Raw genomic sequence first — 72,089 nt, forward strand, 5'->3', positions numbered from 1 at the left:
AAAAACTTAAGTATGTTGAACTGATGAAAGGATTCCAGGATGTTTTTGCCTGGAGCTATGAATACCTCAAATATTATGACACCTCTGTAATTTAGCATACAATACCCCTCAAGGAAAATCAAAAACCATTCAAACAAAATCTCAGAAGAATCAACCCTGTACTGCTTCCTTTAATTGAAAAAGAAATCAAACGAATGCATGATGCAGGGATAATTGCTCCAATCAGATTTTCAGAGTGGGTGTCTAGTTTAGTGCCTACCAGGAAGAAAACAAGAGAAATCAGATTATGCGTTGACTTAAGAAATGTAAACAAGGTTTCTTTGAAAGACAATTACCCTTTACCTAAGATGGATCATATTTTACAAAGAGTAGTAGGTGCTTCTAGGATTTCACTATTGGATGGGTTTTCAAGTTTTAATCAGATTCTGGTTCATCCTGACGACCAAGAAAAAACTACATTTACAACACCATGGCATGCATTCAAATATGTTAAAATGCCATTCGGACTTAAGAATGTAGGGGAAAGCTTTCAACGAGCCATGGACATAGCTTTTGCAAAAGAAATTCATGATTTTCTGGTTATATATCTAGATGACCTGACTGTATTTTCCAAATCAGATCAGCAACATTTAGATCATTTGAGACAAGTTTTTTTAAAGTGTAGAAAGTATGGTATTTCATTAAATCCTAAAAATTCTTTGTTTGGTCTAGAAGAAGGCAAACTGTTAGGCCATGTCATCTCCAAATATGGCATCAGAATTGATCCTGCTAGAATAGAAGCTATTCTGCAAATACCCCACCCTAGAAATGTCAAAGAACTTCAAGCTTTCCTAGGAAAGATTAACTTTTTGAGAAGATTCATATCTAATTTGGCTGAATTAATTAGATTGTTGAACAATATGTTAAAAAAGGATTCAAAGGTTAAATGGAAAATAGAAGCCAAATAAGCATTTGAAGAGATTAAAATGGCTTTAACCAGAACACCAGTCCTTGCAAGTCCAAAGTTCGATAGAGACTTCATAATTTTCTCATTTGCATCCGAACACACTATAACAACTGTTTTACTGCAAAAAGATGATCAAGGATGTGAAAAACCCATAACCTTTTTCAGTAAAGCACTAGAGATGCACCCCTAAATTACAAAATCATGGAAAAACAGGCTTTTGCACTTGTGAAGGCTGTTAAAGACTTCAGAGTCTATATAGTGTACTCTCATGTAGTAGCTTATGTACCAAATGCTGTTGTCAAAGATATCCTGACTCAAGATGCAATTGAAGGCAAACGAGGTAAATGGATAGCTAATATATTGGAGTATGATATTGAAATAAAACCTGCAAAGCTTATAAAAGGACAGGGATTGGCTAAACTCATGACTGAAACAAAATTTCAAGCCCTGGATATTAATGAACTGGATAATGAATAGGAGATGGTGACTCCACAAATCAGCCAGGCCTTCTTAGAATCACCTTGGTATGCTGATATAACTCATGTATTATTAAACCTGCAGGCTCCTCCAGGGTTATCCAGAACAAAGAAAAGGTTTTTAAAGATCAAAGCTTCAAAATTTTGTATTTTAGATAATGTTCTTTTTTGGAAAAATCATGAAGGTATTCTATTGAATTGTTTAATAAAAGAAGAAGCTGACAGAGTTCTCAAAGAATTTCATGCAGGGGACTGTGGTGGACACCTTTACTGGAAATCAACTGCAAACAAAATCCGAAGGGCTGGATTTTACTGGCCAACCCTGTTCACTGATGTAAAGAAGTTTGTCACTACTTGCCACAAATGCCAAATTTTTGAAGGTAAAAGGAAACTGTTACCCCTACCCTTGAGACCAATTTCCACTGAAAATCCATTTCAACAATGGGGTTTTGACTTCATTGGAGAAATACACCCTCCCTCTTCTGGCCAACATAAATGGATTCTTACTGCCACAGACTATTTCACCAAATGGATAGAAGCCATTCCTTCTAGGCATGCCAATGATACAGTGATTATAGGATTCTTAGAAACCAACATATTGTCTAGATTTGGTTGTCTTGAAAAAATCATAACTGATAATGCTGCTGCCTTCAAGTCCAAGAAAATGATAAATTTCTGTAACAAATACCATATCAATTTAGGCCATTCCATAGCCTATTACCCTCAAGGTAATGGTCTAGCTGAGTCTTCCAATAAAAGCTTGATTAATATTATTAAGAAATTGTTGGAAGAGAACAAGAAAAACTGGCACAAGAAACTTACAAATGCGCTATGGGCTGACAGAGTCACTACAAAGAGATCTATTAGAACTAGCCCTTATGAGTTAGTTTATGGCATGGAGGCTGTATTTCCTTCATCTTTAGGAGTTCCTGTAATGAAATTGCTACAAGAAGCTCTGGTGGAACCCAATGAAATTCAAAGGAGAATAAATTAGTCCATCCATTTGCAGCAGACCAAAGAAGAAGTGCACCAAATATCCCAAGTGTTACAAGAAAAACTCAAGAAAATATTTGATAAAAGGACCAAAGCATAAGACTTCTACATTGGAGACAAAGTTCTAAGGTGGGATTCCAGGAGAGAAGACAAAGGAAAACATGGAAAGTTTGACTTCTTGTGGAAATGACCATTTATCATCCAGGCATTGCAAGGGAACAATACTTACTTTCTGAAGAGCCTGGATGGCACAGAAACAGAAGAAGAACCAGTGAATGGTTGAATGCTGAAACATTACTTTGATCCAGTTTTTTAGTATATTCTAACTCTAACATGTACATACTATATCCTTGATAATGCCACAGTTTGGATTGGATAGTAATTTGCTGCAGTTCAAGCCCGAAGAAGAAGGCCCTAAGCTTCACAAGTGTGTTGTTATGTATACAATAAAGCAACCAGCAAAAGGAGATTTCAGAACACAGTAAAAGTTTATCATAAGGCTCTCTAACCTACTGTTCTTGATTTTCCACCAGGGAAAGCCATCCCCAAGTGGAGCCACTGTTATACTCCTATACCAATAGGTGTCATATTTCATGATTGACTTGATGAGCTCTATAATATGTTCATCCCTTTCCTTGTTGTGAAGGTTTTCCATATTATCAAAAAATCAAAAAATCAAAAAATGTAAAAAAATATAAAGAGGGTATGCCCTAAAAGAAAAATCAAAGAGTAAAAAGAATAAAATGGTTAAAAAAGTGAAAGAAATTAACCCCAAACAAAAAAGACCAGGAAAGTGTGCAAGTCCAAAATGCCACTACTTTTTCATTTTCTGTAATAAGCATTGTGTGCAGCTTGTTAACTTTTGCCACAATTGATGAATGGCCAAACAACTTAATCTTGGCTAGTTCATGTTTGAATTTCCTGTTTTAGAGATAGAGAATTAAAATCTGACCAAACTATTTAATCTTGGCAGATAAGTAGATAGGTAGAGAATCAAAGGAGCTCAATAGTTTAATCTGAGCCCTTGGATGTAATAAGTGCAGACTTAGGTAGGCTTGCCATACAAAGAAAAGAAAAATTGATGAGGGTTTGCCAATCTAAATGCACACAAAGAAAGAAGGAAAAAATGCTAGGAAAAGTAGGTAGGGTAGGTAGATTGGTGTTGCAGAATGATACCTGTGATGGATTATGTTTCTAAAAATATGTTAACTTTCACTTCTATCACAAGTGCATGGGCAGATATTTTACTTGATGCAGCTCAAGCGAGGCAAGGTGGAATAACTAACTCCCCTTCATATTTTTCCCTAAATCATTTACTAATTTCCCCCTAAATATTAAGATCTATTCTTAATATCACCCATAAACCACTCCTTCCCATCCATCTCATTTCATAAAATGCCTAAGTAAAAACCATATTTTTACTTAGGAAAATGGCCATATTTCTCATATAAACCCCTTTTTCCCCTTTAGCCTAAGTTTTTAACACTATAACTTAGCGTGCATTCATTCTATTTTCATATTAACTCTAACTTTATTATATAATTCCCATACACTTATTCCCATCCCGTATTATGTAAATATAATAAAAAACCCCAAAAATATTAATATTCCCGCCCCTGGTTAATTATAACCATATAAACACCATTTAACAAGGGTTAATGAATTTGTTTGTTTTTTCATTAAAAAACCCTCCCCGCGCCATATAGGATTAATTAGCCCTCTGGGCTAACTAATAGCCAAGCCCCGAACCCATTAAAACCAGCCGCGATACATTAAAACATCGTTTTATTATCATTGGCCCCGTTGCTTAAACTCCTGCCACCTTCAAAGATCGACAGCCGTGCAATCAACCCGTTCTCATCCGATGGTTGATAACCATTTCGTGACCACCTTTTGACCGAGCATTAACACGTAATCGGCCAGCGGTTTTGCTGCCATACCTCCGCCACACATCGCGTTGTTGGGTCCCTATAATACTAGTGATTACCCCATTACTATTGTAGTTATACCCCTTATTTATATTTTTGTGCCCCTATTACCCCCATATTGTTATTTCTATGCCCCATAGAATCCCTCTATTGTTATTTTTGTGGCTTTATATTATTATTGTTAGGTCGGCTGGATTATATTGTGACTCCTTAGACTTCTATATATAGAAAGGAGGTCTTGTCATTTGTATCATCCAAGAATTGTTCATTTATGTAATGTAAAGGAGGTTTCCCCCTCGAAGAGACTGAATTCTAAGGCGTGGATCTCTCTTTTCTATCTTTTTGTGAGCTGGTTTCATAACATTTGGTATCAGAGCTTTGGATTCTAGGGTTTCGTTGCTCCAAACAAGTCATCGTGGAATTTTCACTATAACTTTTTTTCTGTGACGTTTCAAAAGTCGTAAAAAAAACCCATTTGAGAAGAAATCACGCTGAACCTTGGGTCCGAATTTCAGAGCTTTTCGCGTGATATTTGCGGAGATATGATCTGAGGAATTTGGTCTTTTTGCAGACTCCTGAATTACATTCAAAACAGGTGACCTAGGGAAAATCGTCATAACTTTCTCTCTGGGGATCGGATTGAAATTTCATAAGAAGTTACAGAAAGAGGACGGAATTTAGTTTCTTGTATGTGTGTTTCAGATTCAAAGGTTGAAACAGTGACTCGTGGCACGTCGTACAAGTTCGCTCTACTGAACCAGTCTAAAAGCAAGTCACTGTGGGAGATTTCACATAACTCTTCCTTGGAGAATCCAATTTGGCTCAGACTTGTGGCATTGGAAAGAGGACATAGAAGGCTACTACAGGTAGAAATTTTAGAACTGGATGATCCGAAATTACAGAGATACATCAGATTCAATATCAGGCTTCTATAAAGTGAAAAAAGGTGTGTAGTTTTTTTTTTAAATTTTTGTGTAAGCTTGGTTTAACGGAATTCAAAGGGCATAGTAAAGCATTATTATCGGTAACTGATGCCCCGAGGAAAGAAAATGCAAACACCTAGTAAGGAACCTGAAAGCTCTAGCATGACTCATGAAGAAGAGGAAGAAATGCTACATGATATATCAAAATTACAAGAACAAGTGCAACAAATGTCACGCTCACAAAAGCTAACAGAAGCTAAGATAAGTGGCGTGGAATCTAAGATAAAGGGCATGGAAGCTAAGATGGATGATTCGAAGATAGATTTGAAGAGAGACATGGCAGATTTGAAGATAGACATGGAAGAATTGAAGAAGTTGCTACAAGAAAGAGTCACTAATGGTGAAAAAGTACTAAAGGAAACTCATGATGAGAACAAAAGAAATGTTAATCATGATTCCATAGATGCTAATGTTGGATCGAAGAATCACCATATTCCAAAAATCGATATGAGGAAGTTTGATGGCAAGGATCCCGCCACATGGATATTACAGATGGAGCAATTCTTCGATCTCAATAATGTGCAAAACGCACAAAAGGTACGTATGGCAACTGTATATTTGGAACCAAATCAGTTTGTATGGTATCAATGGCTTTGCTCTCGTAAACAATTTATCACTTGGGCAATTTTTACGGAAGAATTGATAGCACATTATGAAGATACAAAAAGCAACACTTTTTTTAGCCAATTGATAAGTCTCAAACAAAAGGGTTCAATAATGGAGCACATTGAGGAGTTCCAAAAATTGAACATAAGGGTAAAAGATATTCCAGAGGAGCATAGGATTGATGTGTTCATAGGGTCTTTAAAGGATAATATCCAACATGATGTTCGCCTTTGGGAACCTGATTCATTAGAGAAGGCATTCAGGTTAGCAAGAAAAATGGAAAGCAAAATTATGGCAACCAGGAAGCATACCACTCACAACTATAAAGACGGAAGTGTTGTTGCCCCTAGTCTTCCACAACCTATAAGGTTGACACCACAACAATTGGAAGAAAAAAGAGCAAAAGGGCTTTGTTACAGTTGTGATAGCAAATACACTAAAGGTCATAAGTGTGCTGAGAAGAAATTATTCTACATAGATTGTGAAGAGGAAGAAGAAAAGGAGCAAGAAAGGTCAAAAGAAGAAGATATACTCCAGGAACAAAGCCTAGATGAAGAACAAATAAATCCGACCATATCTTGTAATGCATTGGCGGGAATTACCACTCCTCAAACCATCAAGATAGAAGGACAAATCAAGAAGAAAAAGGTAATAGTGTTGATTGATTCAGGAAGCACCCACAATTTTATTCATTGTAGGGTAGCAAAAGAATTGAATTGCTTCCTATATCCAGCACCAGAGTGTCAAGTGATGATTGCAAATGGAGGAACAATAAATTTCTCTGGAAAGTGCCATAATATCAAGCTATCCATGGGAGAATATGTATTGACTAGCCCAATGCTTTCCATTCCAATGGGAGGTGCTGATGTTGTACTAGGAGTCCAATGGCTACAATCCTTGGGTACAATAGCTTTTAATTTTCAAGAACTTTTCATCAAATTTTCTACGGAAGGAAAGGAAGTTGAATTAAGGGGTATTGCAGGGAAACCAGGAAAGATAATCAGCTCTAATGGCATGACAAAGCTTCTAAAAAAGGAGCAAAGAGGTGTAATTGCACAATTATGTTCGCTAGATGTTTCCACATTGGAATCATCTATTTCTCCAGATCTCCAAAAAGTCCTGGACAATCATTCCAAGGTATTTGAGACTCCCAAAGGTCTCCCACCTATGCGTGATCATGATCATGCTATTCATCTGATTCCAGGAAGTGTTCCTCCAAACATCAGGCCGTACAGATATCCCTATGTCCAAAAAAGTGAAATTGAACGTATGGTTGCAGAAATGCTAGAGGCTGGTATAATTCAACCGAGTCAAAGTTCTTTCTCAGCTCCAGTAGTATTGGTGCACAAGAAGGATGGATCATGGCGCATGTGTCCAGATTATAGGGAGCTCAACAAGCTCACTATTAAAGATAAGTTCCCCATTCCTGTTATTGATGAATTACTGGATGAATTGCATGGATCAATTTACTTCACCAAGTTGGATCTTCGTTCGAGATATCATCAAATCAGAATGAAGATTGAAGACATTCCGAAAACAGCATTTAGAACTCATGAGGGTCATTATGAATTTTTGGTCATGCCTTTTGGCCTTACCAATGCACCTTCAACATTTCAAGGTTTGATGAATTCAATTTTCAAACCATTCCTTAGAAAATTTGTGTTAGTATTTTTTGATGATATACTAATCTACAACAAGTCTTGGAAGGATCATGTTGAACATGTTGACAGGGTGCTACAACTATTGGAGGAGAAACAATTATATGCAAAAAGATCCAAATGTTTCTTTGGAGTCCAGGAGGTGGAATATTTGGGTCATATTGTATCTCATGAAGGAGTTAAGGTAGACCCTAGCAAAATTAAAGCCATTAAGGAATGGAAAATCCCCACATCCATAAAGCATCTGCGAGGATTTCTTGGGTTGACAGGGTATTATCGCAAGTTTGTTAAGAATTATGGGAGAATAGCAGCACCTCTAACAACATTATTGAAGAAAGATTCATTTTCATGGACTCCGGAAGCAACAAAGGCCTTTGAACATCTTAAAGAGGCAATGTGCCAAGCACCGGTCTTAGCTACACCGGACTTCACAAAAACCTTTATTGTGGAATGTGATGCTTCAGGAAATGGAATTGGTGCTGTTCTAATGCAAGATGAAAGACCCATTGCTTTTGAAAGTCGTCCAATCAAGGGAAAGTTTTTAAGCAAAGCTATTTATGAGAAGGAAATGTTGGCAATACTCCATGCACTTAAGAAATGGCGACCCTACCTAATGGGAAGACACTTCAAGGTAAAAACGGATCATGATAGCCTTAAATACTTTTTAGAACAAAGATTATCCTCTGAAGAGCAACAAAAGTGGGTCACAAAGATGTTGGGTTATGACTTTGAAATCATCTACAAAAAAGGGAAGCAAAATGTGGTGGCAGATGCACTCTCAAGAAAGGATGAGGATGTGGAAGCATTGTTGTGTGCCATTTCTATTATCCAACCAGATTGGATAAACGAAGCAAGGAGGAATGGAAGAATGACGAAGAAGTGTGGGCACTTATTCGAAAGCTACAACAAGATTCCAGTACTTCTGATACATTTAGCTGGAAAAATGATTCGTTATGGTACAAAGATCGCTTATACCTCTGTAAGAATTCCCAGCTAAAACAAAAGATTCTTATGGAATTGCACACTTCTCCCTTAGGAGGGCACTCAGGATTTTTAAAAACTTACCACAGGGTTAAGAAGGAATTTTTTTGGGATGGCCTTAAATCAGATATTCAAAAGTTTGTGGCGGAATGTTTGGTTTGCCAGCAAAATAAAGTTGAAACAATTAAGACACCAGGTCTATTACAACCTTTATCCATTCCAAGCCAACGTTGGGAGGAGGTTTCAATGGATTTTATCACAGGTTTACCCAAGTCTGAGGGAAAGAGTGTCATCATGGTGGTAGTTGACAGACTTACCAAGTATGCACACTTTTGTGCATTATCACATCCATTTAAAGCCAGTACAGTTTCTACTGCATTTATGGAAACAGTTCAAAAGCTACATGGAAACCCAAAGATTATTGTAAGTGACAGAGATCCCATTTTCACTGGAAATTTTTGGACAGAATTATTTTCTTGTCTTGGTACTCAGTTAGCTCATAGCTCATCTTATCATCCTCAATCTGATGGGCAAACTGAGATAGTAAACAAATGTTTGGAAGGATATCTTCGTTGCTTTGTATCTGATAAACAGACACAATGGGTCAAATGGTTGCCTCTGGCTGAATGGTGGTATAACACTTCCTTCCATACAGCAACAAAAATGACCCCATTTATGGCACTTTATGGGTATCAACCACCATCCATCACATCATATTTAAGAGAAAATTCTAAGGTTCAGGCAGTGGAACATCACATCGAACATCAACAACAAGTCCTCCAACTCTTAAAGGATAACCTCGTGTTGGCACAAAATAGAATGAAACAACAGGCAGATCAACATCGCAGTGAAAGAAGTTTTGATGTAGGTGATTGGGTATTCCTACGGCTACAACCATATAAGCAAATGTCCCTAAAGCAAGCTAAGAAGGATAATAAATTATCACCAAAGTATTATGGTCCGTACAAGGTGTTGCAAAAGATTGGTACTATGGCATACAAATTGGAGCTTCCTGCAGCTTCTCGATTGCACCCAGTTTTCCATGTTTCATGTTTAAAGAAGGTTATAGGTGACAAGCTCCCAATTCAAACAATATTGCCAGAACTTGACGAGGAAGGAAAAATTATATTGGAACCGGAAGCAGTCACAGAAACAAGAACTCGACAGCTACGAAATCGATCAATTTCAGAGTATCTTATCAAGTGGAAGAACTTATCCGCTGAAGATTCCACATGGGAGGATGAGAATTTTATGCAGAAGTATCCAGAACTACTCAAGCGTTGAGGACAACACTTTTTTGAAGGAGAGGGGCATGTTGGGTCCCTATAATACTAGTGATTACCCCATTACTATTGTAGTTATACCCCTTATTTATATTGTTGTGCCCCTATTACCCCCATATTGTTATTTCTGTGCCCCATAGAATCCCTCTATTGTTATTTTTGTGGCTTTATATTATTATTGTTAGGTCGGCTGGATTATATTGTGACTCCTTAGACTCCTATATATAGAAAGGAGGTTTTGTCATTTATATCATCCAAGAATTGTTCATTTATGTAATGTAAAGGAGGTTGCCCCCTCGAAGAGGCTGAATTCTAAGGCGTGGATCTCTCTTTTCTATCTTTTTGTGAGCTGGTTTCATAACACGCGCTCTCGGCCTTCTCGCTCGCCCTCCGTCTGAAACCACTTGACCCCAAAAGCTGTGTGGGAAAAACCTATTACCACCCCCGCTGACATCACCCTCTGCTAACGTCACCTGCCACGTCCTCCGCCACGTCATCTGCCCCTGTATTCCCGCTGACATCATCCATCCTTCAAATAAAAAATTCAACTACATTTTGTCAAATAAAGGGTAAAAACTCCATTTTTCTATAGTTTCACTGTAAACTGTGCTTGGGGCATAACAACGACTGAGGTCACATTTCCGGTTTCCAACCAGAAAGGCTACATCAATGAGCTCGCAGACTCAATCGACTTGCCATTTTACAGTTTCCTCCTCTTTTAACACAGGTACCTTCAAACTTTCTCAATAAATGGCTGTCAGTGCATCAATTACAGTGGCTTCTTAGCAAAATCTCCACAGAACTCAACATACCAGCCACAGGGAGATCCAAAGCTACGCGGTTACCCCTGGTTAAAGAGTATCAGGTCAGAATTAAATAGGGTTCAGAACAAGTCAAAGTGCATCAGATCAGAATTAAAGAAAGCAGATGAGAATTAAAGAAAATAGATCAAGCATTAAAGGGTACCAGATCAACTTTAAAGAGTATCAGATGCGAAGAGTTATTGAAGAGAACAGCTGCCAGCCAAATCAAAGGGCCTTCCACCAGCACAACATCAGTTATCTTTTTCTACTTTCAAGACCAGCTGTTTCTTTGTACTTGTAAATTATTATTAGTTAAACCTAGATATTATCTCACAGCTGTTATGAGATATTTGTTGTACAAATTTTCTGTATAAATACCCCCTCCATTAGAGTATTGAGGGTGGTGTGTAGATTTCCTAGACTTTGATGTAACACTGAATTTTTCGAATAAAGAGCTGTTGGAAATCAAACTGTTTTATGGCCTACTGGATGAAGAATTGAAGCAGAGGACTTGTCACAAATTTCTTGAATCAACCACTGGATCAATAAGTCCTCTATATCTTGTGTTTTACAGTTTTATGAGTTTTTTATATCATCTGTGTTTCATAATCTGAATGATAAAGAAAAGGATTAATTTCAGAATATGCTTGATTGCACTCTGTTTTCAGTCTTTATTATTCTCTGTGTTTTCTTCAGAATTTGGATAAGCATTGAACTCTTAATTGCTCCTATTTTCTGATTCTTTCATGTTGATTATTTGCTAAAGAATACTTCACTCCTCTTTATCAGTAATCATCCATTTTTCCTCTTTCAATATGTTGAAGGATTCTTAACTATCTTTCACCCATTTGAGCCCATTCCATCTGTTTCAAGCCTTTATTTGTTCCTTGTTTGACTACCTTGCTCTGTGAAACCATCCTGTGTTAAGAAACCAAATTCAGAAAGCCATCTTCTTTAACTCCATTAGCCCAATGCACTGAACTACTCTGTTTTACCTCTCTGTTCTATTGAATCTCACCACCCAAAACTCAAACAAAACCCTTGAACTTCATAACTAGCCTAATACCTTTAAAAACAAAGCTAAATCATAAAGAGAGAGCCCTCTCTGGATACAGATTGGCTAGATTCTGTATCTAAAAGATTGGTCTATGGTTACCTCGGCATCCTTCCCTTTCTTACAACTTTGGGGAAAACCTGAGTGATAACACACTCCTTTGAAAGTTAGAGAGCAGCGCACTAGTGCTATTCAAACAAGATTGGAAGAAATTGGATGGGCAGTACAGGACTATACCAGTATGTTAGATCAATCCTTTGGCGTCCTCACATCCTTGCAAGAGGACCGCAACAGACAACGCCTAGAAACAGAGGTGCGTGAGCTTTAGGAGCAGTATGATAATGTAAGGGGAACTACACAGATAGTCGTCCTCACTCAACAGCTGACAAAGATGCAACAAGCAAGGGCACTAAAAGAGAAGGTGGATGCTGCAAGACAGAAAGAGGCACTTATTAAAGTGCATGTCCAGCCATGGATTGATGAGGCCTTCACCATTACAGCAGATATTGAGGGCAAGCTCGCACAGATGCAAGGACCCTATGCGCTAAGGTAGGTAGTTGATCCTTACAAAGAAGCATCGAAAGAGCGCATGCATCGAGTCCAACAAACCGCAGAACAGTGTGTCGCGGACCTCCAAGCCATACGAGACCAGTTGGAGGGGCTATGCACCAAGATCGCTGCACCAATAGAGTGACTCAAGACGAGTCACGATGATTGTGTTAGGGGCCTGTTGGGCATGGAATTCCCCCACAGCATGTTTTGGGGCTCAAAGCCCAAGTTTTGGTCAAATGTATAGTAAGAATCCATGAATTACAGGTGCAGAGCGCAAAGTATAGGATGAGTCATAGGGTTGTCTGCCCTAAGTATTGTAAAGTAATGTAATGTCATGTCGGCCTACCCAAGGTCTACGGACCATGGGATTGTATAAATAGAGCGAGGCCCTGAGTTGTACAGGGTGAATGGGAGAGATAGATGATTACACATGGTTCGAGAATAGAGTAATAGTCTAAGTGTATTAGGTCATAGTAGTAGGAAGAGGCTCTGCAGTTGAGTGCGCAGAGGCCTAGTAGAGTTTGTAACTGAGTGCGCGGACCCCTGCAGCTAAGTGTGCAGGGCAGTGTCAAGTTTGTAATCTTGATTGAAGAATAATAAAGAGAGGTTGATTCCAATTTCTGTGTAAATTTTACTTGTGTATTGCCTTCTTTACATTTATATTGTTTTGTTTATCACGTGCACTGATATGATTGTTGGATATGTTGTTAATTATCACTAGTATTACACAAATAAGTTGAGAAATCAGGTAATAACAAATTAAATAGCAAGGAACCTGGGTATAATATGGTTCGCACCCCGAGTACATCTGCACAGAAGCAGCATCACATGTTGCAAATGACTAACAGGTTCACGTAGCGATGTGTGCATAGGGTCAAACCGCAGACCTCCAGAAGCTCATCAGACATCCCTAGGGTGTGGAAACCTAGTTCTAGCACCCTCCCATACTACTTCGGGTGAGACCTCAGTTCGCACTCCGCTGATTGTTGCTGAAAAGGCCAGTAGTACCGAGATTTTCTTGGTTAAATCACCTCTGAACCTGGGTCAGGCCCATACAAGCCAACAGTTACCATAAATTATTCTTCTATATTATGTAGATTATTTGTCTTTAGAAATTAATTACGACAAGTAATGAATTAAATCACTACTGTAATTTTCACCAATAATAAATGGAATTGAGAAAATAATGCACACACACAAAAAAATTGACATTGACATATTTGGACAATAGTTCTTGGAAAAACCCTAGTGTGGGGAAAACTAGTTTTGTGGATGAGGGTTTTATTATTAATAATTCTTCATCAAATTGAGAATTACAACAATTTATTATCTCTCACTGGAAGAGCTTCAAAAAATATTTTTATCCAGTCTTATTTGCAAAATCAAACTAGAAATAAAAAATTTCTTTCTGCAAATCAACTTGTCCCACTCTATGTAATTCACACCTCCTCTAACAACTCACACTGCAAGTTTGGAAATGTGCATAGCCTTCTTAGGAATTCATTTAGCCTCTAGAAAATTGTCCAGGAAATTATACTACATCCAAAAACACACTAAAGCCTCTCGCACCTCTTCCAACAATTTTCTCCTACAGCTAGAAATTGAATTGGAGCTTCAACAACTCACACTGGATAAACTAGTGATTCACACTAGTTAAATCGACCTTCCTCTTGCAGAATAATTTTTCCTCCTTCTTTCTCTTGAAATGTTGCAATATCTAGGAAGAATTTCTCAAGAAATCCTCTCCTCAATTTCTCTGTTGAAACCTCGTTGGTGGTTTCCTCCATGCTATCACTATAATTCTAATCTCCGAGTGCCCCATCAATTTTCTCTTATAATCTCTTGTTGACGAATCAACAACCATTATCTAACTCCAATCAATGGCTACCATTATATTGACCCCTTCTCATGATATTTTTAGAAGTCACCAGAGAAAAATAATTTTTTCTCAATTAATATGATTTAATTAACCACTTTGTATAAGTTAGACTTAGGAAAATAATTATAAACTAGTTAATTAATATAATTAAGACATTTACCTTAGAGAAAAAAAATAGGCCTTGGAGATAATTATTCTCCAGTGTTCCTTAGCCTCATATACACTAATAGACACTAGAACACTTGTCCAAGCTACAAAAAATAACACTCCCTCTTAGCAAGGAAAGTGTTCTCCTCTACTCTCAACTCGTCCCTAAAGAAGACAAACTTTGCCTTACAGAATGCCTTCGTCAGAATATCCACAACATATTGATCTATGGAAACATATTTTAGTTGAATTGATCCATGTTCTACACAATCTCTAATGAATTGGTTTCTGATGTCAATGGGTTTTGACCTATCATGGAACATTGGATCCCCATAGAGCTTGATGCAACTCTGATTATCACAATAGATATTGGTCGAGTCCATCCTTTGATAAAATAGTTCCACTACTTCTGAAGCCAAATAGCTTCATATGTGGCCATGCTTGTTGCCATGTATTTTTACTCTATAGAACTCAATGCCATAGAATTTTTCTTCCTGCTGGACTAAGAGACAACCCCTGATCCAATATTGAAGCAACATCTTGAGGTGCTCTTTTGATCCACTAAATTACATGCCCAATTTGCATATGTATATCCCATAAATCTGGCCCCATCACCTACAGTATATATTAGACCATACTCAACTATACCTCATAGATACTACAATCCATGTCTCACTATTGTGAAATGTACTCTCTTCGATTCTACCATGAATTGACTAAGAGTGTTGAATATGAAACAAACATATGGCCTTATGTCTACCAAATCCATAAGATAACTAGTAAGCTACCTAAACAAGGTTGGGTCCACTACTATGTCCTTTGTTGCATCCATATCTCCCCAGTTGGTAATCATAGGCATAACCATGGGTCTATAGTCCAAAAAATTGAATCTCTTCAAGATATCGATAGTGCACCTCCCTTTCCCCGTGAAGATCTCCCCATATGTCTTACATACATCCAGTCCTAGGAAACAATGTGTCAGTCCCAAGTCCTTCCTCTTGAATTCTACTGATAAGTCCCTCTTACAGTCCTCTATGACTCTTGATGACCCTGTTAGAAATAGATCATTCACATATAGTATGAGAATGATCGGCTCACCTCCTACGGTAAAATATTAGAGGTTAGAATATGCCACACTCTTCATGAAGCCCGTCTGCTAGAAGTAAGCGTCAACCTAACCATGCCTTGCTCTAGGAGTTTTCCATGAGTCAACTTGAGTCCAAGCACCCTCTTCAACTTGCAAACTTGAGTATCCCTCCCATGTGTCTTAAATCATTTTGTCTATTCAATATACACCTCATCTTCTATTACTTCATTTAGAAAATTCATTTGGACATCCATCTACTGAATTTGCCATCCCATCTACACTTCTAGAGAGATAACGACCCGGGTAGAAGTATATTTGGCCATTGAAGAAAATGACTCCTCATAGTCTATGCCCTCCTTTTTTCTAGAAACCTTGAGCACTACTAAGGAGGGGGTGAATCAATAGCGTTTCTTATTATATATATTTTACCAATTTTATTCACCAACTAAATCATGCATAAATTAACCAACCCATTAATAGATCAACACATAAAAATATAAACATTTGATCAGCTAAACCAAAAAAGCCATGAGAGTAATAATAAACAACACAAAAATCATACACATGAGACACGAGGATATCTGAGGGAAAACCCCCTCTAGGACAAAAAACCACCCTTGTTATTGTTGCGCTGCTCTGAATCTTCTATTATGTCAAGCAAAATGATGTATTTTACATAGATTTTTGGCAACCACTAGCTAGGAGACTCGACCTCAAACAATAGTTATCCTTCCACCAAAGGCTAGGAGAATCAATCATAAAAATATTGTGAGTTGGCGACCACCATTGATTCCATCTCCACTTGGCAGAAGCAACCACTTCTACAACATTGCTACTAGTACCCACTAGCATGGAATCAATGCTCCAAGTTAAAAAAACACCCACCTTATAGATGTCAATGCTCCACAACTCTATGTGGACCTCAATTTCATTCATTTTCAAATTGGATCACCAAGACACTATGCTCAATAAGATTCAACACTACTATCAAACCGCAGCAACAAGGAAGTCTCAAAAAACTCACTAAGAAATAAACTCATCAATACATACAACCAACAAGAAAACTCTCAACCATTACACTCATCAAACAAGTGACTCAAGGCCACACACGTCTCCATCAATACAATCTAGAAAATACATCAATCCTTCAGTGTATCTGTAGCATAAAAATAATATGGCATTTTTCCATATGCAGTAGCAACCCTGGAAAACAAATGGATCAATCACATAAATATAGGACACTCTATGATTTATCTCTTCTCTACCATAAAACTTTTCTCCATGTACTAAAAATTAATCTCTGCTACAACAGGATCAATTCTTTCCTAAAAAGCGATATTTTTCTTTAGTGTTCGGCTACACCCTTGAATCTACTCACACAACTACCATTTGCACACACACACTATGTATGTTAGATCACAACTATGTATGAAGCATTCTTCCTCTCTACAACCCTCTCTCACTCTCAACCACACCAACAAACCATTTCTCAGATCCAAAATGAAATATAAATAATGTGTTGGGCAAGTTCCACTTTTGGACTGAGATCAAAGGTGCAAAAATTTAATGAAATCCATCCATAACCATCACTATTTGTGCATTTAAGTCATTCCCATCCATTGGAGGCCTTTTTCAACCATTTGAAAACTTATCCACTTAATTTTGAGGCTTCTACTAATTACCAAGTCGAATTTCTGCTGATGTGCACAAGGAATCTGGTGAAAATCTCATGTATAGCCTCAGCTATAGGGACAATACTAGCAGATCTTGATTGAAAGGCTTATAGCTGCACCCACAACACGGGAAAATATCAGCTGAAGGTTTACAACCGCACCCATGACACAAGAAAATCTTGGTTGTGGCAAAGCATAAAAGAAAACAAGGGATCCTCTACTCAAAACCTCTACTAGCTGCTTACAAATTGTCTTGAGCATCTGTACACACCTCCAAACCTTTGCCAAGCTCTATGACACCTTTGCAAATAAGTTAAACATCACAACAATGTGTAACCACCAAGTTAACATAGAATCCAACAAGAAAAGGGTTTACATAAGTGTCAACAAGTCATATATTCTCCTGCACAACATTCAATACCTTTGTACAACATTGTAGCACCTCTACAAGAAGAGCAAATAGGCTACGACATCAACTGATCAACTAGGTCAAATACCTATGCAACATGTGACCTAGTGTGTCAAACTCATCCCATAGAGAAACATCTCTCATGGCTCATGGCTCAACATATCTGCATCAAACCACATCAATACCATCATATAGACCATCATAAGTGTGACACCAATGCATCATCTAGAGCATCACAAGGTTGACATCAATGCATCATGTATACTATCATAAGGTTGAAATAAATGGAAACACAAGCTATTTGCAACTATGAAAACCATAATTCCAACAATCACCCCCTTTGGCATTGATGACAACCACACACAATCTCCAAACCAATATTTTCTTCATTCACTCCTTTGACATCAATGGAAAAGGGCCAAATTCATCCGATGAGGCAACAAGAACACAAGCACAAGCACTGGATAATTTGATCTCTTCATGGATGAATAGTAATGTATATCAAAAAATATCCAAGCCTTCACATCAATAGCAACAAATAGCCTATGAAGCCAATTAACTCTAGCGACAACAACAATATGCATACAAGGACATCAATGAACAGTAGCATGATGAATAACAATATGTGCATTTATAAGCAGCATCAATCATAATATGTATATGAGGCACCAACCTATACTCTCGATAGCAGTAAACACTTGTCAGTAGCACAATATACTGGCAAAACACTTATACAACAACCACCAACCATATCTAAATGCATATCTCTTATCAACAACATCAATGGCCATCATCAACTTCTTTGCTCATATAATGAGGTCAAAAACACCAACAATGATAGCATAGCATGAGGCACATCATGAACGCCTCCAAGTGAATCATAATTCCAGCAATGGATGGCTAAAATAAACAAGGGAAAATAATATGTTCTCCATGAACACATGCCATCTCCAACATCATCTCAAAACTATAGTGAACTACTTTTGTTGCAAACCTTGCTTCCTTTCCATAAGAAAGAAGCACAATGTGAACCAAGACTCCATATGACCATGACTCAAATGACATATAACATTGTAATTACATGGATTTAGCAGTGATCCAGGTCAATATTGGTGGCCACCCATCTATTCCACCTAGACCTCCAGTCGATTTCATATGTTTCCTTGTTTATTGCAGTATTTACTATTTTTAGTAGTTTTCAGGTCCTAAACTTCCGAAGAAATTTTGACCCCCTAAACAACATTTTTTGAGGTCCATAATTGGCTCGTGCTTGTAAATCCTATAGTACTCAGAGAGATATTTCCAACAAGGTATCATATGCGCCAAAGTTACGACGCCAGGAAGTTGGTTTCCCAACTAACCCCAACAAGGCCAACAAACTCTTGGCTTTCCATCTCCTGGGGTTAGGGTTTTGGTTGTTTATGGTTTTCCCTTGTTGTTAAATAATTAATAGGCCCTTGAACCTCATTGTAACACAGTTTAGAGGCATCTCTATGTATATGGATATTTATGTATTTTTTTGTGTTCATGCATAGGTCTGGTTCAGCAGTATTAGAGTGGTCTGCTCTTTCTCTATTTTTCTTTGCAAGTCCCCAACGAGGTCAGGGTACAAGGAGTTAGGGCTCAAACTAGTTGAACCTTTGCAAGACCAATCACGCAAACCCTGATGGCCTCCTATGGTGGAAGAAAATAAAGGCAAGGGGTGTTAAGAAATTTACTGCATAACATAAATAATTACTGAGAGGAATAAATATAAAAATAACCAGCAACAACCATAAACACATAAACACAAATGTTTATCCGGGAAAACCCCAAATCCGGGGAAAAACCCAACCTAATAAGATCTTATTAGCATTGGCCAAAACTGTGGCCAATCCGACCAAATGAACCTTCACCGCTCACCTCCAAGTCTTACCTTACAATGAAGTCCTTCCAGCTTTTTATAAGCTCCATTACATATAATACCACGGGTATAATACCATGGGTGCACAATACCATGTGTCCCAAAGCCATCACTGTTTAACCTGGTCAACTTTGACTCTATCTCAAGTCAAGTTTACCTAACAATTCCCCCCTTAAACTTGACTTGGGGTTCCTTGACTAACTCCAGCCAAACCTGCTAATTGAGACAATCCTGCTCACTTTAGCCCTTAACCCCCTCAAAGTTTTTACCCGGGGTATTGTTAATCCGACATCCCCCTTATCACCTAGGTCTAACCCAGACTTTACCGATGATCACCGAGGGGTACACTTGCCCCGCGTAAAAACTTTGAGGGGGTTAAGGGCTAGAGTGAGTGGGATTGTCTCACTTAGCAGGTTTCGCTGGAGTTAGTCAAGGAACCCCAAGTCAAGTTTAAGGGGGGAATTGTTAGGTAAACTTGACTTGAGATAGAGTCAAAGTTGACCAGGTTAAACAGTGATGGCTTTGGGACACATGGTATTGTGCACCCATGGTATTCTGCTCGTGGTATTATATGTAATGGAGCTTATAAAAAGCTGGAAGGACTTCATTGTAAGGCAAGACCTGGAGGTGAGCGGTGAAGGTTCATTTGGTCGGATTGGCCACAGTTTTGGCCAATGCTAATAAGATCTTATTAGGTTGGGTTTTTCCCCGGATTTAGGGTTTTCCCAGATAAACATTTGTGTTTATGTGTTTATGGTTGTTGCTGGTTATTTTTATATTTATTCCTCTCAGTAATTATTTATTGTTGGGTATACGACCAAAGTCCCACATTGACTAGAGGTGGGGAGGATCATGGATATATAAGGATGGACAAATATCTTCATTGGTATGAGGCCTTTTGGGGTAAAGCCCAAGAGCAAACCCATGAGGGCTTAGGCCCAAAGTGGACAATATCATACCATTGTGGAGATATGTGGTGTCCAGAGTCCTTACAAGTGGTATCGGAGCCAAGTTCGAAGTTAGCCAAGTGGATGAATCCTCGGAATGTCGAACGAAGGTGGTGGACCCCGGTAATATCACAATGGAATCCGTGGATGAGCTCGGTTAGACAGGCGGTGTGCTCCAGATTCTTCATGGACGTGTCCTGGTCCCAACACGGTGAAGAGGAGTTGACCTGGGATAGAGCAAGCTCTCGAGGCAGGTGGTGCTCCATGTAAGGCGTGTGCTTCCAACGCATTGGAGCAGAGAATCCTGGTTGGTAGAGAGTGGACGGATGGATAATCGTTTGAGGGGAGGCTCAATGGTCCTTTGTTCGAGGGGAGGATTGTTGGGTATACGACCAAAGTCCCACATTGACTAGAGGTGGGGAGGATCACGGATATATAAGGATGGACAAATATCTCCATTGATATGAGGCCTTTTGGGGTAAAGCCCAAGAGCAAACCCATGAGGGCTTAGGCCCAAAGTGGACAATATCATACCATTGTGGAGATATGTGGTGTCCAGAGTTCTTACAAGGGGGGCAGGAGATCCTTTCAAAATATTTCTTGAGGAAGCCCTTGAGAGACAGAGGAACACGATGATGGATGACTTTTCCTAGATCCTTTGACAGCTACCCACAGATGACGCATCTTCATCCAACAGCCACTCTAGAGGTGACACTCCTTTTAAGGTACAAGTTAGCTTTAATATTCCCATATTTGAGGACCATATAGATGTAGGCGTTGCAGATAAATGGTTAAATTTGTTGGAAGGATATTTTTCAGGTCATGACTTTTCCAATCAGGAAAATATTACTTTTGCACTTCTCAAAGTTGCCCCACACATCAAGGACTAGTGGGAAACCTACTGTGAACAAAAGGATGAGAGGGAATCCTCACTATTTTTAGCCACCCACTTGGAATTCTTTCCGAGATGCCATCAAGGAACAATATTACCCTACCGAGAGATATGAAAACAAATACATAAAATGGACCATGCTACGGAAGGGAAGGGACCAAGATGTATCGGATTTCACAAATGTTTTCCATACCCTTTGCACGAAGTTGGGTATCAAGGATTGTGACTGGCATTTTGTACTCAAGTACCACGATTGTCTACACAAGTACATCTAGGAGAAGATGGAGTTCCTGGACATATCCTTGCTTGGCACGGCGTACCAATACATTGTCAAGATTGAGAGGAAGTTTAAACAGAAGAAGCGAGACTTTGGATTTGCGAATTCAAAGCAAGGAAAAGGTACCCCCAAACCACAAATAAAAGAACAAAGACAAGGCAGGGTGATCCAGGAAAATCCATCGAAGTCACAACCTAAGAACAACACCACAAATATAAATAAGGACATGAGAAAATGGTGAGAGTTCCATAAGATCTCCCCTCACAACACAAGTGAGTGTTGGGCCAAGCAATAACTGGTGGTCGAGTTGAAGGCTTCCGAATTCGATGCATGTTTCGACTTTGAGTTAGAACCTAATAAGGGGAATGAAAAAGGGAAGCATATCATTGATGAGGAGCCAAATGCCACGATGGCCACCACCAAGATCTAGAAGAATGAGCCTGAAGATCCAGAGGAGGGGGGATGCCTCTTCCACTTGTTAGAAATATTACTGAGCAATGGAACACATAAAATATTGGAGAAATATAAACATAGAAAACACATAAAACAAGAGAGACAAAGATATACGTGGTTCACCCAATTTGGGCTATGTCTATGGAGAAACAACCAGTCCTTTCTTTTATATTATCCAGCAAACTAAAGAGATACAACCTACAACAGATCCGTTATAATTCCCTCTGCTCTCTCACTCAATCTTCTCTCTCTTTCTCGCTCAGAATATTGATCTACATAGACACAATAAAATACCCTCATATTTATAGCGAGGGGTTGCCTTCTAGGGAAAAAAAACCCCTAAATTAAACATAATGTCTACCGTCATATCTCCACCTAATGAACGACCCAAATTGACTACGAAATTACAACATTTTATAAGGCAATTTTACATCTATTTTCAGCTTCGAGAGCGCTGCCCCCAATCCCTTACTAGGGGGGGACTCCTAAAGATCGTTGTCGCACCCCCTAGACCCCATTTGCAGCACAAATATTACAGGCGTCGTCGCCACCACATTACGAATTGGGTTCCAATACGATGATACCTCTATAAAAAAGATAATCAGGCTCCACACCCAACACCACTCACAGATGTGGATGACGGGTTCTCCAGTGCAATTCATTGTCGACAGCAGAAGCCAAAAGAACCTCATTTTAGTAGAGGTCATGAAGCAATTGGGCCTACAACTACAACACATCCATAGTCATACACCATCAAGTGGCTTCACCAAGAACAATATCTTTGCATCAGCCAATAATGTCGCCTTCCCTACAGCATCAAGCCCTTCACGAATGAGGTACTGTGTGTTGTTTCTCCTCCTAAATTTTGTAATGTATTATTAGGACAACCATACTTGTGGAAGTGACATGATGTATATGAGTCTAGACCTCGCTCTATGATTATTACTTTGGGAAATAAGTTGTACATTATACCGAAGGTAGCCCCACTTGGTACCATCTCTTTGTTCACTGCAAAGCAATGCAGTAAGATCATTTCCTAGACCAAGAATTTTTTTCCTTATGATTCGCCCTCGGGGAGAGAAGAACGTTATGGCCATGGCTTCCAGACAAGGTTCCTCTGCACAATATCAACAGATGGACAAGGTCGTGGAGGAGTACAGGGACATTTTTTTCCTCGCCTATAGGGGTACCTCTACATTTTCAGGTCAAGCACTCCATCTACCTAACCCCAAGCGCGTTGCTACCTAATGGACTGATCTATTGACACTCTATTTTGGAGAATGATGAGATCAAGAGGTAGATTTAGGATATGTAGCAGAAAGGGAACATTAGGCCAAGTTCATCACCTTATGCGAGCCTGATTATATTGGTACAGAAGAAGCACAAGATCTGGAGACTCTGTATTGACTATTGGTCACTAAACAAGATCATTGTTCAGAATAGGTACCTAATCCCATAGATTGATGACCTTTTTACCAGCTCAAGGGGGGCAAATATTTCAACAAGATTGAATTGAAGTCCGGTTATCACCAGGTGCCTATTGAACCCTCTAATGTGTGGAATACTGCCTTCAAATCCAAGGAGATCCTTTTCGAATGGTTGGTCATGACTTTTGAGTTGACGAATGCCCCTGCAACCTTCATGAGATTGATGGAAGGCATCTTGTGACCCTTAACCAATGCATTTGTGGTAGTGTATTTAGATGAAAACTTGATCTTTATCTAGATTTGGGAAGATTGCCTCCACCATATTCTACATGTCCTTCAAACCCTGCAACAACACAAATTGTGTGCTAATTTGGAGAAATGCACTTTTTGCATGACCCAAGTTCAATATATGGGGTACATCATTGATGAGAACGGTGTGCATGTGGACCCAACCAAGATACAAGTCATTTGGGATTGTCCAGCCCTGACCACTCTAATAGAGCTCTGCAGCTTTTTGGGTCTTGCCAATTTCTACCGCAGGTTTGTGTTGGGGTTCTCTCATATCACTTGGACTTCAAGTAACCAAGGGTGGAGCAAAAGAAAAAAAAATTGGTCCAAAACCCAACAGAAGGAGTTTTTTGAGTTGAAGCATCACCTCTACTCTACACCAGTGCTCACATTACTAGACCTATAACAACCATTTGAGATCGACACAGATGCCTCTGACTTTGCTATTGGTGCAATTCTTACTCAACGGGGGTATCCAGTGGCTTACAACAATGAGACACTTTTAGACACGGTAAAAAATTATCCCACTTATAACAAATAAATGTATTCCATTGTACAGGACTACTGTCAATCAACCATTACATTATGGGGAAGGAAACGGTCATCCACATAGACCATGGACCCTGTAGTTCATACAAACACAAGGGAAGTTGCAAAACAATCGCCATAAAAAATGGTCCACATAACTGAAACAGTTCCATTTGAACATTAAGTTCAAGAATGGAAACACCAATAATGTTGCAGATGTTGAGTCAAGCAAAAGGTATGCATATGTTATTTATTTCACCATCCTTTTCCTTTAATTATATCTCTTTTATATCCTAAAATGTTAATATATCAAAGGAATAGGGTAAGAATGAGGAAATCATCTGTAATTACAATTTCGCTGATCGTATCCTTCTTTATTCAGGAAAAAGACAATATGGGACAATTGTTGTTCCCTAGCCAAGGAACAACGAGAAAGTGGCAAGATAAGGAAAGGCACAACGGTTACAAATACATCCAAAAGAGAATCAAACAGGATCAACACAAGGAGGGAAAAAGTGCCTGAACTTAGAAACATGTGTGAATCCCTTAGGATTGAGAGATCCTGAGGGATCACTTTTACTAGTTATCTTTTTACCTCTTTCCCATTATAAAAAAGGGAACAATTGTAAACAGAGGGGAGGAGAATTACTATCGAAAAATTGTAAAATTTATCATTGACTCTCATTGTTGAGCAGAGCACGAACTTGTTGTAATGTTTATGCAATGATTAATATATAAAACGGTTGTTGTTCCTTCGCATATCCTGAAGTAATCTGGCGGTGTTCACTGGAGGCTAAGGGCCCGACCCTGGTGGATTCACTTGTTGTTCTTGTATCATGAATTTATGATTCCTGCAGTGTGATGGTTTGATTGAATTTCTACTTTCTGCAATTATATCGCTTTGCTATTTCGTGTTGTCCAATCTTAATGGAATTGTTATTTTCATGTATTCTGTAGTAATATCATTGATACAGTTTACTGTTGTTTCAGATCTAGTTATTTAAGTTAAGTATTCTGTTTTGAGATCATCTACTGTAAAGAGCATTGACTACTGCTGTCTAAGCTCTTAGATTGAGATCATCTGCTGCTTATATTAAGAATTGTGTTTGAATGAATAAATCAGTTAAAAGAGGAATGAGTTATTACTATTGTATTCTCGACTGATGATTGTTGTTACTTTGATGAATGTCTGATTTAGTTTTATTAGAGGATCGATTTTTCTTTTAATTACTATTAGAATTTACTTGCTGCATCCATTTACTCTTGTATTTGAAAGAACTATACTGCAAATTAGAAGAACTACTCTCTGTGTTAAATAGCTTCCACATACTATGTACACTCTTGAAATAGAAAGACTTACCTGGATTGATAATTAATGTGAGGCTAATTAGGAGTTAAAAAAAGCACCTTTTATCACTCAACATTTTGGCGTTGTTTCCGGGGATCGAACCCGGGTCAACTGCATGACAGGTGGGAATACTCACCACTATACTACAAATTAGAAGCACTACTCTTTGAATTAAATAGCTGCCACATATTGTGTACACTCTTAAAATAGAAAGACTTACCTGGATTGATAATTAATGTGAAGATAATTAGGAGTTTAAAAAAGCACCTTTTATCACTCAACGTTTTGGCGCCGTTACTGGGGAGAGTGTAGCCATTTATGAAGAGTAGTGTACATCTGATGATTGTTGTTGAAGAAGAATATGGTTTTGAAAAAGAAAGGTAAGAACCTACGTAATGAGCAAGTAAAAGGATTTCTCCCCTACCTGATTTTCAGTACAATTACAAAAATCTGAAATAGGTATTTGTTGCTTGTCTATTGGGAAAGAATTGGGTTTTGAAAACAAAAGGTAAGAACCTGCATACGGAGCACGTAAAATTCCTGCTCCCCCACCCGCTTTCCAACAGAATTGTTAAGAACTTAGGGTAGAGGTAAATATTTGAATTTTGTATATGACTAAGAAGAAAAAAACTAAAAATAATCCAATTCCACTACCCAAACCCGACAAAGCTAAGGGACTGGTGACCCTTGGGTGATCAACTTTCATAGACGACATCATAAAGAAAGTTGAATCTCAACCATCAGTACGTCCTAGAAAACTTGCTTCCAAACAACCTACTAGCTCCCTTTGGGCCACAGGCTCACCATTTGTAGCCTTCGCTGAGGTCCACATCAAAACAGAAGAGACTGAGAAAAGTTTTCAAGAAATTGAAAAATCTCGCCCAATTTCTTTACAAGAAGGGAGTTCTAGTAATCTTCATGAAGGAGGAGGAGAAACAGGGGAAATAGAGGAGCCAAGATACCCTCAGGTAATAATTCAATCAGGAACACTCAGTACCCCAGATAAAGGGACTGTCATTAAGTTCATTCAAGAAGGTGCAGGGGAAACAGAGGAGCCAAGATCCCCTCAGGTAGTAGTTCAGCAAGGAACGCTCATTATTCCCTACCAGGGAAGCGCTGTTAAGCTCATTCCCACCCCTTCTAGTCATCCTAGGAATAAATCTCTAGAGATCCCAGAAGGGTATTGGCACAGATATGATCAAATGGCCAACAACCCATAGACACCTCAGACCTCTACCCTGTAGTATCCCATCATTGGCACAGTGGTCAACACACCTATGAAAGCCATACCTCTCCAAAATATTCCTACCTTTCATGGGCTGACATCAGAGGATCCAGATGCATTCCTGTTCAAGTTTGATGTATTGTGTCGGGGGGTATGATTATACCATCGACCCCCAAAAATTAAAATTGTTTCTCTATACATTGAAAGGAGCAGCCTTGCGATGGTTTATGGGATTAGGTGGAGGCACAATAAACAATTGGGAACAAATGAAAACCGCTTTCCTAAAATAGTATTAGGACTACTGTAGATCTAGGGAATTGAAAGATGAAATATTCCAGATGGTAGCAAGACCAAGTGAAACATTAGAAGACTATGTGAAACGATTTCAATCTAACCTCCAGCGATCTCCCTATGCTACTCTGCCTTTACCTAATAATGTGTTGAAAACTACACTAATTAAAGGGATGAAAGAACAATGGGTAGAAACATTAAATATTATGGGTAAAGGAGATATATATCAAGATAATTATGCTGAAATCATTAATCTGTGTATCAGGTGTTCAAGAGGCAGCACAAGATTGAAGCCAGCAGAACACGACATGACCACAAGGGACAACAAAATCATTGGTGGAGGCATAACTTGCGCATAAATTGGCAATCTGCTAGAGGATTTCAAAACTGATATTTTAGGGACTCTCACAATGCAATTAGACATTATGCAAGCCAAACAATGGTAGGCAGAAGTAGAACAAAATTTGGTGATATTCTGTCCTAGATGCAGAAAGAAGCATAGTCACAAAGAGTGCCCGCTGGACATGGTGCAAACCTGCGCCATATGGACAAAAGATCACACCACAGAAAGTTGCTCGTCACTCCTAGGGCTAAAAGTAGTTTATAAGGAGGCATAAGAAGATACGGAAATAGTCTACCTGCTTAATCAGTGTTTCCAATGGCAACCATGATAAACAGGTACGCAGACTGATCCCTCCTCTTTCTTTCAAATGCCACAATATAATTCACAACGATACCCAGGAACCATGTGGCAGAACAAGACATCTTTTTCCAATTGGTCACAACAGCCATCCCTTATGCCAACTTGGTCCAACCAATCAAATCAAACTAACAATTGGCCAAATTCATCTTACTTCTTGCCGTTTTGGCAAAAACCAATGGCCATCCTCAACTTCACAGAACTAGAACTAGCAGTCAAGCTAACAGAGACCTATAAATCAGCCAGTAGGAAAAATCCCCCTAACTCAACCCACACTACTAGCACCCTACACATCGCAATAGAACCCTCAGACCAACTTATGGCCACAGCTCACAGTGCAACCCAACCCGAACCCCAACAATAGACCGGTTCAATCTCTGCAAATTATTGAAGGACCAGAACCAGAAACTAATTTAAGGGAGTGCAATGACCTTCAATTAAGATCTGGGCGGATAATAGAATCAGAGGGGGATAAAAATGTTCAAATTGAAGATCTGTTACCTGTAGAACAATCACCACAAGAAGAGAACATGGTTAGACAGAAAACTCATGATCAAGCAACCACCTCTTCTCCACCATTCCCAGAAAGACTAATCATACCTCGCCCAATTGAACATCCTGATTTTCATCTTCTGGTAGAATTGAAAATTTTGTGTATAAAAAGACCACTCCTCTAGGCTATTCAAGACATCCCAATTTATGCAAAAACTATTAAAGAATTATGTATGAAAAAGCGAAAGAGGAAAATAACAACAAATCCAATTGTCCATGTAGGCGGTACCTTATTTGATTTACTATTAGGAAGAGAAACACCTATAAAATATGAGGACCCAGGAAATCCTATAGTCACGGTGAAAATAAATGGATGCTCCTTCCCCAATGCCTTAGTTGATTTAGGAGCAGCAATCAATATTCTACAACCACAAGTTGCCAAAAGCTTGGCATTACATCCTTGGACCCAACCACGACCTTGTTGGAATTGGCTGACCGATCGATAGTCAAACCAAAAGGCACATTACAGGATGTAATGGTGTTTGTAGACTCTTGGGAATACCCTACAGACTTTTTGATTATCAATCTTAGAAATTGACTTGATGGACATCCCTTAATTCTATGTAGACCTTGGCTAGCCACTGTGGATTCTTATATTAGCTGTCAAACAGGCAGCATGACTATAGAAAGAGGAAGCAATGTAAAGAATTTAGCCTTATATCCTCTAGCTCAGCCAAGTTTAACAATAATCAAAACCAGAAAACAACCTGTATCATATCTAATCAAAAACATTAGATCACCGCTAACCATAGAAGACACTCTCAAATTTAAAGCTCAAACAGAAGATGACAACATTAACACCTATATTAACCAACTAAATGTTGGATCCCATCTAAAATGTCACATGATCGAGGAAAAATTCAATAGTGAAATAGAAGAAGATCCCCTAAAATATATTAATGATCAATCAATACCAACTACCTCTATTTATAGCATCAAAACCATAGAAATTGAGCCAAGAAAAACTTTGAATATTAACAAAAACCTGATTGATGACTAGGAGCAAAATCTTGTTAAACTCATGAGAAAATATAAGGAGCTCTTTGCATAGGATTACCTGGACATGAAAGGGATTGATCCCCCTTATGCATGCACCACATTTATACAGAGAAGGATACCAGGCCCGTTCGACAGCCTCAACGGAGGTTAAATCCTCATCTTAAAGATATTGTCAAAGTTGAACTACAAAAAGTGCTAGATGTAAACTTTATCTACCCAATATCTGATAGCAAATGGGTCTCTCCATTAGTAGTGGTGCTGAAAAAGAATGGAAAGTGGCGGATATGTGTTGACTATAGAGAACTTAATAAAGCAACCCAAAAAGGCTATTTTCCCCTTCCATTCATTAACCAAGTCTTGGACAGGTTGGCAGGAAAAAAGTTATTTTCTTTCCTAGATGGCTTCAGCGGATACAATCAAATTTAGATTGACCCTAAAGATCATGATAAGACTACATTTACCTTCCCTTGGGGAACATTTGCTTACAGGGTCATACCTTTTGGGCTGTGCAATGCCCCTGCCACATTTCAGAGGGCTATACTCAACATTTTTTCATATTTGATAAATGAAGGGCTGGAGGTGTACATGGATGACTTTACACCTTATGGAGATGACTTCAAGCCAGCATTAGAAACATTAGAGAAAGTTTTACAAAGATGCATTGCCACCAGACTCTGTTTAAGCAATTAAAAATGCCACATGATGATGACCGAGAGCCTCATCCTAGGTCACTATATCTCAATTGTTGGAATCCAGGTAGATCCAACAAAAATTCAGATAATTCCTTTAATACCTACCCCTACCACACAAACATAGGTACACAGTTTTCTGGGATTTCTGGTTATTATAGAAGGTTTATAAAGAATTTTTCTCAGATTGATGCACTGTTATATGCACTAACAGGTAATATTGATTTCATTTGGACAGATAAATGTGACAGTGTTTTTAAAGATTTAAAATGGCTTGTATCAATAGTCCCAGTATTAAGGGGCCCAAACTGGGATCTGCCATTCCAAATTTCATCCAATGCTTTAGACACAGCCATAGGAGCAGTTCTCGGCCAGGAAGAAGATAAAAAGCCATATGCAATATACTATATTAGAAAAAATCTATCTCCTGCTGAATTAAATTATATTGTTACTGAAAAAGAATTGTTGGTTGTAGTCTATGCTATCAATAAATTTCGACATTATATAACAGGATATCCTGTGGTTTTATACACTAATCACTCTGCTATTAAATATCTAGCCAATAAACCAGTTACAAATGGAAGAGTGACAAGATGGTTGATTCTTTTTCAGGAATTTGATATAACAATTAAAGATCGACTAGGAAAAGAAAATCCAATAGAAAACTTCCTTTCACGAAAGCCAAAAACAGATGAATCTACAACAATGGAAGACCAGTTTCCAAATGAACATTTATTCGTTGTAATAGTCAAAACACCATGGTATGCGGATGTCGCAAATTATTTGGCAGTGGGAAAATTACCTAAGCACCTGACGCCTAATGAAAGAAAACATATAGTACAACGCAACACATGATTCTCTTGGATCGGGGGCTATTTATTTCATACAGGAGCTTATATGCACATTAGAAGATGCATCAGGGAAGATGAAGTTTTCGACATTCTGAAAGCATGCCATGATGGGCCGTGCGGCGAACATTTTTCATATCGAAGGACTGGTCACAAATTTTTACAAATGGGATATTATTGGCCCACCATTTTTAAATATGCCAAGAAGTTTTTCCAGGCATGTGACAGTTGCTAGAGAATGGGACGCCCTGGGCAGTCTGATGAGATGCTTCTGCACCCATAGATAGTCATTGAACCTTTTGAGCAATGGGCATTAGACTTCATCAGTCCAATAAACCCATCCTCTAATCAAAAGACATATATCTTAGTTGCAACATAGTATGTGACTAAATGGGTGGAGGCAGAGGCACTACCAAGGGCAACAGAGGATTCAGTAATCCACTTTCTTTTCCAATTATTCATGCAATATGGCTTGCCTAGAGAGGTAATTACGGATGGAGGACCACAATTCGTAGGCCATAAGTTCGCTGCAACATTAAAGAATTATCATATCATGTACAAAATCATGACTCCATACCACCCACAGGCAAATGGTCGGGTAGAAAGCACCAATAAAGTGATTGAGGCAATACTTACAAAGACAGTTGCAACACATAAACGTGACTAGGCTACCCGGTTTCCAGAAGCCCTTATCACCAACCAGACCAAATGGTTGGGACATCGAGTACGACTTTATCACAAACCACTTACCAGGGAGTCCTTTTACCAACAGTTACCGGAAGATTCCACCATACAAATTCTCACTGAGGAGGACAACCCATCCTCAGCATTGACCCAGTAAATAATTCATTTTGTCTTTGAATTTTGTACATAAATTCTTCTCTCTATTTTGATTGATTTTTCTTGTAAAAACTGTAAATAAACTCTCCTTTTCTTTTTCCTTTGTTGTTCCCTTTAAGGAACAGTTGTTGTTCCCTCCGAAGAACAGATATCGTTCCCTTTAACGGAATAGCAATTTTGTGTATAGATTTTCATGTTGTTCCCTTAAAGGAACAACTAATGTTCCCTTTAAATAAAAAACTGTCATTCCATCTAAGGAACAATAGTCTCCTGTATATTTGATTTTCGTGTTATTCCCTCTAAGGAACAACTGATGTTCCCTCCAAGGAACAGTTGTCGTTCCCTTTAAGGAACAACAGTTTCGTGTGTGCTTTCTTTTGCTGTTACATTTAAGGAACAACTGTTGTTCCCTTTAAGAAATAGCTACCATTCCATTTAAGGAACATCAGCCTCTTGTATATTTGATTTTTGTGTTGTTCCCTTTAAGGAACAGTTGTTGTTCCCTCTAAGGAACAATTGTGTTGTTCCCTTTAAGGAACAGTTCTACGTGTACTTGTTTTTGCTGTTCCATTTAAGGAACAACTGTTGTTCCCTCTAAGGAATAGTTGTTGTTCCCTCTAAGGAATAGCTGACATTCCATCTAAGGAGTAGCAGTTCCCTGTATATTCGTCCATTTAAGGAACAATTGTTGTTCCCTCTAAGGAATAGTAGTCGTTCCCTCTAAGGAACAACAGTTTTGTGTGTGTGTGTATTTTGTTGTTCCCTTTAAGGAACAGTTGTTGTTCCCTCTAAGGAACAACAGCCATTCCCTCTAAGGAACAATAGCCATTCCCTCTAAGGAACAACAGTGTCGTATGCATTTGCTTTTTTCTATTCCCTTTAAGGAACAGTTGTTGTTCCCTCTAAGGAACAACAGTGGTTCCCTCTAAGGAACAACAGTGGTTCCCTCTAAGGAACAGTAGTTTTGCGTGCGTTTCTTTTTGTTGTTCCCTCTAAGGAACATCACTTCCGTGTGTGTGTTTTTTTTTGTTGTTCACTTTCAGGAACAATAACCGTCCCCTCTAAGGAATAGCACTTCTGTGTGTGTTTGTTTTTTGTAATTCCCTCTAAGTAACATCAATTGTTACCTCTAAGGAACGACACTTCCGCGTGCATTTGTTTTTTTGTTCTTCCCTTTAAGGAACAACTGTTGTTCCCTCTAAGGAACAACAGTTGTTCCCTCTACTGAACAACACTTCTGTGTGCGTTTGTTTTTGTTGTTCCCTTTAAGGAACAACTATTGTTCCCTCTAAGGAACAACAATTTCGTTTGGGTTTGTTTTAATGTTGTTCCCTCTAAGGAACAACAGTTTCGTTTGCATCTGTTTTTCCGTTGTTCCATCTAAGGAACAGTTGTTGTTCCCTTTAAGGAACAACAATTTCACGTCCAATTATTTTTCTTTCTTTTTGTTGTTCCTTATAAGGAACAGCTATTGTTCCTTCTAAGGAACAGCTGCTGTTTCCTCTAAGGAACAACAGTTTCGGTGTGCAGTTTTGTTTCTTTTTGTTGTTTCTCCTAAGGAACAGCTGCGGTTCCCTTTAAGAAATAGTAGTTTTGTGTGTTTTTCGTTGTTCCCTCCAAGGAACAACACTTTTTGTGAAAGGTTTTCTTTAGAAAATAAGCACCTTGTGAATATTATTTCACTCTCTATGATCCTCTATAGGGCAAGAATACAAACATATATATAAGGATACAAATTTGAAGGTTACTGGAACAAGAAAATCGAATATTATCATCTTTAATGAGATTGCTTTGTATTGACTAAAAAGGGGAAGGAAACAACCATCTATATCACTTTGTTGTCCTTATCTTCACTATAAATCAAATTGATTGATTATTTATACCATCCTGGTTCTTCCCTAACCCCTATAATTCTCTCTACTCATTATCATTGAATAAGCGTAAGGGAATATTTTTTTCTATTAGTATGTTCAGACTTCTTCCACCATCCCTACTCTTAAGGTGTGTTGAGCCACCCTATATATATAAATAGGAAGTGCTATCTAAAAAAAAAAATAAATAAATAAATGTATATGTTTTCTAACAATTTCATGATTTGTCAGGTGGAGGATAGGGGGTCCCATTATGAGCCAGCCTACCATGATCATAAGGAAGCAGCGAAGTGGAATTCCCACCATGGCCACCACACCAAGGATATAATCCAATGGATGCATTAGAAAAAATAAAGTCCTTGGAACAGGAGGTCTCATCACGAGCCAGCCTGCCCACTTTTCGCTCCTCCCCAGTGAATGGCATTGTGATTCATCTGATCACCAAGCCATCACAATTGCCTCCATTCTAACACCATAAGGCACTTTCCTAATTATACGTAAAGGATCATGATTCCAAAGGCAACTCTATCAAGGTTATAAACACTTGTGGGAAACAGAAGCTCTGCTGATGGTATTGGAGTCAAATTTTCAACATCAATAGTGATTATAACTCCCTTTTCTTATTCGTTATCTTTATTACATAGAATTTTATATCCCTAATTTATTTTTTGAGCCTTTATGCATGAGATATCTTTTAAAAAAATCGATCATAATGGGTTAAGTGGAATAATGACCGCAAAGCATCTTACCCACATTAAATGTCCTTTCTTCCTTTTCAAATCATTCCATAGCATCTCCACATTTATTCATAATTCTCGTTTATGCATCGATTTCAGTACCCCAATATTTTTGTGATCCTATCATAAATATGTATACCTTGCCATTTTTACCACTCCTGTACGTCGCCGCCAGAGCATCATTCCTTCATTTAACCAATCGATGGCGACCTATCATTTTAAGGGGGGAGAGGGTGACTCCCAAAGCACTCATGCATGCGTGTCAACCCTTTATTTGGTTATACCAGACTATACGACATTCCATAATAGCAAGTCTTTAACGATATCTATGTTGAAAAAGTATTATCCGATATTAACAACTTGTTGTTCCATTGTTGTGTTACCTATCTATTGCTATGTTACCTATGTTAAGCTAACATTGTGCAGAATTCAAGAAAAATGGGAGGAAGAACGGTGCACAGGGAGCCACTAATACTAGTTGTTTCTGATGCTGCCAGAGAAATTTTAGTCAGAGCTAGATGGGTTGCATATTTCACACGACTGTAGCAACCAAATGAAGCCATTGCTATCAAATTCTTACAGAATTTACAGAATGAACATTCTACAATAAGAGGAAGGAAAATTACAGTGACAGACGTAGTAATATCTGAAGTGTCTGGATTACCAGTAGTCGGACCCATATGGACTCATAAAAAATTGAGGTTGCAGGACGCTATTGCAGTTTTTCAGGATGAGGGACAAAACCTGATTGTCAAAGGCAAAGGAGTTCAACCTTCATCCCTTGGAGAACCATGGATAGAACTGGCCAGAATCATTCAGAGCTATATCACATGCGACGGAAGAAAAGATGTGGTAAGGCCATGACACCTTAAATTATTAGCAGTTCTGAAGCAGAAATGTTCTGTAAACTTGCCTACGTATTTGAATTTCTTATTGCATGACATTGCTCAAAGCATAAAAAATCCTGGCATATAGAAATTGTCACGAGTCATCATTGCTTAATTAGGTTGATAGTAAGCTATAACCTTTCCCAGTAATAAACAAGTTGGGAAGAATTAGTATTTACCATAGAAGGGGGGTTAGCTTTACCTGCTCCTAACCCTGTCCCAAAAAGGAAGAGAACTGCCAGCAAAACAAACAGTGCACAAAAATGCAGATTCTCTGCCAAGACAAGCTTGGGAATAGCTGAAAACCTCTAGGGTAGCAGCAGCCAACCCTTAGAACTATCTAGTCCTGAAAATGAGCAACCTTTACAGCTGGAAGGACGGGATGACCAGGAATCAGAACTTGAAGAAGAAACAAAGCACTCTAGTGAAGAGGAGAGGAATGAAACAAAACTCCCCTTAACTCCCAATGCAAGTCCCCCATGAGATTTATTTGATATCAAATTGGCACAGATTTTGGCCAATATGAATGAATTTATATAACCTGAAAGCTCGCTCAACTTTAATGTTGAAGCAGCACAATTAGAAGAAAACTCTGCCCATAATAAGAGCATATCAGAAAATATAATTGGTAGAGAAGAATCAGGGGAAGAAGTCACTCAGGAAGAGGTGGAACAAACTAGTAATGCACCTCCAGAAGAACCCAGTTGGGTCAATTTAAATACACAGGATGTGGGACAAATAGGAGAAATAGGAACAAGTCAGGGTAAGGACACAGCTCTTGAAGAACAAAACCCAGATAAGAAACCAGCAGAAATGATTAGTGGAACAATTGTTCCTTCCGAAAAGAAGAAAAACAAAGTTAAAAGGCTTAGAAAGGAACAACAGAGGCTGCAGAAATTAGTGAAACAACTCAGGCAAAGGATAAGGACATTAACAGCGGGGAAAGTTTCAGGCAGAACCCCGAAAACAATGAATGCAGCCATTCAAACTGAATTTCATGATACAAAGGTCACTGGGACTCAAACTAAGCCCATATTCACTCCAATTGTTAAGGAACAACACGTCACTATTGTAGAAGCAGCTGCCCAAATAGAGAATATACATTTTCGTAGCATAGTTGTTCAAACAGAAGTAGTAACCTCCGACAACACGGCCACCCAGACAGAAGGATGGACTGTCCATAATAAAAGTACACAGACTATAAGCATTCAGTCCCATAGCAAGAATACGCAGACAGATATTCAAGCCAAGGACATTATGACAAGCAGCGATCCTAGTATAGCAAATCTTCAAGAAAATCTGGCACAGGCTCGGCTTACCATAGAATGGCTTGAGGAAGAAACTGTCCCCCAACAGAGGTACCAGGAATTACAGAGGCAACTGTAAGGTATGAATGCGTCAGAAAGTGAGGCATTTGAGAAATACAGAAAGGCAGAAGAAAGGACTGAGAAAATAAAACTCAGATTGGAAAAGGCTAGGAGTCAAATGGATACTATTTGCTCCTTATATACTGACATATTGGCATGCAGATCTCCTGCCAATAACTATGCCCTATTTTTTATGGAAAGATATTTACAGTTGAAAATCAAAGTTGTCAAAGTCGGAAAACCAATAGAGTTGAAAACAATTGATGATTTTATAAATTGTTGTAAGCATCATGGGGTCAAAGTATAGAGGCTGTTGTGTGAATTTAATTTACACAATTTTGTATTAGAAGAAGAACTTGAAAAGAGCCCCAGTCCTTCTATAGGAGATGTGCGGTTCCAGACTTTCATTTCATTCATTGTTAATAAATTAAAATGGTTCAAGGCTTACAACACGTTCTAGAGGCAGGGAAACAGACTAGACCTGTGGGTCAGAGGTGAACCAAATCACCCCTTACAAATGCTGGCCAAACACAAAAGTTTGATGAAGAGGGAAGGAGTAAACCAAACTCTGGGGCCTATTCAGAAAGAAATTGTGTGAAAAGGGGTTGAGCATTTCCTTTCCATTCAAGAAAGCTCCTTAACCATAGCAAATCTCAGATGGACAGTTTCCAATAACAATGTATAGAACAGAGAGCCATTTAATTACAAAAACTTTAAACTGGCTACAGAATGCTTTTTCATCTATAGTAATCTCGTCCTAAAGGAAGGCCCTTATTGGCTAGGTTGCCGGTTTCGCAACCCTATTATTTGGTATCTAGATGAGGGGTACAAGGCTATATATGAGCTCCCTAAAGGATAAACAGGGCACATTTTTTAAATCTTGGCCAAAAATCATGGTTTTAGACCACTTTATGACCTCCATTCTCCATCTTATTCCTTAACTGCTCTGCATACAAACTACATAATTTTCATGAGGACATGAAAAAGGGTAAGCAAGGGAGTATGTTGAGTTGAGCAAAAGGTATGCATATGTTATTTATTTCATCATCCTTTTCCTTTAATTATATCTCTTTTATATCCTAAAATGTTAATATATCAAAGGATTAGGGTAAGAATGAGGAAATCATCTATAATTACAATTTCGCTGATCGTATCCTTCTTTATGCAGGAAAAAGATGAAATGGGACAACTGTTGTTCCCTAACCAAGGAACAACGAGAAAGCAACAAGATAAGGAAAGGTGCAGTGATTATAGATACATCCAAAAGAGAATCAAACAGGATCAGTGCAAGGAGGGAAAAAGTGCCTGAACTTAGAAACATGTGCGAATCCCTCAAGATCGAGAGATCCTGAGGGATCGCTTTTACTAGTTATCTTTTTACCTCTTTCCCATTATAAAAAGGGAACAATTGTAAATAGAGGGGAGGAGAATTACTATCGAGAAATTGTAACATTTATCATTGACTCTCGCTGTTGAGCATAGCACGAACTTGTTGTAATGTTTATGCAATAATTAATATATAAAACGGCTTTTGTTCCTTCGCATATCCTGAAGTAATCCGGTGGTGTTCATTGGAGGCTAAGGGCCCGGCCCTGGTGGATTCACTTGTTGTTCCTGTATCATGCATTTATGATTCCTGCAGTGTGATGGTTTGATTGAATTTATACTTTCTGCAATTATATCGCTTTGCTACTTCTTGTTTTCCAATCTTAACGGAATTGTTCTTTTCATGTATTATACAATAATATCATTGATACAATTTACTGTTGTTTCAGATCTAGTTATTTAAGTTAAGTATTCTATTTTGATATCATCTACTGTAAAGAGCATTGACTACTGTTGTCTAAGCTCTCAAATTGAGATCATCTGCTGTTTATACTAAGAATTGTGTTTGAATGAATAAATCAGTTAAAAGAGGAATGAGTTATTACTATTGTATTGTCGACTGATGATTGCTATTACTTTGATGAATGTCTGATTTAGTTTCATTAGAGGATTGAGTTTTCTTTTAATTACTATTAGAGTTTACTTGTTGCATCCATTTACTCTTGTATTTGAAAGAACTATACTGCAAATTAGAAGCACTACTCTTTGAGTTAAATAGCCAACACATACTGTATGCACTCTTGAAATGGAAAGACTTACCTAGATTGATAATTAATGTGAAGATAATTAGGAGTTAAAAAAAGCACATTTTATCACTCAACAACAGATTGCCTCAACCGACCACCAGTCATGGTGATGATCACTGTACTCGACTCCTATGGGCATGAGACTTCAGGGTGGCCACATATTTACAAGAGTGACCTAGAATTTGATAACACATACCAGACACTCCTGGAAGGTAAGAAAGTTCCAAATTTTCACCTCCATTATGCACTGTTATGCCACCTAGGAAACATCTTTATTGCTTCAATCAAGTGTGCCAATATGATTTGGGAGGAACACTATAGTCCGGTCGATGGACATTTTAGAGTAGAGAAAATAGTGGAAGTTCGACAAAAGTATTTTTATTGGTCGAACCTTTGTGAGGATGTTGGGAAGTACATTAGATCCTGCACCGCCTGTGCCATTCCCAAACCAACCATTAAGAAGCAAGGCCTATATACTCCTCTTCCGACTCTTAGTATACCTTGGGAATCCATCTCCATGTATTACATGTCGGCCTTCCTTCTACTAAGGATGGAAATGACCACATTTTTGTGGTTGTTGACAAATTCTCTAAGATGGCCATTATGGCGGCCTACAAGAAGAGTGTCACCACAGAGACCACTACTAATCTCTTCTTTGAGTGAATGTGTGTACACTTTGGGATCCCACAGTCCATTATTTCAAATTGGGACAACAAATTGCTAACTACATTTTGGTCAAGTCTCTAGTCGATGCTGGATACCAAACTTACTAAGTCCATGACTTTCCACCCCCAAATTGATGGCCAAACAAAGGTTGTCAACAGGATGATCGTACACATTCTTCACATGTACAACTCAAAGCATCCATGCACATGGGATGAAAACCTCCCTTATATCCAACACAACTACAAAAAGCTCTCCATAGCTCAATGTGCCACAACCCCATTTTTAGGTAGGGCTGGGATTTTAGCCACTATGTCCCATTGATGTGGCCATACAATTTGCAACTACTTAGGCAGATTCAACTCACATCTAGGGTAAATCCGATAGGCTAACAACTTCATTGAGTGCATTCAAAACATATGCTAGTATGTCCATGATATATTGGACCTAGCCAATGTTAAGTACGAGCATTTCCATGATCAACATCAAATGACGCACAAGTTCCAAGTGGGCGACAAAATTTGGCTACATTTTTACAAAAGGAGCGCCTCACTAGACCCTACCACAAGCTTTTCTCACTCTAATATGGGTCATACACCATCACCAAGGTTGTAGGGGACAATTCCTTCGAGCTCAACATTACACCATTCCTTGGTTTTCACCTAATGTTCAATGTAGCCTACCTTCAGCCATACTTTCCACCATTTTTGGACACATTTGACATTGCAAAACAACTCATGCCAATAGAGCTAAACCTAGACTGCATGGAACAGGTCACAACTAACCAGATCATGGCCATGCAAATCAAGAACACTTTCCAACAAACAATCTAGCTATATCGAGTTGTCAAGGCGGGCCAACTCCTTCACCAAGGCGAGTGGTTCACTAGGGACCAGGTTCAATAGAAATTTTCTCACCTCATGGAGGCTCTGTATAAAATGGGGACCACTACTTCCTAAGGAGGGAGGATTGATCTAGGTGGATATTGGTGGCCAACTACCTATTCCACCTAGACCTCCAGTCAGTTTCATTTGTTTCCTTGTTTATTGCAACATTTATTATTTTTAGCAGTTTTTCGAGTCCTGAACTTCCGGAGCAATTTTGACCCCCTAAATGGTGTTTTGTTTATGTTTGCAGCAAGCCCATAATTGTAGCTTGCTGCAAATAATATATTACTCAGAGAGATCTTTCCAACAACATATCATACATGCCAAATGGAGATAATATGACCAAGTTATGACCCTGGGAAGTTGGCTGCCCAACTAACCCCAATGAGGCCCACACACTCTTGGCATTCCATCTCCTGGGATTAGGGTTTTGGTTGTTTAGGGTTTTCCCTTGTTTTTCAATAATAAAAGGACCCTTGAGCCTCATTGTAATACAATTCAGAGGCATGTAGTAGCCACATCTCTTCTCATAGATAAGCTACCATCACCTGAGCTAGTTTATTTTTATTTTTGTATGTAAGCATATCTCTATTCTTCAATATTAATAAAATGAAGTTTTACTTTTGTTGCATCTCTATGTATATGGGTATCTTTGTATTTGCTTGTGTTCCTGCATAAGTCTGGATCAAACAGTGACATAAGACCTCATACATGACTATCATATGATCTCATGACTCTCTTTCCAATCCACTAGAAGACCCAATAATATAGACAATACAAGTACATGGCTTCATGAGCATTTTACATGGATCTATCAATGAAGTGCATTGCTGCCATAATCATCTCCTATAGACCAATAACCCAAAAACATAACATGACATGATTGTTACAACATCATTATCCCATACTTATGGTTGCAAGAAGACTTCATTAGACTCCTCCAAAAACATTCCTATCACCATGAAGACTCAAACAACTAAAGAATGGACTCTCAACCAACATAAATTTAGAAAACAATAATAAATGCATGGTTGTAATAATGTGTAAATAACAACCCACACATGGCTAGTCCATGTCTCAAGTAATTGTATGCATGTCATGCCATAATGTCTCATGTATTTCCAACAAAATTTGCAACAAGGCTAAGATATCATGTCTTTCCACTCATAAATAGTAAATATACATTTTGCAAAAATGTGAGTGAAAATAAATAAAATTATGAAGAACAAAACTTAAAACACTAGAAGAAAGCATAACTCCACTTGATAAAAATATACCTCATATGCCTATGATGATCATGTTGATTTGAAGATGCATGAAAGTACTAGATCAAAGACTCTCTATTTTTGGCACTCATCAAACTTCCAAAAATCCCCTTGATACCATGCTAGTCTCATATGTACCTTTGTAGTCAATAAAATCTAAAGTGAAAGAATGGATTGCAATAGGGGTTGATCTCTTCTACTTGGAATCAGATGAGGAAGAGGCCTCTCTTGGTCTCATCTTTCTATTCACTCTTCCCTTCAACAAGTACACATTATCTAGTGTCTCGATTCTTTGGAAATCAATCTCTTTGACACTTCTTCCTAGATAAAACAACCTTTGGATTTGAAGACCATTTCCTTGCCTCCATAAACCATTTGGCTCACACTCAAAATATTGTGATTTATGCCTAGAATGAGCCACACATCATATGCATTGGTCCTCTTCTCACCAAGATTGGCTTTACTGCTTCTTAGCACTTTTGTTGGTTGGTTACCTTTAAAAAAAAACATGCCCAGTCTTGGTTCTTTTCAGAAAATGAATTTTTATCCTATCTCTTGACATATGGTGTGAGCATTTTCTATCAATGTACCACATATCATCCTTATCAATTGAGTAAAGGGAAATACCACACCTTCCTAACTGCTCCTCTTTCTTCTTCCACATCGCCCTTGGTTGTGCATTCTCCTTTATCTACCTCTTTTGTCCAGATGGCATGAAGGATCTAGGAATATTACAATCTTTGGCCATGTGCTCAAAATTGTGACACAAATAACACTCTATATGACCAAAATATAAATCCAAAGGATCTAATATTTATTTTCATATGTATCATCAACATCTCCTCATGTTAGATTTTCATTCAATGGCCTTGTGACCAATTAGGTTACAAGTAAATAATAACCATAAAATGAACTTGTATACTTGAAGGTAGGTCCTCTTCTTGGTTGTCTAAGCTGCAATATAGATGTGTGTATTCAAATCCTATAAGTAGTAGCCACATGTCCAAAATTGTGACAGTTGAAGCACTCAATCTCATCCATCAAGGGGGAAAAGGAGTTTTGAGTCCTCTAAAATATTCTACCATCAACCATAGGAGTGAATGATCTTCTAGATGTGAAATCTCCTCTTAGTTTTGTTCTTTTTTACTGCTGGTAGGCTTGTTGCATCTTTTCTCTAATATTGTCGTGGTTGATTACAACCTTCGCTATAGGCTTCTTTGGTTTTACTTTATTGTTATTTCCTATATAAGAACCTGTCTCTCCATTTTGGAAGCTAGGGCCAAATATTTTCACTGCTAGGGTGCCCTTTACTTGCCTAAGTTGCTAGTCTTCTTCTTCAAGTTGCTTTCTCAATTTTCCAATTACACCTTCAAGTGCTTGAACATAGTATTTTTTCTCTTTTTTCTTGTTGCACATGACTTCTTCTATTCTTTTCGATTCTTCTAGCTGTGTTCTCAAAGTAGTGATCTCTTCCATACGATTCTTCTCTCTTTTTATCACAAATATGAAATACCTTGTCATGCTCTTTGCATGCATCTATAATTCTACCAACTTCACTAGAAAGTTCTTCAATAACAACCATGGCACATTCATATTCATCCTTAAGGAGTGTAAAACTATAAATATCATCTACTACACTAACCAAGTCTGAATTTTTATCATCATCATTATCTAAGATATAACTCAAAAGTAAATCATTATGACTTATACCTTCATATTTGTTATTCTTTTGCATAGTTGGTTCAACTGGAGCTTCCTTCTTCTTGGATCTCTTCTTCATCTTATTTTTGTTGCTTTTCTCTACCTCTTCATAATCATTTTTGTTTCTCACTCCATATAACATAATCAGTCTATCCCAAATCTTCTTAGCATATTTCAGATCTACTATATTGTCTATATCTGCAATGTGGATATTCTCACAAATAATGGTCCTTGCTTGAGCATCATTTTTCATCACACATGCTCGCATATAAATCTTTCCATATCCTTCTCATACTAATATCCAAATTTTAGATCCACAAGAAAATAGTTGAGATTTAATATTCTCATTCCATACCTTGAAATTTGTAGTTGTGAGGACAGATAATCTTGGAGGATTCATTCTAATTTTTTTTTTGCAAATTTTGCCAACAAACACCAGATCTACTCTCTAGCAATCAAGCTCCAACTTAGAGCCATGCTTTGATACCATTTGTTGGAAACCTTGAGCACTAATGGGTTTGGGGGGGAGGTGTGGTGTGGGTGGGTGAATCAGTGGTGTGTCTTATTATATATTTTTACCAATTTTAATCTCCAACTGATTCACGCATAAATTAACGAGTAGCCCATTAATAAATCAACACATAACCATTTAAAGATGTGAGCAGCTAAACCAAAACAACCATGAGAGAAACAATAAACAACACAACAATCATCCACACAGGACACAAGAATATCAGGTGGAAAACCCCCTCTGAGATAAAACAAAACACCCTTATTGTTGTTGCACTGCTCTGAATCTTCCATTATGTCAAGAAAAATGATGTCTTTTACATAGATTGTTGGCAACCACCAGGTAGGGGACTCGATCTCAAAAAATATTTAGCTTTCCACCATAGGCTAGGAGACTCGATCCCAAAAATACAATGTGTCGGTGACCACCAACTATTCTAGCTCCATTGGGCAGAAGCGACCACTTCTGCAACACTGCTACTAGCACCCACTAGCATGAAATCACAGCTCCAAGTTAGCATGCACCCACTTGCCAGAGGTCATTGCTCCACATCTCTATGCAGACCTCGATTACATTAAATTTTAAACTAGATCACCAAGAAACTATGCTAAAAAAGATTCAGCTCTGCTATCAATCCCTAGCAGTAAGAAAATCTAAAAAAATCACTAAGAAATCAACTCACCAATACATACAACTACTACAAAAACGCTTAGCCATCACACTCATCAAACAAGCCACTCAAGTCCACACACATCTCCATCAATACAATGTAGAAAACACATCAAACACTTAGTATATATGTAGCATAAAAACAATATGGAATTCTTCCATATGCACCAGAAACCCTATAAAACATATGGATCAATCACCTAAATGTATAACACTCTATGCTTTGTCTCTTCTATACCATGAAACCATGCTTCATGTACTGAAAAATAATCTCTGCTACAACACGATAAATTCTGCTCTACAAACTGATATTATGCTTCAATGTTTTGCTACAGGACTTCAATCTACTCACACAACTACCATTTTCACACATGCACTATGTACCTGCGATCATAACTATGTCTTAAGCATTCTTCCTCTCTATAGCCCTCTCTCACTCTCAATCGCACCAACCAACAATTTCTTAGATCCAAAATTAAGTATATATTATGTGTTGGGAGAGTTCCACTTTTGGACTAGGATCAAAGGTGCACAAATTTGATGAAATCCATCCATAACCATCACTACTTGTGCATTTAATATATTTACACCCATTGGAGGACTTTATCAACCATTCGTGAAATTATCCACTTAATTTCAAAGCTTCTAGGAATTACCAAGTCGAATTTCTCCAAATGTGCATGAGGAATCTAGAGAAAAACTTGTTTAGAACCTCAGTAGCAAGGACAACACTAGCATATCTCGGTTGAAAATATTATATCTGCACCCATGACATTGAAAAATCTCAGTTGAAGGCTTATAGTTGCACCCATGACAGTCAAAAATCTTGGTTGTGTTAGAGTATAAGAGAAAACAATGGATCCTCTACTCATAACTTTTTCTAGTTGCTTGCACATTTTCTCCAACATCTATACACACCTCCAAATCTCTGCCATGCTTTGTGACACCTCTACAAATAGGTTAAACATCACAATCAAGTGCCACCACCAAGTAAACCTAGAATCCAACAAGACAAGTGTTGGCATTAGTGTCAACAAGTCATTTAATATATTTCACAACCTGCAACACCTCTATACAACATTGTAGCACATTTACAAGCATACCAAATAGGCTATTGGATCAACTAATCAACTAGGCCAAGTACCTATGCAACATGAGACTTATTCTACCAAACTCATCCCATAGAGTAACTTCTATCATCAATCAACATCTCTACATCAATACCATCATCAAGACCATCATACGTATGATATCAATGCACCATCTAGATAATCACAAGGTTGACATCAATGCATCATGTATACTATCATAAGTTTGACATCACAGCTTATTGCAACTATGAAAACCATAACGCCAAGAATATCCCTCTTTGGCATTGATGGAAACCACACACAATATCTAGACCAATATTTTCTTCATTCACTTCCCCTTTGATATCAATGGAAAAGGGTCAACTCCATCTGAGGAGGCAACAAGAACACAAGCACAAGCACTTGAGCATTTGATATCTACATGGCTGAATAGGAATGTATATCAACAAATATCCAAGCCTCTCACAACAACAACAAGAAGCAACCTATCAGGGTAATCAACTCTGGAAGTAACAACAATATGCACATGAGGACTTCAATGAACAATAACATGATGAATAACAATATGTGCATATATAAGCATCATCAATCACAATATTCATATGAGGCACCAACCCGTACTCCCCATAAGAGTAAACCCATGTTAGTAGAAAAATATATTGGAGCAACACTTCTAAACAACCACCAACCATATATGAATGCATATCCCCTATCAACAACATCAATGGCCATCATCAACCTCTTTGCTCATATAATGAGGTCAAAAACCCCAACAGTCATAGCATAGCATGAGGTACATCATGAACACCTCCAAGTGGATCATAATGCCAACAATGGATGGTTGAAGAAAACAAGAGAAAATAAGATGTCCCCCTGAACACAGGACATCTCCAACATCATCTCAAAACTCTAGTGAACTACTTCTGCTGCAAACCTTGATTCCTTTCCATAAGAAAGAAGCCCAATGTGGACCAAGACTCCATATTACCATGACTCAAATGACATATAACATTGTAAATACATGGTTGTAGCAATGACATAATACCTTATACTATAATATGACCTCATAACTCTCTTTCCAATCCACTAGAAGTCCCAATAATATAGACAATACAAGAACATGGCTTCATGAGAATTTTACATGGATTTATCAGTGAATTAAATCACTAAATAATCATTTTCTATAGACTAATGACCCAAAAAAATAACATGACATGATAGTTACAACATCAATAGCCCATACTTCTGGCTGCAAGAAGACTTCATGATACTCCTCCTAAAATATGCCTATCACCATGAAGACTCAAAACACTAATGACTGGACTCTCAACCAACATAAAATCATGAAACAATAATAAATACATGATTGTACTAAATAGTAAATAACAACCCACACATGGTTGGCCCATGTCTTGAGTCACTATATGCATGTCATGCCATAATGTATCATGTTAGGGTAGCTGAAAAATGAACAACAAAAGCTACGAAAAGGTTGAGATAACATGTCTTTCCACTCATAAACAGTAAATATAATAGCTACAAAAATGTGAGTGAAAAGAAATAAAATTATGAAAAACAGTCCTTGAAACCCTAGAAACAAGCATAACTCACCCTGAGAAAACTATACCTCATATGTGTATGATGACCCTATTGATATGAAGATGCATGAAATTACTGGATCAAAAAATCTTTGTTGTTGGTACTCATCAAACTTCCAACACTCCTCTTGAGACCATCCTAGTCTCATATGTACCTCTGTGATTAAGAAGATCTAACATGCAAGAATGGATTATAGTAGGGGTTGAACTCTCCTACTTAGAATTAGATGAGGAAGAGTCTTCTCTTGGTATCTTCTTTCTAATCAATCTTCCCTTCAACACATACACATTCTCTGGTGTCTTGAATCCTTTGGAAATCAATCTCTTTGACCCTTCTTTCTAGATAAAACAACCTTTGGAGTTGAAGACCACTTCCTTGCCTCCATCAACCATTTGGCTCAGACTCAAAATATTGTGCTTTAGGCCTTTAATGAGCCACACATCATTTGAATTAGTCCTCTTCTCACCATGATTGGCTTTACTTCTTCCCAAAATTTTTGCAGGTTGATTACCTTCAAAAACCACATGGCTAGTCTCGGTTCTCTTCAAAAAAAGAAATGTTCTCCTATCTCCTTACATATGGTGTGAGAATATACTATCAATGTACCACATATCATCCTCATCACTTGAGAAAATGGCAATGCCTCACCTTCCTAGACACTCCTCTTTCTTCTTCCACATGGTCCTTGGTTGTGCATTCTCCTTTTTCTAATACTTTTGTCATGATGGCCTGAAGGATCTAGGCATATTACAATGTTTGGTTATGTGCCCAAAATTGTGACACAAATAATAGTCTATATGAAAAAAATATAAAGCCAAAGGATCTAATCTTTTGTTTCTCATTTTTGATCTCCATCTCCTCATGCTAGATCTACAATGAATGGCTTTGTGGCCAAACAGGTTACAAGCAAAACAATAACCATAAAATGAACTTGTATACCTAAAGGTAGGTCCTCTTTTTGGTTGTTCACACTAATACATAGATGTGTGCATTATACTCCTATAAGTAAAAGCCACATGTCCAATGTTGTGACAATTGAAGCACTCAATCTCATCCATCAATGGGGAAAAAGAGTTTTGACTCCTATGAAATCTGCTACCATCAACGATAGGAGAAAGTAATCTTCTAGATGCGAATTATCCTCTTAGTTTTGTTCTTTTCTACTATTGGTGGATTTGTTGCATATTTTCTCTAATATTTCCATCCTCGATTACAACCATCGTTGTAGGCTTCTTTGGTTCTTCTTTGTTGTTCACTCCTACATTCAAACTTGTCTCTCCTTTTTCAAAGCTAGGGCCAGATATTTTCACTAATAGGGTGCTCTTTACTTGCTCTAGTTGTTGGTATTCTTCTTGATGTTGCTTTCTCAATTTGTCAATTACACCTTCAAGTTCTTCAACATAGTCCTTTCGTGTTTTCTTGTTGCACATGACTTCTTATATCTTTTTTATTCTTCCAGCTGGGTCCTCAAAGTAGTGATCTCCTCCTTAAGATTCTTCTCTTTTTCATCACAGATCTACAATATCTTATAATTCTCTTTGCATGCATCTATTAGTCTACCAACTTGACTAGAAAGTCATTCAATAAGAACTATGGCAGTTTCATGTTCAACCTTAAGGAGCATAAAACTATGACCATCATCTAGTTCATTAACAAGTCTTAATTTTTATCATCATCATTATCTAAGACATAACTCAAAAGTAAATCATTACGTCTTATACCTTCAGATCCGTCATTTTGTTCCACAAGTGGTTGAACTACATCATCCTTGTTCTTATATCTCTTCTTATTCTTATTTTTGTTTCTCTTCTCTACCTCTTCATCATTGTTTTTGTTGCTCACTCCATATAACATATCCAATCTATCCCAAATCTCCTTAGCAGATTTCAAATCTCCTATTTTGTCAATATTTGCAATATGGAGATTCTCACAAAGAATGCTCCTTGCTTGAGCATCATTTTGCATCACACTTGCTGACATCGAATTATTTCCATATCCTTTCAAGGTTAAAAAGATTTTGGCCTAGGTCAATTCTATGTGCCAACAGTTTTGATTGCTTCCCTCTCCTTTCAAGTTTCCTTATTAGGCAACCATGTTAAATGGGTCATAGACTTACTAATCACTTGGATGCTTGTTAAGATTTGGAACCCAATGAAATAATGTTTTTTTTAGTGATGTTGTGTTGTCTCACCAATTCTTACAGTATGATGCAATGCCAATTTGTGCCAGATTAATTATTCAAATTGAGGTACAATCTCAAAAGGTGCAACTAGAAATGGAGAACCTCCAACAAAATTATTGAGTAGTATTGAAAATTGAAATGCTTTTAAGAAACTAATTATAAAAATAACAAGGACTATGGTAATATATGCCATGTAACTATTGAAAAACTCTTATCTAATCGTTCTCCCTGAAATTAACCCAGTGACTCACCAAAAGAGTAGTATAAAAATCCACATCGAACTCATTTAAAATGTCATTAAGATATTACTTAATGGTAAATACTAAAAATATCATAAATTGAATAATATTAAAGGAAACCAAAAGAACGTTGATGGTGAAGTAGATTTAAATAACTTATCAAATAGAGGAATCGATTCATATCCTCCTCTACTAATATGTATGAAATGCAAACTAAATGCACTTCACATGCCAATATCCAAATGTTAGATACACAAGGAAATAATTGAGATTTAAATTTTCATGCCATACCTTGACATTTGCAGTTGTGAGGACAAATACTCTTGGAAGATTCATTTTGATTTTATTTTTTTGCAAATTTTGCCAATAAACCCTAGATCTACTCTCTAGCGATCAATCTGCAACTAAAATCCCCGCTTTAATACCAATTGTTAGAACCCTTAATAACTACTGGGGGGGTGAATCAATAGTGTGTCTTATTATATGTTTTTACCAATTTTAATCTCCAACTGGTTCATGCATAAATTAACCAACAACCCATTAATAGCTCAACACATAAACATACAAACATGTGAGCAACTAAACCCAAAAGACCATGAGAGAAACAATAAACAACAAAATAATAATACACATGAGACACAAGGATATCTAGTGGAAAACCCCATCTGAGACAAAGACCAACCTTGTTGTTGTTCCGCTGCTCTTAATCTTCTATTATGTCAAACAAAATGATGACTTTTATATAGATTGTTGGAAACGATCAACTAGGAGACTCGAACTCAAAAAATAGTTAGCATGCCACCATAGGCCAAGAGACTTGATCCCAAAAATACAGTGAGTTGGTGACCACCAACTATTCCATCTCCACTGGGAAGAAGCAATCACTTCCACAACACTGGGACTAGCACCCTCTAACACGAAATCACTACTCCAAGGTAGCAAGCACCCACTTGCTAGAGGCAATTTCTCCACAACTCTATGCGGACCTCGATTTCATTGATTTTAAAACTACATCACCAAGACACTATGCTTAATAAGATTCATCTATGTTATAGAACCCCATCAACAAGAAAGTATCAAAAACTCACTAAGAAATCATCTCATCAAACAAGCCACTTAAGGCCACACAAATCTCCATCAATACAATTTGGAAAACACATCAAACCCTCAATATATCTATAGCATATAAACAATATGGCATTCTTCCATATGCACCCGAAACCCTGCAAAACAAATGGATCAGTCACATAAATATAGGACACTCTATGCTCTGACTGTTCTCTGCCATAAAACTCTACTCAATGTACTAAAAATTAATCTCTATTATAGCATGATCAATTATGATCTGCAAACTAGTATTATAATTCAGTATGCTGCTAAAACCCTTCAATATACTCACACAACTATCATTTGGACACATGCACTATGTATCTATGATCACAACTATGTCTGAAGCATTATTCGTCTTTACAACCATCTCTCACTTTCAATCACACCAACCAACCATTTCTGAGATCCAAAATGAAGTATATATAATGTGTTGGGAGAGTTCCACTTTTGGAATGAGATCAAAGGTGCACAAATTTGATGAAATCCATCCAAAACCCTCACTACTAGTGCATTTAAGGCATTCACACCCATTGGAGGAATTTTTCAACCATTTTCAAACTTATCCACTTAATTTCGAAACTTCTAGGAATTACCAAGTCAAATTTCCCCTGATGTGCATGAGGAATCATGAGAAAAACTCATGTAAAGCCTTAACTATAGGGACAACACAAGTATATTTTGGTTGAAAGGCTTACAACTGCATCCACAATGCTAGAAAATCTTGGCTGAAGGTTTATAGCCACATCGATGACACTAGAAAATCTTGGTTGTGGCATAGCATAAGACGAAAAAAGGATCCTCTACTCAAAACTTATGCTTGTTGCTTGCACACTTTCTCCAACATTTGTACACACATCCAAACTTTTGCCAAGATTTATGACACCTATGCAAATAGGTTAAACATCACAACCAAGTTCCACCACCAAGTTGATCTATAATCCAACAAGACAAGGGTTGACATGTGTGTCAACAAGTCATCTACTTCCCTGCGCAACCTTCACAACTTGCAACACTTTTGTACAACATTATAGCATCTCTACAAGCAGACCAAATAGGCTAGGACATCAATTGATCAAATAGGCCAAACACCTATGCAACATGAGACCTATTCTTCCAAACTCATCCCATAGAGAAACATCTCTCATCGATTAACATCTCTGCATCAAACCACATCAATACCATCATCTAGACCATCATAAGTGTGACATTAATGCATCTTCTAGAGAAGAACAAGGTTGACATCAATGTAACATATATATTATCATAAGGTTGACATCATTTCCAGAACAAGCTAGCTGCAACTATGAAAACCATAATTCCAACAATCTCCCCCTTTGTCATTGATGGAAACCAAACACAATCTCTAGAACAATATTTTCCTCATTCACTTCCCCTTTAACATGAATGTAAAAGGGTCAACTCCATCTTATGAGGCAAAAACAAAACAAGCACAAGCACTAGAGAATTTGATCTCTACATGGATAAATAGAAATGTATATCAACAAAAATCCAAGCCTCTCACTTTAGCAACAAGAAGCATCCTATCAAACTAGTGAACTATAGCAACAATAACAATAAGCACATGAGGAAATCAATGAACAACATGATGACGAATAACAATATGTGCATCTATAAGCAACACCAATCACAATATGTATATGAGGCACCAACCCATACTCTCCATAGAAACACACACATGTTAGTAACACAATATACTAGAGAAACACTTCTACAAAAACCACCAACCATATTTGAATGCATATATGAATTCAACAACATCAATGGACATCATTAGCCTCTCTACTCACATAATGAGGTCAAAAACCCTAACATTCATAGCATAGCATGAGGCACATCATGAGCACCTCCAAGCGTATCATAATGTCAACAATGGATGGCTGAAGTAAACAAGAGAAAATAATATTCTCCCCATTAACACATGCCATCTCCAACATCATCTCAAAACCGTAGTGAACCACTTCTGCTACAAACCTTGCTTCATTGCCATAAGAAAGAAGCACCATGTGGACCAAGACTCCATATGACCATGACTCAAATGACATATAAAATTTTAAATACATGGTTTTAGCAGCGACACAAAACCTCATACATAATTATCATATGACATCATGACTCTCTTTCCAATCCACTAGAAGATCCAATAATATAGACAATACAAGTACATGGCTTCATGAGCATTTTATATGGATTTATCAATGAAGTACACTATTTCTATAAATTATCATCTCCTATGGACCAATGACCCAAAAAAATTACATGACATTATTGTTATAACATCATTAGCCCATATTTATGGTTGCAAGAAGACTTCATGAGACTCCTCCAAAAACATTCATATCACCATGAAGACTCAAACCACTAATGAATGGACTCTCAACCAACATAAAATGATGAAAGAATAGTAAATACATGGTTGTAATAATGAGTAAATAACAACAAACACATGGTTGTTCCATGTCTCAAGTCAATGTATGCATTTCATGCCATAATGTCTCATTCTAGGGTAGCTGAAAAATGATAAACAAAAGTTGAGACAAGGTTGATATAACATGTATTTCCACTCATAAACAATAAATATACCAGCTACAAAAATTTGAGTGAAAAGATATAAAAGTATGAAGAACAAGCCTTGAAACCCTAAAAGTAAGCATAGCTCCTCCTGAGAAAAATATACCTCATATGTGTATGATGACCCTGCTGATCTAAAGATGTGTGAAAGCACTGGATCAAAAACTCTTTGTCACTAGTACTCATCAAACTTCCAACACTCCCCTTGAGACCATGCTATTCTCATATGTATCTTTGTAGTCAATAATATCTAACATGCAAGAATGGACTGTAATAGAGGTTGATCTCTCCTACTCAAAATCAAATGAGCAAGAGTCTCTTCTTTCTACTCACTTTTCTCTTCAAAACATACGTATTATTTGGTGTCTTGAATCCTTTGGAAATCAAAATATTTAACCTTCTTTATGGATAGAAAAAACTTTGGAGTGTAAGACCACTTCCTTTCCTCCATCAACCTCTTAGCTCACACTCAAAATATTGTGCTTTAGGCCTTTAATGAGCCACACATAATCTACATTGGTCCTTTTGTCACCAATATTTGATTTACCGCTTACCATCACTCTTGTTGGTTGAATACCTTCAAAAACAACATGGTCGGACTTGTTTCTCTTCAGAAAATTAAATTTTCTCCTATCTCCTGACATATGGTGTGAGCATCTACTATCAATGTACTGCATATCATCCTCATCACTTGATTAAAGGGAAGTGACACACCTTCCTAGTTTCTCTTCTTTCTTCTTCCACATGGTCCTTGGCTGGTTCCTTGGTTGAGCATTCTCCTTTCTCTATTGATTTTGTCCTGATGGCCTGAAGGATATAGGCATATTACAATCTTTGGCCATGTGCTCAAAATTGTGAAAAAAATAACACTTTATATGACCAAAATATGAAGCCAAAGGATTTGATCTTCTGTTGCTCATGTCTGATCTCCATCTCTTCGTGATAGATCTGTAATCGATGGCCTTGCATCAAAACATGTTACAAGAAAAATAGTGACCATAAAATGAACTTGTATACCTAAAGGAAGGTCCTCTTCTTGGATACCCAACCTACTGCATAGATGTGTACATTTTTCTCCTATGAGTAGTAGCAACATGTCAAAAGTTGTGACAGTTGAAACACTCAAGCTCATCCATCAAGGGGGGGAAGGAGTTTTGACTCCTCTGAAATCTACTACAATCAACCATAGGAGTGAATGGTCTTCTAGATGTGAGACCTCCTATTTGTTCTCTTCTTTGTTGTTGTTGGTGGATCTATTGCATCTTGTCTAATATTGTCTTGGTTGATCACAACCTTTGTTGTCGGCTTCTTTGGTTCTACTTTGTTTCTCTTTCTTACATGTGAAGTTGTCTCTCCTTTTTTAAAGCTAGGTTCAAATGTGTTCACTACTAGGGTTCTCTTTAAGTGATCCAGCTATTGGTCTTTTTCTTTAATTTAGTTCTCAGTTTGTCAATTACACCTTCAAGTGCTTCAACAAAGTCCTCCTTCTCTTTTCGTTTTTTGCACGTGACTTCTTCAATTATTTCTTATTCTACCAGTTGCATCCTCAAAGTAGTGATCTCCTCATTAATATTCTTCTCGTTTTCATCACAGTGATTCAATATCTTATCATTCTCTTTTCATGCATCTATTAGTCTACCAACTTCAATAGAAATTTCTTCAATAACAACCATGGAATATTCATATGTAGCCTTAAGGAGCATAAAATATTACCATCATCTACTTCACTAACCAGGTCTGAATTCTTATCATCACCGTTACCTAAGATATAACTCAAAAGTAAATCATTATGACTTATACCTTCAAATATATTGTTCTGTTGCACAACTAGCTCAACTGGAGATTTCTTCTTCTTATATCTCTTCTTCTTCTTCTTGCTACTTTTCTCGACCTCTTCACCACTTTTTTCACTTCTCATGCCATATGACATATTCAATATGTCCCAAATCTCCTTAGCAGGTTCCAAACCTGTTATTTTGTCAATATTTGCAGTATGGAGATTCTAAAAAATAATGCTCCTTGCTTGAGCATCATTTTGCATCACATTTTATGGCATCAAAATATTTCCATATCTTTCACATACCAATTTCCAAATTTTAGATCCTAAAGAAAATAATTTACACTCAAAATTCTCGTGCCTAACCTTGAAATTTGCAAATGTGAGGACATATACTCTTGGAGGATTCATTCTGATTTATTTATTTTTGAAAATTTTGCCAATAAACCCTACATCTACTCTCAAACGATCAAGTTGGAACTAAGAGCCCTGCTTTGATACCAATGTTAGAAACCTTGAGCACTATTGGGGGGAGTTGAATCTATAGTGTGTCTTATTATATATTTTTACCAAATTTAATCTCCAACTAATTTGTGCATAAATTAACCAACAACCCAATAATATATCAACACATAAGCATATAAACATGTGAGTATTTAAACCAAAACAACCATGAGAGAAAAAATAAACAACACAAAAACCATACACATGAGACACAAGGATATCTCGTGGAAAACCCCCTCCAGGAAAAAAAAAAACACCTTTGTTTATATTTCACTGCTATGAATCTTCAATTATGTCAAGCAAAATCATTTATTTTACATAGATTTATGGAAACCACCAGCTAGGAGACTTGACATCCAACAATAGTTAGCCTACCACTATAGGTTAGGAGACTCAGTCCCAAAAATACAGCAAGTTTTTGACCACCAACTATTCCAACTCCATTGGGAAGAAGAAACCATTTCACAACACTACTACTAGAACCCACTAGCACAGAATCATTGCTCCAAGTTAGCAAGCACCCATTTTCATAGGCCACTACTCCATAACTCTATGTAGACCTTTATTTCATTAATTTTCAAATTGGATCACCAAGATACTATGCTCAACAAGGTTCAACTCTCCTATCAAACCCAGTAGTAAGATAGTCTCAAAAATTCAATAAGAAATTAGCTCATCAATAAATACAACCAGTAGAAAAACTCTCAGCCATCACACTCATCAAACAAGAAACTCAAAGCCACACATATCTCCATCAATACAATATTGAAAATACATTAAACCCTCAGTACATCTACAACATAAAAACAATATGGCATTCTACCATATGCACCAACAACCCTAAAAAATAAATGAATCAATCACATAAATATAGGACACAATATGCTTTGTCTCCTCTCTGCCATAAAACTATTCCCCATGTACTGAAAAGTAATCTCTGTACAAAATGAGAAATTTTTCTTTGCAAACTGAAATTTTGTTTCATTGTTCTTCTACAAGTCTTCAATCTACTCACGCAACTATCATTTGCACACATGCACTATGTATCCATCTATCTATGATCACAACTATGTATTTAAGCATTCTTCCTCTCTGCAACACTCTCTCACTATCAATCACACCAACCAACCATTTCTCATATCCAAAATGAAGTATATATAATGTGTCGGGCGAGTTACACTTGTGGAATAAGATCAAAGTTGCATAAATTTGATGAAATAAATCCATAACCATCAGTACTTGTGCATTTAAGGAATTCACACCCATTGGAGGACTTTTTTAACCATTTGCAAAGTTACCCACTTAATTGTGAAGCTTATAGGATTTACCAAGTCAAATATCTTGTGATGTGCGTGAGGAATCCAGAGAAAAACCCATGTAGAGCCCCAACCAGAGGGAAAACACTAGCAAATCTTGGTTGAAAGGCTTATAATCGCACCCCCAACACTGGAAAATATCAGTTGAAGGCTTACAACTGCACCATTGACATTAGCAAATCTTAGTTGTGGCAGAGCATAAGAGAAAACAAGGGATCCTAATCCAAAAAATTCTAACAGCTACTTGCACACTTTCTCCAACATTTTTACACACCTCTAAACATCTTCCAAGATCTGTGGCACCTCTACATATAGGTTAAACATCACAACCAAGTAACATGACCAAGTTGACCTAGAAGCCAACAACACAAGTGTTTACATGAGTGTGGAAAACTCATCTACTCTCTTGCACAACCTACAACACCTTTGTAAAACAGTGTAGCACCTCTACAAGCAGACCAAATAGGCAACGACCTCAACTGATCAACTAGGCCAAACACCTATGCAACATGAGAGCTAGTCTATAAAACTCAACCCATAGAGAAACATCTCTCATGGATGGACATCTCTGCATCAAACCACATCAATACCATCATCTAGACCATCATAAGTGTGACATCAATGCATCATCTAGAGCATCACAAGGTTGACATCAATTCATCATGTATAATATCATAAGGTTGACATCAATGCCAACACAAGCTAGCTGCAACTATGAAAACCATAATGCTAATAATATCCCCCTTTGGTGTTGATGGAAACCAAACACAATCTCTAGACAAACCTTTTATTTATTTACTCCCCCTTTGTCATCATTGGCAAATGATAAACTCCATATGATGAGGCAACAAGAACACAAACACAAGCACTGTAGCATCTAATCTATAAATGGTTGAATAAGAGTGAACATCAACAAATATCCAATCCTCTCACATCAGCAGAAAAAGCAACCTATCAAGCCAATCAACTTTTGCAACATTAATAATATGCACATGAGGACGTCAATGAACAACAACATGATGAATAACAATACATGCATCTATAAGAAACATCAATCACAATATGCCAATGAGGCACCAAGCCATACTCTACATAGCAACAAACACATGTTAGTAGTACAATATACTGGAGAAACACTTCTACAACAACCACCAACCATATATGAATGCATATCCCCAATCAACAACACCAATGGCCATCATCAACCTCTCTACTCATATAATGAGGTCAAAAACCCCAACAATCATAGCATAGCGTGAGGCACATCATGAACACCTCCAAGCAGATCATAATTCCAATAATGGATGGCTGAAGTAAACAATAGAAAAAAATATGCTATCCCTTTAAACATGCCATCTTCAACATCATCTCAAAACTCTAGTGAATATTGTTGCAAATCTTGATTCCTTTCCATAAGAAATAATCCCATTGTGGACCAAGAATCCATATGAACATGACTCAAATGACATATAACATTGTAAATATATTGTTGTAGCTAGGACAAAAGACCCCATACATGACTATCATATGACCTCATGACTCTCTTTGTAATCCACTAGAAGACCCAATAATATAGACAATACATGTACATGGTTTCATGGGAATTTTACATGGATTTATCAGTGAAGTACATTGCTGCCATAATCATCTCCTATGGATCAATGACCCAAAAAAATAACATGACATGACTTTTACAACATCATTATCCCATACTTATGGCTGTAAGAAGACATCATGAGACTCCTCCAAAAACATGCCTATCACTATGAAGACTCAAACCACTAATGACTGGAATCTCAACCAACATAAAATGATGAAATAATAATAAATACATGGTTGTAATATTGTGTAAATAATAGCCCACACATGGCTATTCCATGTCTCAAGTCATTGTATGCATGTCATGCCATAATGTCACATGCTAGGGTGGCTGAAAAATGAACAACAAAAGCTGCAATAGGCTAAGATAACATGTATTTCCACTGATAAATAGTAAATATAACAGCCACAAAAATGTGAGTGAAAAGAAATAAAAGTATGAAGGACAAGCCTTGATACCCTAGAAGCAAGCATAGCTCCCCCTAAGCAAAATATACCTCATTTGGGTATGATGACCCTATTGATCTAATGATTCATGAAAGCATTGGATCAAAAACTCTCTGTTGTTGTTACTCATCAAACTGCGAACACTCCCCCTGAGACCGTGTGAGTCTCATATGTACCTTTCTAGTGAAAAATATCTAACATGTAATAATGGAGTGGAGTAGGGGTTGATATCTCTTACTCAGAATCGGATGAGGAAGAGTCCTCTCTTAGTCTCTTCTTTCTAATCACTCTTCCCTTCAACACGTACACATTATCTAGTGTCCTAAATCCTTTGGTAATCAATCTATTTAACCCTTCTTTCTGGATAAACAAACCTTGAATTTGAAGACCACTTCCTTGCCTCCATCAAACATTTGGCTCACACTCAAAATATTGTTCTTTAGGCATTGACAGAGCCACACATCATCTACATTGTTCCTCTTTTCAAGAAGATTGTCTTTATGGCTTCCCAACACTCTTGCTGGTTAATTACCATAAACAAATACATGGCCACTCTTCGTTCTCTTTAGAAAATGAAAGTTTCTCCTATCTTCTCACATATTGTGTGAGCAACCACTATCAATGTACCACATATCATCCTCACCACTTGAGAAAAGGGAAATGCCACACTTTCCTAGTTGCTCCTATTTCTTCTTCCACATGGTCCTTGGTTGGTTCCTTGGTTGTGCATTATCCTTTTTATACTTCTTTTGTCCTTATGGTTTGAAGGATCTAGGCATATTACAATCTTTGGTCATGTGTCCAAAATTGTGACACAAATAACACTCTATATGACCAAAATATGAATCCAAAGGATTTGATCTTTTGTTGCTCATGTCTAATATCCATATCCTTGTGCTAGATTTGCAATCAATGGCCTTATGGCCAAACATGTTATGAGAAAAACAATAACCATAAAATGAACTTGTATACCTAAAGGTAGGCCCTCTTATTTATTGTCCAACCTACTGCATAGATGTGTGAATTCTCCTCCTACAAGTAGAAACCACATGTTAAAAGTTATGACAGTTGAAGCACTCAATCTCATCCATCAAGGGCCAAACATGTTTCGACTTCTCCTCTGAAATAAGCTACCATCAACCATAGGATAAAATGATCTTCTAGATGTGAAGGTTCCTCTTTGTTCTCTTCTTTGCTTCTAGTGGTGGATCTACTACATCTTTTCTCTAATATTGTCATCGTTGATCACAACCTTCGCTACATGATTCTTTGTTTATGCTTTATCATTATTTCCTAAATGCAAACTTGTCTCTCCTTTTTGAAAGCTAGGGCTAGATTTTTTCACTGCTAAGGTTCTCTTTACTTGCTCCAACTTTTGGTCTTCTTCTTCAAGTTAGTTTCTCAATTTTCCAATTACACCTTCAAGTGATTCAACATAGTCCTTCTCTTTTTGCTTGTTTAACATGAATTCTTCAATTATTTTCGATTCTACCAAATGGGTCCTCAAAGTAGTGATATCCTCCTTAAGATTCCTCTCTTTTTCATCACATATCTGCAATATCTTAGCATACATATGTTAGTCTACCAACTTCATTAGAAAGTTCTTCAATAACAACCATGGCATATTCATATTCAACCTTAAGGAGCATAAAAATATTACCATCATCTACTTCAATAACTATATTTGAATTCTTATCATCACCATTATCTAAGATATAATGCAAAAGTAAATCATTACAACTTATACGTTCAGATCTTCATTTTGTTGCACAACTAGTTAACTAGAGCTTCCTTCTTCTTGAATCTCTTCTTCTTCTTATTTTTGTTGCTCTCTAAAATAATGCTCCTTGCTTGAGCATTATTTTGCATCACACTTGTTGACATCGAATTCTTTCCATATCCTTCACATACCAATCTCCAAATGTTAGATCCACAAGGCAATAATTGAGATTTAACATTCTCATGCCATACCTTGAAATTTGAAGCTGTGAGGACAAATACTCTTGGAGGATTCATTCTGATTTTTTTTTTTAAATTTTGCTAGAAAACCCTATATCTACTCTCCAATTCTCAAGTGACAGCTCAGATCCCCAATATGATACCAATTATTATAAACCTTTAGCACTACTATGGGGGTGAGGGGGAGGAGGGGATGAATTAGTAGCATGTCTTATTATATATCTTTACCAATTTTAATCTCCATCTAATTCATGCATAAATTAACCAAAAACCCATTAATATATCAAATCATAAGCATATAAACATGTGAGTAGCTAAACCAAAACAACCATCATAGAAACAATAAACAACACAACAATCATACACATGAGACATAAGGATATCTGGTGGAAAACTCACTTCGGGACGAAAATCCACCCCTTTTGTTGTTGTGTTGCTCTGAATATTCTATTATGTTAAGCAAAATGTTATCTTTTACACAGATTTTTGGTAACCACCAACTAGGAGACTCAACCTCAAACAATAGTTATATTTCCACCATATGCTATGAGAATCGATCCCAAAAATATAGTGAGTTGGCGACCACCAACTATTCCAGCTCCACTTGGAATATTCTACCACTTACACAACACTGCTACTAGCACCCACTAGCACATAATCACTACTCCAAATTAGAAAGCACCAACATTCAAGAGGCCACTGCTCCATAACTCTATAAGGACCTTGATTTCATTCATTTTCAAACTGGATGACCAAGACACTATGCTCAATAATATTCAACTCTACTATCAAACCCTAGTAGCAAGAGTCTCAAAAACTCATTAAGAAATCAACTAATCAATACATACAACCAACAACAAAACTCTCAACCATCATACTCATCAAATACGCCACTTAAGGTCGCACACATCTCCATCAATACAATTTGGTTAATACATCAAACACTCAGTATATATGCAACATAAAAACAATATGGAATTCTTCCATATGCACTAAAAACCCTACAAAACAAATCGATTAGTCACATAAATATAGGACACTCTATGATCTGTCTATGCCTTAAAACTTTGCTCCATGTACTGAAAAGTAATCTATGCTACAACACAGTCAATTCTTCTCTACAAACTAATATTCTACTTCAATGTTCTACTACAGGCCTTCTATCTACTCACACAATTTCCATTTGCACACCTACACTATTTATCTCTATTCGCAACAATGTCTGAAGCATTCTTCCTCTCTGCAACCCTCTCTCACTCTCAGTCACACCAACCAACCATTTCTAAAATTTAAAATGAAGTATATATAATGTAATGGGTGAGTTCCATTATTGGAATGCGATCAAAGATGCACAAATTTGATGAAATCCATCCATAACTGTCACTACATGTGCATTTATGGCATTCACGCCCATTGGAGGACTTTTTCAACCATTTGAAAACTTATCCACTTAATTTCAAAGCTTATAGAAATTACCAAGTTGAATTCCTCTTGATGTGCGAAAGCCTAGAAAAAAATCATGGAGTGCCTCAACTGCAGGGGAAACACTAACAGATCTCAGCTATACACACCCACAACATTGTAAAATCTCAGTTGAAGGCTTACAGACAAACCCATGACACTAGCAAATCTCGATTGTGGCAGAGCATAAGATAAAACAAGGGAAAACCTCCTCCAACTACTTCCACATTTTTTCCGTCATGTGTACATGCCTCCAAATCTCTACCAAGCTTTGTGACACCTCTAAAAATAGGTTAAACATCACAACCAAGTGCCACCACCAAGTTGACCTAGAAGCCAACAAGACAAGGATTGACATGAGTGTCAACAAGTCATATACTCACTTGCACAACTGGCAACACCTTTGTACAAAAATGTAGCACCTATACAAGCAAATAAAATAGGCTTGGACATCAACTAATCAACTAGGACAAACCTCTATGCAACATGAGACCTAGTCTACCAAACACATCCCATGGAGAAGCATATCTCATGGATAAGCATCTTTGTATCAAACCACATCAATACCATCATAAGTGTAGCATCAATGCATCATCTAGAGCATCACATGGTTGACATCAATGATCATGTATACTATTATAAGGTTGACATTAATGCCAACACAAGCTAGTTATAATTATGAAAACTATAATTCCGACACTTTTGAGTTGAACCCTTGGCCACAAACCTAGCCTTATATTTTTCCACACTTCCATCTGCAGCATATTCGATCTTAACGATCCATCAAGAGCCAACTACTTCCTTATCCATTGTTCTAAGCACGACCTCCCATACATCATTTAGCATAATTGAGTTATACTCCTCCACCATTGCATCTTGCCACACCTGATGTTATGCAACTTCATGATAGCTGGAAGGCTCTCAATCAATGAATTATGTCACCAATGCCTTATGCCTTTCTAGATTTCAGTGCTCTCTAATGGTTACTTTAGGAGCCCTGACGAAATCCTATGCATTTCTCAATGTTTAAAGAACATCCTTATTTCTTATACCACTACTAGTGGGTGGAGTTTCAAGCTCCTCATCCTGCCCCTACTTCTCCATCTATTGTGAACTCCCCTCTACACCTATACATGCACTTGTACTGGTTACTATACTCATACTAGTTTCCTAAGACGGAGATCCATGTTTAACACTTGGATCTTCTATTGGCCGACTCTAATCATCTGTTGGAAACTTGTAAGATATTTTTAAGGTTTTCTTCTCCTAAAATTTCACATCCCATCTCATGATGATCTTCTTGCTATTAGGAATTAGATCTTGTATTCCATGGGTGTTTTGCTATATCCAGTGAAATATCCCTTTTTTTGCAGTTTGATCCAACTTATTGTGTTTGTCATGTAGTGTGTGACAATAAGCTATGCTGCCAAATATTTTGAAGTGTCTAACCTCTAAATTTTTTCTTCTAAAAGCCTTCTCGGCTATCATTTTCCCAAACACCTTGTGAGGAAATTTGTTCTAAATATACATTGTTTTACTACATGCTTCTTCCCAAAGAAATCTAGGCATGTCTTGGTCATATAACACCGCCCTCATTCCCTCAACTATCGACTTGTTCTTCTACTCTGTGACCCTATTCTAATGTGTGTTATATGGGGTTATCCATTCTCTCCTGATGATCTCCTTCGCTTAGATTCCCATGAAGGCCTTATATGTGTACTCACCTCCTTTATCAGTATGAAAAACCTTGATCTTTCTACTTTTCATGTTCTCCATAAGAGCCTCAAACCCTTGGAAGCAACTGAAGACTTCATCCTTTTTCTTCAAGAAATATATCTAGGTTTTCTTGGAGAAGTCATCGATGAAGGTTATGAAATATTCATAACCCCTGAGAGATTTTGTAGACAATGGGCCACACATATCAAAATGTATCAAATCAAGCACACCCTTGGCTCTATTGTCACTCCTTGGGAATGTTGCTTTCACATATTTCCCAAGCATGCACGCTCTTTAGACATCATCATGTTCTATGCTAATTTATATAACTCCCATCTCCTTGAGAAACCTAATCGGTTCATGGTGCATGTGTCCCATCTTAGTATAAAGTTTTTGGAGAAGTGTACTAAAAATCTCCACTTTAGTTAATGGCGACAAATAACCCTAACAATAACAAACATAAATGGAGAAGTTGGTAACATTCTTTGAATAAACATTTGTTAGAAAAACCTGCAAACAACAATTATGCAAAATAGAAAAGTAAATAACAACAAATAACACAATTTAAACCCAATGGACATAAAATGATTTTATTATTAAAAAATAGAGTAGATTACACCTAGTAAGGAGAACATGCAGACTCAGATCTACAAAATCCCCCTCTGTGGTATGGGTCCTTTGCTACCTTGCACTTCAACTTCAACTCTCTCTCTTAATGGATGAAATCAACAGAAAAGGAAATCGTGATGGATTGAACTCAAAAGTGGGAGCTCAAATGTTAGAGGATGATAATGAGGATGATGAAGTGGTCATATATAGAATGAGAAAAAAACCTCTCTATTTATAACAAAATATTAGGATAGATCTAGATCTAGAAAATTAATAAAAGATTGTTAAACAAAATCAAGATCTTGCTATTAGGAATATTTTACTATATTTTAGAGAGGGAAAGATTTTTTGAAATTGTCAAATATCTTTATTTAGAAAACTAAGTTACTCAAAAAATAATGATTTATTGGGTTAATTAAGGAAAATGGTTAAAGTAATTAATAAATAAAAATGATTTATTAACTATTTTGAGGGGATAAATTCAAAATAAAATAGAAATATTATTAAATAATGATTTAGTAATTATCTCATGAAAGAATTGAGGGATAAATATGGAATAATAAATAAATAAATAATGATTTATTATTATTCTCATGGATTTAGATTTTAATGAGGAATAATTTGGGAAAATGGTTCGCTAAATTATTTCCTAAGGTAAAAGTGGGTTTATTGTGTAAAAACCCATGCTACATGGTGTATTTCGATCAACTTGGTAGAAATTGGCTAGGAGACCATTTTTTGGGGTGATAACATCCCATCTTCCTATGATATAATTGTCCCATGTCCTTTCTATTGTTGTTGCTAATCAATGCCTTTGGGGAGTCGAATTGTAACTTGTATAGTTTGTTTCTCCTTACCCCAATTTATTTCACCTTCTTCCAACTCTGATTTTTATTGTACACCTTTTGTCTTACAAAGGAAACATCATATCCTTTGTACTGAAGTGCAGAAACTGAAATCAAGTTCATTCCTAAAACTAAGATATGCAACACAACTGTAACATTATTACTCTTGCCCAACTCCCTCTGAATGTTGATAGTACATCTCCCAACTGGAGTACACTTGGACTTGTTCCCCATTTGAATCTAGAAGCCCATCTCCTCTTCCTAATAAATGGAAAAGAATTTTATAACTCCCATCATGTGACATGATGGTCCATTTTCAATATATTAGACACCTATAGATGTAGAGCTAGAGAGGCAAGCTATGAGAGTGAATTAATCCTTTATCATTGAAGACAAATCCTCAATGTCTTCTAAAGTTTCTATATATTTCTTCCCCTTCTTCATTTCTCCCTTCTTCTGGTTTTGGACATTAGCTGACATAGTTACCTTGCTGACCACAACCAAAGCACTTGATTTTACTCAAGTCCTTTTTCTTCTTCTCTTCCTTGGACCCTTTATTCAATCCCTTCATGAATTTTCATTTTCCTAATTGGGCCATGTTCACATCATCTTCATGCTTTTTATTTTTACCACTGACAAGGCTCAACCTAAGATCCTCTTGAGTGGAATTTCTCCATATGCTATCCCAAGTCGGCAGTGTATCATATCCATTAATAACATGAATGAACATGTCCCATTTCTTTGAGAACACATTTGATGAAATCTTCACAAGCTCATCATCATATGGTTTATTATTAACAATTGCTAACTCATCTCTCACTGCTATAACTCTAGTGAGATAACTCACAACACTTTCCCCTTTTTTCATCTTCATGTTTCTCAACTTTTATCAAAGGATTAGTGGTGAGCACCAATATTGCAGCAATAATGTTGCAACTCCTGGGCTTCCTACTTTACTCTTATCAGCCCGGTAGTTCGTAACAAACTTGGAAGTGTCGGTGTTGTATGCACACGTACTAGTTCTCGCTGCAGGTTGTCACTTGGTCAGCCAGCGAAAGATCACTAGGAGCTCAAGCCAATTTCTATGGATTCTAGAAGAAGCTATATATGTGATGAAAGGAAGCAAATATTACTCTATAGATGCTATTCTAACTGCAGAAAGGAGAAATACTGAAATGTAAAGCAAACCTAGTAAACCCTAATTAACCAACTAATTCTACTTTTGCAGAAATCACTATGAAAACCATGAAAGGAATGCCATTACCTACTCAAGGAAGTAAAAAAAATCTAACTATGCTATTTCTGGAAGTAAATAAGCAAAGAACATATTTTTGTATTTTTATGTACTTTTATGTGAGTTTGAAATGCATGTAATTCATTGTGTGTGAGTGTGGCAGTGAATAGGTGGCGTTGAAGGGTGGTCTTGGGACTTAAGAAGATGTAGGATGGTGTGGATGGGTCCTAGGAGGACTCAGGTGGCCTTCTGGAGGCTTTTCCCACACTCGGCCTTCAAAAGAAATCCTACAAGAAAATCTACATGAGGACACAAGAAATCTACAGGAGGAAAACAGGGAATCTACAGGAGGCCTACAGGAGGAGGCCGGGAGCAGTTTTCACTATTTTGAGGGTGTGAGAGTGGGTGAAAAAGGTGGTTTAAGGTTGGAGTGAGGTGTTAGGGTGCCTAGGGTCTACCATGAATCACCAGGAGAGAGAAAGATGATTGGGTTTGCTCAAGGAGAGAGGAAGAAGTTCTAGGAAAAATGCAGGAAACTAAGGCAAAATTGAGGTGAAGTTTGGGAGACTAATAAGGCATGGATCAGATGGAGGGGGTGATTTTTGATAAGTTGGACTACCACTGGAAAAGATCTACTGCATAGAAACTAACAGTCAACCAAGGAAATCAAGCAACAAGTGAAATGAATGCATTTAGGAAAAACAGAGTTTTGCATAAAAATGGTCTAAACTATGAACTATGAAAGGAAATGCTGAGAAATGCTGCAAGCAAGGAAAGCATGAAAGAAGACTATTGCAAATCAGGAAGTGAGCATGATGAAGAAGATCTAAAGAAAATCAAAGTTGGACTGTTAACCTACTAAAAAGCTGCAAACATTAGAAGTCCTATGATGGAGGAAAATCTGTGTTTTCGGGGCAGCAAGAGGGTCTTTGCCTCAAATCATGCTCCCAAAGGGAGGAAGAGAGGCCAAGGCACTATTGGTAGCCTTTTGAGTCTTTTTTGATCACTGTTTAACCTGCTACAGAAAGCACAAATGGAAGAAAACTACTAGATCATCGAAAGCAACCTATTCTTAATCATAAAAGAAATACATCTAACAACAACCTAATCTACAAACTGAAATAAAACATAAAAATACAAGTAAAGAGGAACTTCGTTGCTTGGATTGGGCCCTAACCCAAGAGCTTCAACCCTCCGAGGTAATTCATTGCTAGCTCAAAAAGGATCCCATCTTTATTACCAAAACAATAACAAGATTACTTGAAACTGTCACAAAATAATAAGCTCGAAGTTGGAGCAGAGTTTACATAAGCAAAATCCAACAAAAATCCGACCCTAGTGAGGCCCTAGGCCCCTCTACTTATACAAATGAAGCTACCAATAGCTTCCTTAAAATTAGGGAGGTTTGGCTCCCAAAACTTGAGATAGTCATCAGCCATCCTCCACTTGCTCGGCTGCCTTCTAGTGCATGGTTCGGCTGCTTGTACTCCGAGCTTAATGAAGGGGAATTCGAAGTGAGGAGTAATAAATGAGGGGGATTCCCTCCTATAATTCCTCTCCTTTGTCCACTTCAAGTTATTGCTACCATTTGTCCATTGGATCCTTGACTTTGACCTCGAAATTCATCAATAATCTGCATTAAATACATGTTAGACCACATGGCACAATAACTAACTCAACTCACTCTATGAGCATAAACATTATCAAAAAATCATACAATAAGGTAAGAAAATGGTTGATTTGACTAGGTTAGGAGGTAAAATGAGACCATATAATTACCCATTTATGAGGCTCATCATCACCCCGCTACTGAAAGTGTTGCTCATCCTTTGAGCAACTTATTCAATATCCTCATCTTTTATGGCCCTGGTGGCCTCCTAGCATCCTAGGCTGCTGATGTGGTCTGCTCTTCTTTGTCATAGAATCCTGCCTTCCTATCTATCTCCTTCCACTTCTCCTCCTCTTCGTCTTCTCTTCTACCTTCCAGCACGCCTAACAGTAGTGGGGGACTCAGTTTGAGGCCAATCCAGTTGACTTTCAGCCTGTGCATGGAGTGCTTGTACATTGGCACCCTTTTCAATGCCTCCTTCAGTGTCATGGGGGAATGATATTCCCTGATCTGCAAACTGTGTGGTAAGGTGTTCCATCTCCTCATGCATACATGCACACAGTCATCCCCAAGTAGCCTTTGCATATTCTCAAAGTGTGCAATGGCTTGTGCCTGATTAGTGAGATATCTAGGGGAAATCTAAGCGTCATTACAAAGTAGGTTGTGTGTGTTGATGAGTGCCATAGGATCTGATGGCTCAGCTCTAATCATTAGTGGCTCATTCTGCTCCTTTACCATTAATCTTTTCATTTCTGCTGCCCTCAATTCTTCATGGTTCATCCATGAGGCCATGGCCATTAATTGCAGGTCCCCTAGCCTGGCATTGGGGTCCCACACATTCATGTCTGTGAGGTCCATGTTATGTAGGTAGAATTCTTCCATCTTTTCCTTATCCTCTGATGTGATTTGGTCACACAGATCCATAAACTACCTGTAATCTTGGAAAGGCATTGTGCCTCTTTTTGCCAGAGTCTTTATCTAGAATTATAACCATTGGTACTTGAGATAGAGGCCATAGGATTTTGCTGGTGTACTACATTGCAATGCCTCCATAGATAAGCTGGCCATGCATGCCAGCTGACTCTCTTTCTCTTGCAGCTACCTCCTTGACAATTCATTTTCAGTTTCAAGGTGGCTTCTTGTAATTGCTTCCCTGTCTCTGAGAGCACTCAACTCTCTACCCATTTCTCTAAGTTTGTTTTCCATATGGCCAACATCCTCAACTCCTTTGGATTTGGCTATTTGCATCCACCTATGTGTTCTTATTCTTTCTTTCTCTAATTCAAAGAATAGTGGAATTGCAAATTTCTGTTGGATTATCCTTCCTCCCTCAAGTAGATTGTAATAGGAGGAAAGACTAGGCTAGGGATTAGGTTCTTGTAGCTCTGTTGCTTCCTCCATTACCTGTGGTTATCCTTACATCCTTTTCTCAAGCTTTTGGGTCTCTTGTAGTTTTGATAGTGTCTCCTGTAGAACTGTCTGAGCCTCCTGTAGGACTATTTTTGGGTCCTGTAGTACTACCATTTCCTTCCATGTGGATGATCTAGGAGTCCCCATTTCATATGTGATAGGTGTCTTAGAAGGGGATTCTTTCCTCTTGGCAGAAGGTGAATCTTCAATTGTAATTGGCACTTTTGAAGAGGGCTGAGGTTTGCATGTTTTGATCCTTGTGCTCTTCCTAGCCCTGAAATACATGGAGGCCTGTCTTTTCCTCTTTTGATTTGGCTTGATTGGTGTACTGAGGGTAGTGAGGGCAGCTACTACCTCCCTTTCCAGAGTCTCAAGGGACTCTTCTCCATGTTCTGCCTTCTCTTTTTCTCCTCCTTCTGTCTCTTTTTCTGTCTCTTCCTACTCTGTTTCTTCAGCTCTCTCCTCCTCTATTTCAGTTTCTTCCTCCTTCCTTTCTTGTTCTGCTAAGTCACTAGTGGCTTCACCTTCTCCCCCTTGCTGCTCTTCCTCCTCACTACCAGTAGGACTGACATCATAGGTTAAGGCCTTTATGTCATCCTCAACTGTCATGTTTTGGAAAACTTCCCATGCTATAGGGAGTGTAAATGTATGGAGGGCTTCCTCCACTAGGATTTTGATTAACCCATGGTGAGCTAGCTGCTCTAAATTTCCTACTTGAACCTTGGTGCTGGAGTCAATGAGGGACTGCAGGAGGAAGTATGGGATACTGAGCTTTTGAGATGTTGGAGTGTCCATGCCATACCTTAATTCATGGAGGACTAAAGTGATAACCATAGACAATGATGTACCTCCCCTCACAGGAAATGTATTTGATTATTTGATAGCTAACCTCATCCCAAGGATATGGTATGCTAGCCCTTCTAATGCCATTTTTATCCTCTACAGGGGTTTCATTGTTTTGGAAAAAAAATTCTTGGCAGCCTGGCCAATTGGTTTCTCATCCTTACTCCAAGGTAGCCCAAGAGGAAGGGTAGTGACCCTACTAATAAATTCAAGGGTTATCTCCATGGAAAGACCTCTAAAGGTGACAGTGGCATGAGTTCTTGTGTGGGGTACCATAGAAAGAGCAAACTCTTGGGTAATTTCCTCATCAAACCCTTGGAATTTCTCAAATAAATTCATCCAATTTGACCTTGTGAAGATGTCCACCACTTGTGGATGTGCATGGAGCCTAGTGGAGTTAGTGGGCTCCTTTCTCATAAACCCTCCTGTCATTTTGTTTATACTCTTTTGGGAAACCAAATGTGGAGATGGAGACAACAAATTTTGAGAAAAACAGAGAAACAGAGGAGACTGTTTTTTTTTAATAAACAAAAAAATTTTGTATTATTTCCTCTCCTAAAGACTTTATTTCCTCCTCAAATTGAAACCACTTCTTGCATATATTGATATTCAATAGGGGCATGCATGAACCCTACCTCTTTAGACTGAAAATCGTGCTAAAACTCATGTTTTTTCCCTTCAAAACAACTTACTGCCCCTCCTGTAGAAGCCTATTGTCCCTCCTGTAGAATTCCTGTAGGTGCTCCTATAGAACCTATAGGTGCTATGTAGAAAATTCCAAGAGCAGAAATGTGGGAGAGATCGATGGAGGACGATGGTTACAAGGTTGTGGGGGCACAAGGAGACTGTTGTAGCTGAGTTACGAGGAGAGAATGAATGAAAAGGTGGTGAGAATGCTTAAGGAGGAGTAATTATTACCCTTTATGGATATTTTGGTGATGAGGGATGAGCTGGCAAGGTATACATTGGCCATATTTAGACCGTTGGTCCCCACCTGCTTGGTCATCATGGCTTCTCCTCATAATCATCTCCCATCATTACATCGAAGTTCACACTTCCTCCACTACCTGCCCTTGGCATCTTGTGCTGGAGTTGACTGTGTGCATGTGTCAGTGACATCTCAAATGACTGGATTCAACTAGATGAAGGTGGCCAAGTTAACTGGCCACCTTTCCTTCATTCAACCTCAACCATCTCGTTGCTTTTGCATGACTTCTAATTACACAAATGCAAACAGAGGAGCGATTTAGTTACTTACTTGTGATCTAAATGTATTTGTTGTGAGGTGTTGTGGCTCTCTCTCTACTGCATGCCTTTATTTCTTTTGATCCATGTTGTCTGCTTTTTGATGTGTGACTGTGTCTTGTGCAGGTTCTTCTCTAGCTAGGTTTGAGCTTCAGGTGCCTTCTCAACCTGCATGTGTGCATTCTCCTGCTGCTGGTGCTGGGTTTTGATGGGATCAGCGGCTACAGTAATTCCTACAAGAGCTCCTGTAACTACTTCTCCCCTTGAAACATCAGCTTATTCCTATGCCTGGAGCTTTAGGATGATGCCATAGGTATAGATAAAGATGGAGAGGTAGTAGCTAGGCTTCA

Source organism: Pinus tabuliformis, chromosome 6 (genome assembly GCF_031772625.1).
Source record: "Pinus tabuliformis cultivar Carrire ecotype Pingquan chromosome 6, CPIR1, whole genome shotgun sequence".
In the NCBI taxonomy this organism is placed as follows: Eukaryota; Viridiplantae; Streptophyta; class Pinopsida; order Pinales; family Pinaceae; genus Pinus; species Pinus tabuliformis.